We start from the raw sequence: 72089 nt of genomic DNA on the forward strand, positions 1-72089 counted from the left end.
AATGTAAATGACAGCAAGGCACTCGGCAGTAGCAGTCTCAATAAACCATCGCAGCCCAATTCTGTCATTTGTATTTGCTTGCATATCTGTACTCGCACAAATGACTGTTTTAACATTTTTCAATAGGGCTTTCCATTAACAAACAGTGGGCGTGCCCCAAGTTACACCGACTCGTGCATTTGTCGTTGATGCCGCGCATACCCCTTTGTCTGATGATGTTCATGTTTTCAGCTTTGTTTAAATATGTAAACTGAATTACAGAGTGTACCGAACCTGGGTATAGTTCAGGCTTCCACCAATCTGACCTTTTCTCGCCCACCCTCGCCTGAAATACACTAGAGGATTAAACCTGTTTAACTCTCTGATAATGCAGGTTGCACATTAAATGTTTTTCCTCCTTACTACGAGAAGGAATCACGCGGTTATACAATAGTTTACACGAGCCCAAAGTGCTATATTTCCTAAGGAATTTAAACAGGCACCAGCATGCTTTAGTCTTGAAAGACACAAAAACATACTAATTGTTCTGGATATAGTCATATCCATAGGATACCATCTACTGTAACGTTCAGAACTACACTTTTTCCTTTTTAATCACCCATTATTGCTATTCAAATCCGACACTGCATTTATAACCTCTAACCGTATATGTTCCAGTCACTGACGTGAAAATATTGACGCATAGGGCAAAATTGGTCGATTCATCTGGATAAGACACTCTTATTTTCTCACTGGGAATCAGTCCAGATAGTTGTAGGTGTAAAGATATGAACACCCATCAACCGTTGATAGATGGGTGAAGTTTCCCACTGTGAAACCACTACTGTGTGAATCAGTCAAGTTCTCCCAGAGAAAAAAAAACACTGCCTTCCAAGGTTTATGCATATTATGGTAGTCCATGTGCAATGAATTATGGGTCACATGTGCCCTGTGTAAGGACTGTTGGTGTAAATTAGACTTCCAGTGATAGGATCACTCATTTTGGATGTTTCTGAGACTTCGGAACGCATAATTTGATTTGTTTTAATGTTTAATCTTGCCCACAGGTATTTTTTACTTCCGCTGGGCTTTCTTGTCGGCTATAATCACTAGCAGCGGTGCTGTGCCCAGCATCTGGCCAGGCCTCTATGGTGGGAATGTTCACATAGCCGAGTTTATCGATGAGAACTTCCCATGACAGCGCCTCTGCCTGCAACATGTTTCAGCGTCTCCCACACTGCGCCCTGCCCCCCTCTCCCCCAGCACAGCGGGGGAATTACCCCCGCAGCGAAGGGGCTAAGCTATTAGCATTGTAAATGTTTAAAAACAAAAACATAAATAAAAGGCATTGCCATTTACAATGCCAATAGCTCTAACTTTAATAATGCGAGACCTATTGCATTGCAAATGCTTGTTTTGTTTTGCTGCTTTTAAGTACTCTCCAGGACCCATTTCAGGTTGTGTTGTCCCTTTACTAGCTAATGCATCACGGCCTCCATTTCTCTGTCTATTCAGAGAACTGAAATCCCACTTTGGTCACCACGCTGTAAATGTTCCGACTCCAAAAGTAGGAAAGACAAAGTTCCTGCTAAGTCTGTTTATTCATAGACATAGAACATCCAGGACAGGAAATACGAACACAAATATACATTATAAAATACACAGTCTTCTCGCTTCTCCGCTTGTTTCTTCTTTCTGTTTGTTTGGGTGTGAGGTGAAGAGACGAGTGTTAGGTTGTGACTTCCAGTTCTCTTTTCTTTCACGGGGTAGGCATTCGGATCGGATTCTTGGTATTGCCACCTCAGAGGAAATGAAAAATTGGTCAGGTGAGTGTTTTTCTCTGTCACTTTCTCTCCCTCTATTTTCTCTGTATAGTTCCCACTCTCTAAAGCTCCTATTTTTTTTCTCTGGATTCGAAGCTATCCTAAGTCTCTGCCTCGCCAAGGTCCCTCTCATTTTCACAGGGATGCAAGCAGGAACCAAACCAATAAGAAAATTAAATAGCCACCTGCTATTTAAAACAAAGTTACCACCCGATTTCCCAGTTTCAATCAGAAACTAAAAGGCTTTTTTAAAAAAAAAGATTTAAGCCTTGTTCCCTGTACCCTCCTCAGTCCGCCCTCTCCCCATCATTTCTGCCACTGCCCTTGGTTCTGCACAAGCCACCATTACTTTGTTGGACCCCTTGGGTTCAATAGTTGGGTTTAAGCACTGGGACAACCGGCTTACTTGTGCACCCACCTGGAAAAATCACGCTCCTGCTGGAATGTGGCGGGAGCCTGTCACCGGTCCTATCCTGCCCTGGGAGGCGTGATTAGGCTCCCGCAGGTCTCTCCTCCTTCCCAGTTGTTGTCCTCTCCGGTCGCTTATGGTTCTGTCACCTCTTCCAGGTAGTCATCCTTCGTCTTCCCACAGGAGTCAGAAACCACCAGGATATCGCAATTAGCACAAAAAAAAGCGAAGTCAGAACTTTAGTAAAATTCCCGCAATTTTTACAAAAGTGCCTATATAAATTGCCATTCTAAATAAATTAAGGTTCGCCCGCTTTCATTGGCTCTGCGCTGGTCATCATCCACAGATTGAACGGTGAAATCACTCAGAATCTTGAGGTTCTGGAATTCCATACAGGATTCTAGGAGTGTTTGCAGGTTCGAGGGGAAAGCATGTCTTGGACCAGGGAGGCGATGTACTAGAATCCCATTAAAGGTAGTTAGATTGACGAATTTAAAATTGAACACAATGGCTTCCCCTTCCGAAAGGGGGACCAGAGTAAATTTGGCTTTGGCTGATTTTCCACAAATGATAGCCAAACTACCCCCCATTTGCCTTCTCTGTGTAATCTGTAGTTGGAGAAGTCATCTGGAACTACAATGTTAATAGCTCTCAGGGTTCTGGGTGATTTCAACTTTCAATCTGTGGATGATGACCAGCGCAGAGCCAATGAAAGAAGACGAGCCTTAATTTATTTAGAATGGCAATATTTTTGGGCACTTTTGTACAAATTGCGGCTTGGTTCGGCCCAGCACAACCTGTATCCAGCGTGCTGCTTCCCAAACCAAAAATCGTGAGAAAATCTATTTGTATATATATATGTACATAGAGATAACTCTAACCACTAGTATATGTAGTAGACCCTTGTACTCACTACCATTCCTATGTGATTCTTAGAGTTTATCCATTTGTATCTCTTCCTTGAGTGACTTTACAACTTGTACATTTGCAATTTTCTCTGTTTGTATCTCTTCCTTGTGAGACTTGTATCGCTTTGTAAGACTTTGCAACTTGTACATTTGCAATTTTTTCTGTTTGTATCTTTTATGTAACTCATGTAATCCTAAGTCCTTATGTATCGCAACTGGGTCTTTTGTAAAGCGCTCTGACACCTTCGGGTAATGTTCGAGCTATATAAAATCACATTAAATAAAATAAATAAATAAATAAATCCGGATCGAATGTGTGATCAAACCATGTTTCGGTAAGGAACGACAGGTCGGGTTTCTGGTGATCTGTGAACTGAGCAAAGTCAAGGCTATGTTTTACTAAGGACCTGGTGTGAAGGGGCTAAAGATAGTAAGTCCTTTTTCGAATAGCAGAGGGGATTCCAACGAAACCACTAAACTTTGCAACTCCTTGCTCACTTGCCTGAAAAACAAACATAACCTACTCCAGTTCAGGAAGTGCTTAAAGGCAGGGTCTTTAAGGTGGTGTAACGCTTTGATAAATGGTCAAGAAAATCTACTAAGGCTAGCATTGCACAAGGACATTTTTGATAATTTATTGTGTAAAAGTGTAATTTTTAGAAACTATTTAAAAGCTTTAAGCATTTTTGGTTTAGACCTAGTATGGGCAGCAGTTTTAAACAAAATAGCATTAAAGCAATTAATTAAAAAACTATATATGTGATCTCACGAGAAAGAGATCTGAAAATATGCAGAGGAAATGGCAGACTGGACTGCATAGCGGAGAGCTCAATTATTAAAAACCCTCAGCTGTATGTTCTTTGGAACTTGAAACATGGTGTACGCAGAGTGATTCTACTCCTCAGAATGAATTTGTTGCCGTTGAGGATAGTAACAGGAGCTTGGGAGGGTATCCCCAAAAATGAAAGACTTTGTGATTTATGCAATGGTGGTATCCAAGATTTTAATCATGTTTTGATTGTGTGCCCAGCACTTAGTACAATACGACGCAAATTTCTAAGGCATGCTTTTCTACATTATAATATTTCAACAGCAGAAAAGGCACGCAACTTTCTTCTGCACCCCCCGTCAGAACAGATATGTTTTAAGATTTTCTGCTTTTTTAAAGAATTTTTAAATGTATATTAGAAGTCAATAAGGAGGGTGATCAGTGGATTATGTAGTACCTTGTATAACTTCCCTTGTTTTAGCACTCTTTGAGCACTTTAAGCATTTTTAATTCGCTGCAACATACGATAAGTATCAATTATTTATTAGTGTGTTTAACAATCTTGTTTGCTACTTAACTTTCTTGTGCATATTCCGAGTTATTTTGGTTATATTGATGCTAGATAATCATTCTGGGCTCTGTCCAGGATTAGGGCATCTATGCACTAGCACTTTATCTTAATATACTTGACCCTTCAGTAGCACTTTACAAAATCATCTGTTGTTAACACTGTTCTCTGTCCTCGACATAAGAAATGTTTTAATTGCTTTTGCTTTTGTTAACTGCTGCCTGTATATTGGTTAACAATTGTATAAATGTAGTTGAGTTTATTAATCTTGGGCAAAAGCCAAAAGGGTCGAATCAGGTATAAACCCTGGATAAAGATTATGGTTTCATTGCGTCAGCACAATGTAAGCCTGAGCATTTTTCTCCCTCCTGAGGCGAAAGCCGGGAGGTTCTTTGCACTATCCCTTACTCTGCTTCGTTTTAGCGTATTGATACTACCTTGTACCCTGCTTGACTGAAAAGGCAGTGTATTTTAACTAGCATTCTGGAGCACTTGTAATTTTATTTTGAAGCTTCTCCTACCTCCTCCGCTACTCGGGCCACTCTCAGCTGAGCATAGACGCTGAGAGATCGGTCCCGAGTAGTCAAAGGGAAACGCGGCGGCCATCTTGGGGGTGAGACGCGCTGTGACGCGCTCTAGTCTATTATAAAAAGGGACGTCCAATCTTCGCGTAGCGGACGCGATTTACGGACGCGCCGGACTCACGCCGGAGTCATGCCAGAGTCCTGCCCGTCTGCGCCCGTCAGTGCCAAGGAAGCGCCAAGGGCCACGGGGAATATACGACATAACACAGGTCCCGGTATGTCTAGATCGTTTCTTCTATCTCTGAACAATTCCTCTCCGCACTGCCATGAAACCCTCAAACCCGATACATGGTACGGCCCAATTCACTGCCAACACTGTAAGAAAACCTTCTGGCCAGAGTCAACATTCAAAAATAAATCACGATCCACCACTCTACGAGGGGGGCTTATCAACGCCAGATCTATGTGTAAAAATGCATAGCACATTTATGATTTGATTACAGAAAGAAATTTGGATTGGCTCTTCATAACTGAATCATGGTTAAAATCCTGGTGTAACCCAGACATAGTAGTAACCCTCCCACAAGGATTTCAAATCCTGCGTTTAGATAGACCAGAACAAAGGGGAGGGGGTCTGGCTATTATTCATCGTGACACCATAACCTGCACTACCTATGAACTATCTGATATAAAGGGAGCAGAGGCCATGGCCTTCTGTTTAAATATCCATGATTCCTTGTCATTTTCTGGAGCCCTGGTATATCGCCCTCCGGGGCAACCCCAAGAATTCCTAGAGAGCATAGGGGATGTACTGAGCAATTTGACGCTCAGAGCTGCCCATTTCACATTACTAGGGGATCTAAATTTCCATCTTGATTCCCCGAATGACCCAGGAGTAATGTGTATCACGGAAATAATTAATGTGCTTGGTCTTACCCTGTTGAACAATGAACCTACACATAGCGCGGGCCACATATTAGACTGTATTTGTTCAAATTTTAACCTGTTAACCTGTTCATCCCCAGTAGTCCAAACTTGGTCTGATCACAAACTTATTCCTTTTGAGGTGACCTTAAACTCACCCCATAATACCCACAGAGATACCAAAATAAGATCGACAGGAGGAAAGAAACCTGATTGGAAAAAAGTCCTCGCCCAACCAAATTTTCTAACAAATGTAACAGAGACTAAACCTATACTATCTGGCCACACCGCAATAGATAATCAATATTTTTGTGATTGGATTACTACTCTCAGTAACCAACCAGACCTGTTGAGGGAAAAAACTACAATAGGCAACAGAAATAAAAGAAGTGCCCCCTGGTTCTCCCCCACTTTGAAGAGTGAACTAGGCAAAGTGAGACCATTAGAGCGCAGATGGCGCAGAAAATATGCGGAAGAAGACCATAGGATCTATAAAGCAGCACGTAGGCAGTATCATGCTGCTATTAAACTAGCAAAAAAAGCTCACTTCTCAGAGGCCATTACCTCTTCGGGAAATGATCAAAAGGAAATATTCAAGATTGTAAATAGCTTTACTAATCCTAGGGCACTTGCCCAAGATATTCCGCCCTCGCTATCACTGTGCAATTCCATAGCAGATTACTTTGACAATAAAATTCAAGCCATCGTCAAGGAATTTCCACCTCCAACCTTAACTTCAATCCCTACAGGAAACACACTTATAGAAGCGAATGGAATGAACAATCTAAAAAAACCTCATCTCAATGTCTTTGCGCCCATTTCCCTGGAGGAATCACGTCAGGCCATTCTGTCCAGCAAGTCTGGATCACCATTCGATCCGTGTCCTCCCATGTTCTTAAGAGCCCTGGCCAATGAGGTAAATCCCATAGTTAATGGGATTATTAACTCATCTCTGGCAACGGCAGAGATTCCATCAGAATGGAAATTAGCCGCGGTTAAACCTCTCCAGAAGAAGCCTTTACCTGACCCTACTATTCTTTCCAACTTAAGGCCCATTTCACTGCTGCCGTTGCTATCCAAATTGACTGAGTCATTCGTTAATAGTCAACTTACTACATATCTAGAAGACAATAACATCCTGCATTCGAACCAGTCGGGTTTCAGGTCCAAACATTCGACCGAATCGGCACTCTTATTCTCTGCTGAATCCCTACGCTCCGCTATGGATCTAGGGAAGAAGGCCGTCTTGATATTACTCGATCTATCGGCGGCCTTCGATACGGTCTCCCACACCATCTTGATTGACCGTCTCCTGAGCGCAGGGATAGGTGGAATAGTGCTAGACTGGTTCAAAAACTTCTTGAGCCAAAGACGACAAATCACTGTGCTGGGCCATTTCAGATCTGAGGAAAAACCAATTAAAACAGGGGTACCACAGGGCTCTATTCTGAGCCCGATACTTTTCAATCTTTATATGGTACCTCTGATTGAGCTAATTTCTTCGTATCAGATCAGCACTATTTCCTACGCTGACGATACGCAGCTCATTCTGGTACTCGATAGGGAGTCACTACAAGCGGAAGATAACTTTAAAGCATTCCTAACAGCGACATTTGAATGGATGAAGACCAATCACTTGAAGTGCAATTCTGGAAAAACAGAAATACTTCCATTTGGCCCGCAAAACCTGTTTTCCCCCAAGCAGTGGTGGCCTGAGGGCGCTGAAGCTCCCCCAAACACCATCTCCTCTGCCCGCAACCTGGGTGTTAAGTTCGACAATGTGCTATCCTTCAAGCAACAAGCCATTGGGGTAGCAAGTACCTGTTTTCATATCATCAGAATGCTAAGGAAGTTTTTCGACCTCCTTCCTCTGTCCACGAGAAAGACGGTAGCGGTGGCACTTATTACATCAAGATTGGACTACTGCAACAGCCTGTATGCGGGAGCGAATAAGACCGTGCTACACAGGTTGCAGATGGTCCAGCATGCCGCCGCCCGCCTTGTCCTGGGCTGGCCCAGGAAATCATCGGCCTCGGCCGCACTCCGTGCCCTCCATTGGCTGCCTATCCATAAGCGTCTATTATTTAAAATCTTGATCATTACTTTTAGAGCTTATCACACACAAGGACCTAGATATCTCTCCAAAAACTTCAAACGGCATCTTCCAACTCGGAATCTGAGATCCTCCCACCTTAACTTGCTAGTTGTTCCAAAATTCAGACTAGCGACCAAAGGGGGAAAATCCATCGTAGTGTTAGGCTCCAGAGCCTGGAACAAACGTCCTCCCGCGCTTCGTCAGATTCCATCAGTAGCTCTTTTTAGGAAAGCCTTAAAGACCTGGGTTTTTACGCTTACTGGCACTGCCTGTAAGGCTTTGGTGTAAGGGTTATCTGCACAAGATTTGTTCCAGCTTACCCACCTTTTTCTATTCTGGGGTGGCTCACAGCGCCAAGATGCTCCTTGGAGTGACAGAATGCGCTATACAAAAGCCATTTTACTTACATTACATTACAATGTAGATTGCATGGGCACTTTACATGGCACTTTATAAAAACCGGTCGCTATTTTCATTTAAAATTCATCTCCCAAAAATAAGATTTTAAAAATAAGATTTTAATTATTATTTTAGATTAACGTTAACCGTACATTGGATGAACTATACGTAATTTCTTAACCATGCGCTGCCCAAATGTAATTGTAGATTAGATTAGATCGCTTTATTAAATTAGGGAGTCAGCCAATAGTGTTCCTTACTAGATAATGATTAGAAGATTTCAGTCCCCCGGAGTGACGTATTTAATGATTAACAGAGATTTGTCCCTTTAGGGAGGAGGTAACTCTAGGAAAATTGTTTATTACAGTATTCATTCGTAACTAAAGATAGGGGTTTAATGAAAACTTTATTATGTGTTGTGTGTAATGTAGGATAATTACAGGGTGTAACCTCTTGGGTTTTTAATACTGTTTTGTACGAATTAATGTTTTATTGTAATGTTATGTGGAATTCTTCGGAATTCCAAATCATAATAAAATTAATTGATTGATTGCTCAGAGACCTGGCTATACCAGTAACATCATTTTGAAAAAAACTGTCTTCCGGGGTTCTCAGCGCCTCGAAACATCCGGGTCATGTTGCGCTTTATAAATCCTTTCATTTAATTTCAACGACCTGGGTCATGGCGCTTGGTGCTGTCTGGCCACAGACGGGTGCAGACGGGCCTGCCTTTTGCGCAGCTTTGGCTTTCCAGCAGCACACCTGCTGCAAGCATCCACTGCGCGGACTTTCTGCACAATCCTATATATAGCCCGTCATCAGGGGCGTGGCCAACTATGAGGAAGAGCCTTGAGAGGCAGGTCCAACGAAGTCGGGGTAGCTGACAAACAATCTGAAATCCTTGAGGGAGGTAAATACATTGTTGATTTAATGGAGCGTACTCTCTTCTGTAGTGATAGTCCAAGACAAATGGATTCTTTTTTGTTGTCTCCTGATCTGACAGCAGAGCCCATGGCTCTTCCTTTAATTTCAGTAGAGTATGCAAATGCACAAGTTCACGTGCAAGCTTTGCCTATTTGGCTCCACCAATTCTACGTTAGTATGAAGCAGTGAGTTAAATTGCACCCATATAAACATGGGAAGTGTACACACTTGCAGTTTTATGGGTATCAGTCAGGTGAGTCTAACAGAGACCATGATAAGTTTCTGCCTTTCAGTTGAGCAATCAGCAATTGTAATCTCGGCATCCTAGTAGTGTCCCATGTTTATAATGGTGCATTTTAGCGCACGACTGACTATCAATCCTTGAATACCGATATTAGACTGCGGTGTGTTTCAAGATTACCTATAAAGTTTAGGACCATTGTTATAGACATTTGGTCCACAGCCTTTAATTGTGGCAGGACTACCATACTGCACCTGATAATTATAGAGGACATTCTACTCCCACAAATTTGGACCACAGAATATTTGTGGACCTCCAATTTCACCGAATTATGGATTTGCTGGATGATTTTTGTTTCTACTTCAAGAACACATCCATAGATGTTGGGTGGATGGGGGTAACAGCTTTTGTTACTTTTGTTTGGTTTGAATACCAGAATTTGGATCTTCGAAAACACATTTTTCTTGCTAAACCTCTTGCCAGGATACCCTTACTTACTTAAGAAGTTACTGAGTGATGAAACACGTTTCGGCTGTTTTGTGCTGCTTTCAACACGCATATCCAAGATTACAGTTGCCTGGCCTTTTGTCTTCAATAAACCACAGATTTGATATTTCTACAAGAATCCTTATTTTATGGACTAACTGTGCTTTGACTTCCATTGAGCACTTTGGTATCTTAATTAACTGTAGCATTACTTTAACTTTAGTTGTTTTCATTTTCATAAAGTGGTAATATGTAGGAAACAACAATAAAATAGACTACTTACCTATATCTAAGGCCCTAACCCAGAATGCAGCAAAAGCATGCCAAAAACTACATGGCTGCCTTTTACATTTTGTAAAGACAGCTATTAGCCAATCAGATACTGACTTCTCATTGACATGTACCACGGTATTCTACAAGGTTACCGTGGTATACCATGGCAAAAGATATAGCTACGTATTTTAACACACAACTTTTAAAACACTTGCACTACTCACACCTACTACCAAAAATTTACATTTTAACCTCGTAATATATATTCCTGCCATATTACATCTACGTCCATTCACCCACTTTCACTCTATGTAGGTTTTAAGTACCATGCTCCACTACACGCTATTACACTCTAAGCCAAACACACTACGTCACTCCACTATACAGGACTCTGCTCTATGCTAATCCACTCTACCCCACTCCACTCTATGCCACTCCACTGTACGCTATTACACTCTACACCTCTCCATTCTACAACACTCCAGTCTACGCCACTCTATTGTACTCCCCTCCACTCAATGCCACTCCACTCCATGCTATTCCACTGTACGGAACTCTATTGTACGACACTACACTTTACGCCATTCCACCACATGCCTTTTCAGTGTATGCCACTCCACTGTACATCACTCGATTATTTGTCACAACACTCCAGAGTACTTCATTACATTATACTCCACTCCACTCTATGTCACTCCACTCTACGCTAAAACACACTACGTTATTCCGATGTACGACACTCCATGCTATGTCGCTCCACTCTGCACTACGCCACTATATGGCCCTCCACTTTACTTCACTCTCCTGTACACCACTTCACTGAATGTTATTGCAATCAACACAAATCTACTGTATGCTACTCCAATGTATGTCACTCTGCTCTATGGCACTCCACTCTTTGCCACTCCACTGTACACCACCCCACTGTATGCTACACCAGTGTACGCTTATTCACTGTACGCCAGTACACTGTCCCTCACTCCACTCTGCACCACTCCAATGTACGCTATTCCACTCTACCCCTTTAAACTGTACACCACTCCAATATATACCACTTCATTATACGCTATTCCACTTCAAACCACTCCGCTCTACAGTAGTCCAATCTACACCACTCCACTATATGCTATTCAACCGTACACCACTCCTCTCTATGCCACTCTACTCTTCGCCACTCCAGGCTACATGTCTCCACCTTACAACACTCCGCTCTATGCCGCTTCATTCTATGCTTCTCTAGTCTACACAGCTCTACTGTACACCACTCTACTCTATGCAACTCTAGTTTACGCTATACCACTCTACCCGATTACACTCTATGCAACTCCACTCCATCCAATCCAGTCTATGCTATTCCACTCAACCCCGCTCCACTGTACGCCACTCTACTGTACAGTACTCCATTCTATGCTACTCTACTCTAAGCCTCTACACTGTACACTACTCCGCTCAACGCTATTCGTTTTAAGCTACTCCACTCTATGCCACTCCATTCTATGCTATTCCACTCAATGCCACTCCACTGTACACCACTCCACTTACTCTACTTCAATCTATGCCACTCCACAGTACAACATAGTACTCCAGTCTATTCCACTGCACAACATTTAAGTCCACTATATGCCACTCTACCACACTCTATGCAATTTCCTCTCCAACACTCCACTACAATTTACTCCACTCTATAACACACTGTTCCACTCTACCTCACTCAACGGCACTGTATGCTACTCGTCTCTACAACACTTTATGCAACTCCACTGTACCTCACTCCACTGTACTCTAACTCACCCCACTCTATGCCACTCCATTCTAAGAGAGTTTTCCATACGCTAACACATGGCATACCACTCCAATGTATGACACGCCACTTCATTCTGGCACTTTATTCGGCTGTATGCTACACCACTCAATTCTACTCGACTCCTTCACACTTTACTTTACAACACAGCACTTCACTCTGATACTTTACTGCACTTTACACTACGCTATGCAACTCCACTTGACTCCACTGTATGACATTTTACCCCACTCTATACCACTGTACTAGACTTCACTCTATGCTGCTCCACTCTGCAGCAAACTACTTTAAACAAGTCCACTCTACAACACTGTATGCCACTCTACAACACTGTACTCCACTCTATGCGGTACACTCCATGACTAACACTCTAGGAGACTTTACAACAGTCTACGACACAGTACTCAACTCTACTGTATGAGACGCCACTCCAATTTATGACACTTCAATCAACTCTACGCTACACCTCTCCACTCCACTTCACACCACTCTGTTCTACGACATGGGAATCTACTCTATTATACTTCACTACATTACACCACTCCAGTCTACTCCACTGCACAACACTTTACCTCACGCTGCACCGCTGTACTACAATCCACTCTACACTGCTCCACTGTACGACACCCTACGTCTACTCTGTGAAACTCCACTTCACAAAAAATCTACTACACTGTATGCAACTTCACTCTACCATGCACTGTGTTCTCACAATTCATATAATTTGAGCTGTCATAGGTGTTGTTATGAATGCTATATTTTCATATGGTATATGTGATGGAATATGCTAGGGTATAACTAGTGCACGGAGAAGGGGTGAATGATAGTTGATGTAGTGTGGTGAGTGAAGCGACAAAGCTATGTACGGAGGTGCACAACTTACAGTAATTTAAAGGTGGTGTGTAAATTCAAAATTTAAGTTAGAACTATAACTTTAGAATTTTTTAAGTTTGTATATTTTAAGTTGGGGTTGTATAGAGAGAATAAATACAATTTTCCAAACTATAACTTAGCTTTAACTTTTGTTTTTTTCATTGAATATTTATACGTAATTTATTGTTGAAAAATGAAAATATAATTTAAAAAATATATATTATAATAAAATATTTTCAAAATATGTTTATGTAAAAAATGTAGTTTTAATTTGTAAAAAATTATTATATTAAATGATATTATTTCTAAATAATTTTTTTTAATTTTTAATACATATTAAATAAATATAAACAACATACTTTAGGTTGGATTTTAAAAATAAAGCTTTAAAAAAATAATGTTACATTAATATATATAAATTAATTACATATTTAATACAATTAAGTTAATAGTGCTGTTGCATTTTTTAAAGTTTGTAGTACATTTAAAGTAAAAATATAAAATTAATTTACAATAACATTTAACATAAACATATTTTACTATACTACAGTCGCGGCCGGCATGACTCGCAGTTTGAAGTTGTGCGGGGGAGGGGGTCGCGCGAAGTGTGGGAGGGAGGTTTAATTAAGAAAAAAGTCAACTTACCTTCGCTGGCCCAGTCCAGTTCCGCGTCATCTCTGTATCTCTGCTCCTCACAGGAAGCAGGTAGCCTCCATCCCCTCCACAAAGCCAATTACAATGCTGCAATGGCAGCGTTGTGATTGGTTGGGATGCCGACCACACAGGCGTCTCTGTGGAGGTCATTTTCTCCATGTAGGCTGCATGCAGCCTACATGGAGAAATGATAGAGTGCGTATGACTGGTTTGCTCATCCCTAGGGCCGACCAAATAGTCAGCGCCCTCAGAGTGGGCAAACCACTCCTCCCCTGCCCTAGAGCAGGACCGCCCACCCACCTGCAACCAACCAAACCCTTCTGCTTTCAGGCAGTGCGAGAGGCAGAAACATAAAATGGTATTTATACCATGTTATGTTTCTGCTTCTCACACTGCCAGAAAGCAGTGGGGCGATGCTCCTACGTCCACATGGAGGAGCCCCCCCTGCTATATTATTTTTAAGTTTAATAAAAATTTTAAATGTTGACTATACATTTCCATAGGGGGATATCTGCACCAGTGGCAGAGAGTTCCCTATGGTAAAGTATATAGAAAAGTGAAAATGGTTATTAAACTTTGAAGTTAATACAAATATTTATCTAAATTAAAAGAATATTTTTAATAATGCTTTAATAATTATTAAACATGATGTACAAAATGTATTAAAAGTAATTTAATCATAACTTAATAAAAAAGTATAATGACATTGTATTGCTTTTTTAATTAAAAAAAGGTTATTAAAATATGCTAAAATAAAATAAAAATATTTTATTGTTATAAAAAATGTTTTTACATTTATTTATATTTTAAATAATTTAATTTTACATTATTTCCACTGGGGTTTTGCTTTAAGCCCTTTCCTCCATTATTTTCTATGGGCGGCTACTGCAGTACTAGTAGTTGGCCATGTGCAGTGCTGGATGTACTCCAGCTCTGAGCTGTAGTATATTTATGACTAATTGTTGTTCTTTTTGCTGGTAGTAAGTATAGAAGGGCAGTTTGCAAATATGAAGGTGCTTACTCTTGTCTGGATGGCTACATATCCCTCCCTAAGCCCCTCCTTACTCCTCCATTAACCCCTCTTTACGCCTTCCTTGACCCCTCCCCTTTGTTAGTAGTCTCCATTTTCCAGCCACTCCCCTCTGTGCCTCCTACATTTACTTCTAAAAGGTATACTTACGTATGCGGAAACCACCACACATAAAAAGATAGGCGAGGCAGTGGCATAGGCCTCCGCACGTAAGTTTGTGAAAAAGATTATGTAGTATGTTAGTAGTACTATTATAGTACTACTAAACATACCACAAAATGCTGTTTGTGAGTAGGGCCCTGCTAATGTGCTTGCTTAAAGTACTCCCATGCCCAGTGCTACCATTCAAACCATCCCTGGGGGACAACATTTCTGGTGCAAGGCATTTTCCTCAGGCAGACAGTGTTTTCATGAAACAGCACTATTAACATCAGATACTTCACCGCAGTGGGATGAGGTTCTGTGATTTTGCGTGCTTTTAAAGTGCACGACTTTCTTTTCTAAACATGGGTTTTTGCCATGCGTCGTGACTGCCATATGGTGTTGCCTTTTACGTAGGCCTCAGAAGTTAGTCTGCGAGCAAAGCAGTCTGACCTTTGGCGGGTCATGTGTACATTAACTAAGGTTTCCTTCGTGCGCTGGAGTTAATTCCAGAAGCTGGCCTTTCACCTGGAATTGACCCTGCCAAGCCAATTTCCCTGCAAGATCGTTATCCACTTTCCCAATCACCATTCAAGACATTTGTTAACTTTTAAGTTTCTTTACGTTTCTGTTATCTTGCACATTATCTGAAACTACTTTTCTTTACTGTTTCTTCATTTCATTGCATTACGCTTTCAATTAAGGGTTTGTCCGGGCCTTCCAGATTATTATTTAGATATGCCTAAATATTAACTTGTGGGTTGGGACACTGTAAAATGAGCTTTACTATATGATGCTGTGTGATGTCATGTATTTTCTATTGGTAGAATTTTGGTGCAGGGGCGTGCATTTTAAATGTACCTTTTTGTGTATAAATAGGGATGTCTCGCCTTAGTAAAATTGAGCAGTTTCTTGAGTTGTACACCGTGTTGTATTACTGGGATTTCTGCTACTAGCTGCAGCTAATAAATTTGATCTCTGACGCCACCTAGAAGTAATCCGTGTCTCTGTATACCAAGGCAAGGGAACCCAGAGGACTTTGGGCGTGTCCCTGGTGCCGCTGGGTACTTGAAATCCCAGTTCTTCAGTTGGCGCGGCCAACGTGGGGCGACTTCAGTGGTACCGGTCCAAGCCCGAAGATTGCGAGGAGCCACGTGAGGAAACTCTGGAGGAGGGCCCCCACTTCATCGACCCCTGCAAGTAGACGTGGACCGAAGGTCTTTTCTGCGAGGCTTCCCGCTTTCCAACGGCTACGAAGGACTGCTGCCCTGACTGTCGCCTTGTCTTGGACCCTCCAATTCATGTTTGTAAAGCTAGACGATAGACGGTTTTCTGGTGGCGTGACAGATATTTGGTTAAGTATAAGTGGGTCGCTCCCACAACTTTGTCTGGTTCCTTGGTTTTGATTTGGTTGCTGCAGTACCCAAAGCCGAAGGGCTTGTATATTTATGAGTGTATCATTTTTTGATTCCCTTTGAAGTTTGAAACCAGACTAGTGAGCAAGATGCCTGGTCTTGGTAAATTTGGTAATTAGTTTGTTTGTGGTAGTAACAGGGATTCCCGATTGGAGGATTCATGTCCGATACCTCCGGTTGGAACTCCGATTTATGAGCTCTATTCTAAACACGGAGTGGGCCCTATTACTTATAATGAAGTATGGGTCCACTACACTAAAAAGGATGGTGTTTTGCAATGGCCCCCACATGGTAGTTTTGAAACAGAGATTTTAGACAATCTAGAAGTTAAGCTATTTAAGAAGAAAGCCCGGCCGGCAATGTTTGACTCTTTCCGCCTTTGGCGTAAGGAAGCCAAACAGAGAGAAATTAAACAAGCAAAGAGAGATAGGAAAGATAAGAATATGTCAGTACTACAAGCTGCTAGACAGTTTAAGGAAGATGGAGAAGAGCGTGCGAGTGAAGTTTTAGATAGACAGCGTTGTATGGCCATAGATAAATGTTATCCGGCCTTGACGTCTTCTCCTCCAAAAGTGATTGAAGACCTCATAATAAATTTCTTTATTTAGATATATAAAACATATCTTTAAAAAATTCTTCCAGCACATTAACACAATTTTATAGATTAAAAGAAATTGAGAAAAAAGCAAATGTAAAAACAGAGTAAAATTTGGCCTTCTTATCAATGATTACTGCAGCGTATCAATTTAGAATTTAGCACTCCCGCACTATGCAGATGAGGTTAAAGCACAATTGTCCAGTTTTTCTAAGAGACTATACACTTGCTGAATGAATTTGGCCAATTTTATATTTAAAACAGTGTTCTCTAAGGCCAGAGCAGCAATAGTGGCATGTCTACAAGTCCGAACTCCCAGCCTGATCCATTCTGGCTTGAGAAGGCGTCTACGTTGGAGAATAAAAAAAGGGCATGTACAAAGCACGTGCAAAAAAGTTTCATTTGCTGACCTACACCCTCTGCACGTCTGATCATCCCTTTTTCGACGCCATACAGGAAGATTTTGAAGAAAGCGCCAGTCTCCCAGTCTTAGGGCGATCAGACATCGCTTTAAATGATAAGAAAAAGTAGTCGAAAGGTAGTTAGCCGGGGATAATCGTTTGTAGGAGTTGACTACTGCCCAAGCATGGCTACGTTTCGCAAGGAGAGCTTTGTCCGTAATCAGGGATTTAAGTCTTATAGCTTTTTTAATTGTGATTTTGAAAGCGGTCTGGCTTGGATTAAGGGCCCAAAGGTCTGCAGCAGACATTTGTTGGGTGTAGTCATTTAGGAGGCGGCCAAATGACCCCCCCGGATTGCTCACACTGATTTCGTTCCAAACCAAGAGTTCCAGGGTGCCATCTTCTGCCTGTCTTAGTTTGTGAATCAGGTTAAGATATGAGCCAGCATTAGAGAATTCGTAGTTAATTAAGCCCAACTCTAGTCTGACCTGAGCTGGTGAGGAGGAACTCGGCAGATGGAGCAGTTTCTTGTAGAGTTTGATTGTCAGTTTGTTTAAGGAATTGTTCATTTTACCCTTAAAGATCTCAATGCCATACGAAAGTGTGGGCCGACCTTTGCTCTAAGCACATCCAGTAAAGGCAAGAGCGTGGGGCCTGAGAGTCTCCTCGATAGCTTAGTCAGGGATACCCTTAGCGCAGTGGCCTTGGCTGCAATCACAGTGCTCTGCTTGGTGAAACTGCCCCTGGAGTCCAAATGGACCCCTAAGTACTTGTACGACTGGCCAATTGAGATACTTTCTTTGTTGATTGTCCATCCTCCACCGCTGTAACGTTTTTTGCCAAACGGAACAACCATCGTTTTTTTCATGTAAATTTCTAACTGGTTGTTGACCGTGTAATGCATTAGGGCATCAAGGAGTCTCTGAAGCCCCACTCTGGTGGGACTGAACAGTGCCAGGTCATCGGCATATAAGAGATTGCTTAATGCCGTGCCTCCTACTTTTGGTGAATGGCTGATTACTTTCTCCAACGTGCTTGATAGGTCAGCAATAAATAGATTGAAGAGGAGGGGGGCCAGCACGCATCCCTGTTTGACACCGCGATAGGTCCTGATTTTCCGGGAGAGATGTGCGCCAGACCCTAACTTCACTCGAACCCATGTGTTGGAGTACAGCATGATGATGGGATTCAGGATATTGTCTGGGATTCCCCACTCCCTCAGTTTTTGCCACAGAGCAGCCCTAGGCACCCTGTCGAATGCTGCTTTGAAGTCGACAAAGCAGCAGAAAATCAACTTTGAGTTTGTAAGGGCTTTGTCAATGATGGTAGAGATTGTGAATAAGTTTGTCATTGTTCCTGATTTGGCGGTGAACCCTGTCTGATTCAAGGGAATCAGATTTTTGTCCTTTGCCCATTTCCTGAGATCCTCCAAAATGAGGCCTGCAAAGTGCTTTGCCTCTATGTCCAGCAAGGCAATTAATCTGTAGTTGTTCGGGTTGCCTCGTGATCCAGCTTTATAGATGGGATGGATGATGGCACCTCTCCAGGAATCCGGAATGGTTTGATGGCGCAGGGTGTAATTAAAGAGATTCGATAGCACCTTGGACCAAAAGGGGACTTCGGACTTGAATAGCCTTTGCGGCAGGCCGTTCGGGCCTGGTGCTCCGTCTTGTCTCCCTTTCGTCAGTGTTTTGACAACTCTATCTTCAGACATTTCCTCGGATGAGGTAAGCCTCTGCGTATAATCGGGTGAGAGGTTCAATGTTTTACCCGCGCCAGTGTCAGAAGCCCATATTGGTCCAGGGCAGTCGTGGTAATCTTGTGCCTGGAAATGCTCTGTCAGATACGTGATCCAGTCTGCTTCCTGGATGTTCGCAGATCCAGATGATGTTGTGTTTCTGTCGATGTTGTTGACAAGAGACCAAAATATCTTGGAATTCTGTTGTTTGCTTTCCCATACCAGTTTGAGTTGGGTTTCCTGGGCCTTTTTCTCTTGGGTAACTGCCCTCCTGAATGCCTTTTGGGCATAACGGTATGTAACGAGGAAACTGCTGTTCTCTGGAAATTTTAAAAGCAGCCTCAGTGCGTTATTTCTTGTTCTTTTTAGTGTTTTTATCATAGGGAGGGCTGTTGCTCCTACTGGTGGTATCCGATTTGGGCCCTGCCTTGTTGCTGGATAAATTCTGATCAAATGTGCGCATAGCTGCGTCCATATTGCTGTTAGGGAAACCGTTTGGTCTAAGACACCCCTGATGAAATCCTTGCTTGTATTTAAGATGCACTGACAGTTAGACTCACTCCATTTCAGGCGTTTTAAGTTGTCGGAATGTATTCCTTTGTATGTAGATGGAGCCTTTTTGTGGAGGGCTAAATTTGTGGCAAAGGAAATGACCAGTGGCCTGTGGTCGCTTTGGGGCCTTGGCAGGACGGAGAAGTTAGCCAGATTGAACAGAAGTTCCGAGTTGCATATGGTGAAGTCCAGGTAGGATTTTGCTCTTCCGTTTGACCAGGTCCAGTTTGGAGGGGAGTCAGTTGCTGATCTTCCATTCACAACTAGGTACCCTGCGTTGTAAAGTCTTGTCACGGTGACCTCGCCTAATGTGTTGAAGGCTTGCACAGGGGGTTTAGATTGGGGGACCGCCTCAATGATGCTAGTCATGTTAGGTCCTTCTAGGTCTGCTGTGTTCCCCTGGAAAAGGTTGGTGTTAAAGTCCCCTGTGATAATGCAGTCCGAGTTGGGATATACTGTGGCTATATCTCCCATTATATCGCAGAATCTGGCCAGGTGGTCTTTCTTTGTGCGGGTGTTAGGATTAATGTACACGTTTATAAGTAAAATCGGTCGTTGTCTGCTCCGTAGATTAATTTTAACCCCCAGTAGCCAGTCTTCTTTCAAGTGAAGTTGACTGAATTCGCCTTTTAGGTTGTTGGATATGTATGTGGACAGCCCACCTTTAGGGTGGCCGAAGCGGGTGTCCCTCAGTGCCTGTTTCCGATATTCAATGAATCCTTCAATGTGGCGGTCCTCTAATTCCCAAGTTTCCTGGAGGGCAATTGCCACATGTTCCCCCAGGAAAGACATAGTGTCTTCGTTTGAGGTTTTTTGATGTAGGCTGCAGATATTCCATGAGCATAGTAAAAAGGGTGGCTCCCTCTTACTGCTGACCACACTGTGCTGTTGTGCCCCTGGCGGCGGGAGTGGTTTTAATAGATTGTGTGTTTTTGCTGGTGAACCTGGCACAGATGTTCAATTTCTGCTTTTTGTGGCCAATACTGCTGGCAGCCACCTCCAGGCATGGTCTGGTTCTTTGTTACTCACCGCTATTTCAGGGGATTTAGGTTCTATATCCGACCCTGAGGCATTTTTTAGAACAGAGAACGGCCTCCCATGCTCTTTGTTTTTGATGGAGGCCGGCTTGCTGGGTGTGGTTGCTCCGGATAGCAGCGTGATTGGATATCCTGGTGTTGAATAAGGGTACACTCTAATCCCCCAGTTCCGCAGTGTAGCCTTGTGTTCGAGGAAGGCTCCTACCCAGCCTGCCTGTGTGAAAGTTACAACGGTGACCTCAGAGGGTTGGTTTCCTCGTGGGGGAAGGAATTCAATGGTTTTGATGTTATTCGTGACCAGACCCTCTAGCCCCGGTATGCCTTCCGCTACTTTCAGCAGATTTGATCTGTTGAGAATATCGTGCCGCCCCTTAGATTTATACTCGGGGGCTAATAAAATCTGATGACACGATTGGTTGTCACTTCGCGGCTCTGGAGCAGTAGTGGGTTTGAGGATCGGTTTTTCGATTGTTACATCAGATCTATTTTTAAGTGGCTTTTGTGGTGCCCGTTTTGGTTGTGGGGTGTGACTGATCATGGCAGCTATGTCGTTGCAAATGGTTTTAGTGAAACTCAGTTTTGTTGTTAAGTTTTCATTCCCGAAAAGGGGGAGATCCATTAGAAGCCGGGTTTTTCCTGCCGCTGTCTCTTGCCCAGTGTAGCTTGACCTAGCTGGGCTCACCCTTGTGCTTGTTGCAGGATTGCTTCCCTCTGCTTTAGTTGCCGAGGCAATTGTTGATAATCTTAGACTCTGAGGGCTCCTCTCCAGTTCTTGAGTGTGCAAGTCCACAGTTGGACCGTTCAAGGTTATTGTTGGGTTTGTCTTTGGGTCCACTGTGCTAGGTTCTGTAGAGGATTTTTTGTTTTCGGCTCTCGAGAAGATCGGAAAGAGATTCTGGTGGGCCAAGTTGGAATTAGCCCTGAGTTTGTTTCTTGCTTTGCGTTGACGTTTACGTTCTCTTTTGGTGCAAGGAGGAATAGGCCCAAGAGAGGTTGAGGCTGATGGAGCGGGTGAAGAAGCAGAGCTGTTAGTTCGACCGTCCACAGATTTGGCATGCTGGTCTGTGGGCCCGGTTGAAGATGAAAGAGTGCAGTTTTCAACCGTCGGGGTCGGTTTTATAGGCGCACTGTGAGGGTGACCATTCATCGATTGAAGGGGGTTAAGTGATCCTGTAATTCCCGCTTCTTCTTCCTTTGTCGCTGTACTTTTGTTTCCACAGTCCTCCTGTGGTTTATCCTGTTCTTGGTGTTTGGTGGGTTGCAGTTTAACTGGCACGTGTCCCCCTCTCAGCTGCTTTACTTCCCTGATGACAGTGGAAAGGCAATCTGGTAGCAGGGAGAGGGAGTCAATGATTGGAGAGCAGCAACACGTTGGTTGAACAAAATTCGCAGATGCTTGTGCCCTTAGAATTAACGAGTTCAGTTGGTCTAATTTGCCGTCGATCCCTGATGTAAAGAGCGCCAGGGTGTTTAGTAAATCAACTTGCACCTCTAGTTTTACTGAATGGTAATTAAGTGCAGTCACGGTTTGTTGAAGGGTCTGCAATAGTTGAGGCCAAACACTGGTCTTAGTGTCCTCTTCTATGTTGAATTTGCCTTCCAGGGTGATACTCGGGCTTGGACTTGGGGATTCTGAGGAAATCTTAAGGAAAAGGGGCAAATCCGACATGGGCTGATCATTTGCTGCCGTCTGCACTGATTGACTTTGACATGCAGTCCTTGTGAGGCCAGAGGCCGGAAATAGCTTGAATGAAGGGCTTGAATCTGTTGGTGCTATTAATATTTTTGTTGTTGGCGAGGTAAGCGAGTTTAGAGATGAATAACTGCCATTGAATTGTGCTGGGCCAACTTGTCCGTGGATTTCCGCCGTCGTTGTTTGCTGTGGACGGCCCGTGAATGGCTTAAGTGGGGGGTGTAGGAGTTGTGGCAGCAAGGGGGAGGCCTCAATTGAACCCATAATGTCTTCCAGCTGCGATTGCGGTGGGGGGACAGCCTCATTGTCGTCTGCCAGAGGGGTGAGAGGCTTCTCTGGTTGTAGAGGAACGTTTTGGGAATTTTCCATGTTGTAGTTGGCACAGGTAGACCCAAAAGTGTAAACCCCTGGTGGCTCTTTTGTTGGGATTGTGTTGAATACCTAATTTTGCGGTGATGCTTTAAGGTCAAACCCTGAGTGGTCAGAGGCTGGAAAAGTTGTTGCTTCCGAGGTTTGCGGGTGTTGCTCTAATAGTTGTGTTAATTCTGTTAGTTCTGTAGTTTTTGATGGAGTCTTTCTAAAGTAGTCCCGTAAAGTTAGGCTCTTAGGTTTTTGGGGTTTTGATGTGTGCTTAACGAAGCCCTGAACCCCGGCTGCGTCTGGTTGCTTGGGCTTCCTTCGTTTAGGTGCAGTGTACTTTCTTTCTTTGCCAGATCTCATTGCTCCAATATGGACTTGGTGAGTGGAGATATGGGGCCCAGGTTTTCAGTTGTGCTTTGTGCTAAGTGCTTAGTGGCTCCTAACAGCAAGGGTCAGAAGACAACCGGCAGGTTCAGCAGTCAGGTGAAAGCTTGCCCTTTCCCTTTCCTTTCCTTGACGCTTTCCCTTGTCCGTGTCCGTATAGGGACACACTGTTGCACAATTCCTTTGTCCCTGACCCCCCCAGGTTCGGTGGTTGAATCTAATGGGGTCTGGCAGGGTCCAATTGAGACTGATGAGTCCGGCCGGGTGTGGTGAAACTGAGCAGGTAAGGCTGAGAGTGTGTGTGTATGATGAGTAAGGGAGCGTGTATATCTTGTACAAGAGGAAAGGCTAGCTGGGCAAACTGGGGGCTGGTTAAGAGTGTCTCGGGCTCCTCTGCCTGTTCTGGCACCTCCCCCGCCTCTGCCTCTACTGCCACGTCTCTTGGTGCTCCTGATTACTCCTGCCTGTTCCTGCCCTGCCCTGCTTATGCTCGACTTGGTGCTCAGGGCTCAGGGGTCAGAGCTCGGGATGCTGGAATTGAGGCCGGTGCTAAATGCTGGTGCTAGGTGCTAGATGCTGGAACGGGGATGAAGGGGGGGGGGCTGCATGCAGCGAGTTACTGCCCGTGGAACGCAGGGGTCCGCTGAAACTAATGCCGATATAACACAGTGCCTGAGTAGCTTTCGCTGCTCACCCCCGCTCACCATCTAATATATATAGCCATGTCTGAACTGGGGTGGCTGAGTGAACTAAAGAATGGTGATGGATTAAACCCAGATCAGTTGACTGGGGGTGAGTGTTTGATTTGTTCAAACGCTCCGTCCATCATCCCCTTTTGTATCGCTTTGTTCGCCCTAAGTGTGGCAGGGTATACTCAGACGTGAGTCCCTTGTTCACTTGGCCACTGGATTCAAGATAGCCTGGCTGATGAGGATTATGAATCCGAAACCGGTCCCAGGATGCTTGTTTCCGGTCCAGGGAAGACAAGGCTTGGCAGTTCGGGCTGGACTGTTCCCATAAGGCACAGGGTCAGACTGATTTGCATATAGCCATGTCTGAACTGGGGTGGCTGAGTGAACTAAAGAATGGTGATGGATTAAACCCAGATCAGTTGACTGGGGGTGAGTGTTTGATTTGTTCAAACGCTCCGTCCATCATCCCCTTTTGTATCGCTTTGTTCGCCCTAAGTGTGGCAGGGTATACTCAGACGTGAGTCCCTTGTTCACTTGGCCACTGGATTCAAGATAGCCTGGCTGATGAGGATTATGAATCCGAAACCGGTCCCAGGATGCTTGTTTCCGGTCCTGGGAAGACAAGGCTTGGCAGTTCGGGCTGGACTGTTCCCATAAGGCACAGGGTCAGACTGATTTGCATATAGCCATGTCTGAACTGGGGTGACTGAGTGAACTAAAGAATGGTGATGGATTAAACCCAGATCAGTTGACTGGGGGTGAGTGTTTGATTTGTTCAAACGCTCCGTCCATCATCCCCTTTTGTATCGCTTTGTTCGCCCTAAGTGTGGCAGGGTATACTCAGACGTGAGTCCCTTGTTCACTTGGCCACTGGATTCAAGATAGCCTGGCTGATGAGGATTATGAATCCGAAACCGGTCCCAGGATGCTTGTTTCCGGTCCAGGGAAGACAAGGCTTGGCAGTTCGGGCTGGACTGTTCCCATAAGGCACAGGGTCAGACTGATTTGCATATAGCCATGTCTGAACTGGGGTGGCTGAGTGAACTAAAGAATGGTGATGGATTAAACCCAGATCAGTTGACTGGGGGTGAGTGTTTGATTTGTTCAAATGCTCCGTCCATCATCCCCTTTTGTATCGCTTTGTTCGCCCTAAGTGTGGCAGGGTATACTCAGACGTGAGTCCCTTGTTAACTTGGCCACTGGATTCAAGATAGCCTGGCTGATGAGGATTATGAATCCGAAACCGGTCCCAGGATGCTTGTTTCCGGTCCAGGGAAGAAAAGGCTTGGCAGTTCGGGCTGGACTGTTCCCATAAGGCACAGGGTCAGACTGATTTGCATATAGCCATGTCTGAACTGGGGTGGCTGAGTGAACTAAAGAATGGTGATGGATTAAACCCAGATCAGTTGACTGGGGGTGAGTGTTTGATTTGTTCAAACGCTCCGTCCATCATCCCCTTTTGTATCGCTTTGTTCGCCCTAAGTGTGGCAGGGTATACTCAGACGTGAGTCCCTTGTTCACTTGGCCACTGGATTCAAGATAGCCTGGCTGATGAGGATTATGAATCCGAAACCGGTCCCAGGATGCTTGTTTCCGGTCCAGGGAAGACAAGGCTTGGCAGTTCGGGCTGGACTGTTCCCATAAGGCACAGGGTCAGACTGATTTGCATATAGCCATGTCTGAACTGGGGTGGCTGAGTGAATTAAAGAATGGTGATGGATTAAACCCAGATCAGTTGACTGGGGGTGAGTGTTTGATTTGTTCAAACGCTCCGTCCATCATCCCCTTTTGTATCGCTTTGTTTGCCCTAAGTGTGGCAGGGTATACTCAGACGTGAGTCCCTTGTTCACTTGGCCACTGGATTCAAGATAGCCTGGCTGATGAGGATTATGAATCCGAAACCGGTCCCAGGATGCTTGTTTCTGGTCCAGGGAAGACAAGGCTTGGCAGTTCGGGCTGGACTGTTCCCATAAGGCACAGGGTCAGACTGATTTGCATATAGCCATGTCTGAACTGGGGTGGCTGAGTGAACTAAAGAATGGTGATGGATTAAACCCAGATCAGTTGACTGGGGGTGAGTGTTTGATTTGTTCAAACGCTCCGTCCATCATCCCCTTTTGTATCGCTTTGTTCGCCCTAAGTGTGGCAGGGTATACTCAGACGTGAGTCCCTTGTTCACTTGGCCACTGGATTCAAGATAGCCTGGCTGATGAGGATTATGAATCCGAAACCGGTCCCAGGATGCTTGTTTCCGGTCCAGGGAAGACAAGGCTTGGCAGTTCGGGCTGGACTGTTCCCATAAGGCACAGGGTCAGACTGATTTGCATATAGCCATGTCTGAACTGGGGTGGCTGAGTGAACTAAAGAATGGTGATGGATTAAACCCAGATCAGTTGACTGGGGGTGAGTGTTTGATTTGTTCAAACGCTCCGTCCATCATCCCCTTTTGTATCGCTTTGTTCGCCCTAAGTGTGGCAGGGTATACTCAGACGTGAGTCCCTTGTTCACTTGGCCACTGGATTCAAGATAGCCTGGCTGATGAGGATTATGAATCCGAAACCGGTCCCAGGATGCTTGTTTCCGGTCCAGGGAAGACAAGGCTTGGCAGTTCGGGCTGGACTGTTCCCATAAGGCACAGGGTCAGACTGATTTGCATATAGCCATGTCTGAACTGGGGTGGCTGAGTGAACTAAAGAATGGTGATGGATTAAACCCAGATCAGTTGACTGGGGGTGAGTGTTTGATTTGTTCAAACGCTCCGTCCATCATCCCCTTTTGTATCGCTTTGTTCGCCCTAAGTGTGGCAGGGTATACTCAGACGTGAGTCCCTTGTTCACTTGGCCACTGGATTCAAGATAGCCTGGCTGATGAGGATTATGAATCCGAAACCGGTCCCAGGATGCTTGTTTCCGGTCCAGGGAAGACAAGGCTTGGCAGTTCGGGCTGGACTGTTCCCATAAGGCACAGGGTCAGACTGATTTGCATATAGCCATGTCTGAACTGGGGTGGCTGAGTGAACTAAAGAATGGTGATGGATTAAACCCAGATCAGTTGACTGGGGGTGAGTGTTTGATTTGTTCAAACGCTCCGTCCATCATCCCCTTTTGTATCGCTTTGTTCGCCCTAAGTGTGGCAGGGTATACTCAGACGTGAGTCCCTTGTTCACTTGGCCACTGGATTCAAGATAGCCTGGCTGATGAGGATTATGAATCCGAAACCGGTCCCAGGATTCTTGTTTCCGGTCCAGGGAAGACAAGGCTTGGCAGTTCGGGCTGGACTGTTCCCATAAGGCACAGGGTCAGACTGATTTGCATATAGCCATGTCTGAACTGGGGTGGCTGAGTGAACTAAAGAATGGTGATGGATTAAACCCAGATCAGTTGACTGGGGGTGATTGTTTGATTTGTTCAAACGCTCCGTCCATCATCCCCTTTTGTATCGCTTTGTTCGCCCTAAGTGTGGCAGGGTATACTCAGACGTGAGTCCCTTGTTCACTTGGCCACTGGATTCAAGATAGCCTGGCTGATGAGGATTATGAATCCGAAACCAGTCCCAGGATGCTTGTTTCCGGTCCAGGGAAGACAAGGCTTGGCAGTTCGGGCTGGACTGTTCCCATAAGGCACAGGGTCAGACTGATTTGCATATAGCCATGTCTGAACTGGGGTGGCTGAGTGAACTAAAGAATGGTGATGGATTAAACCCAGATCAGTTGACTGGGGGTGAGTGTTTGATTTGTTCAAACGCTCCGTCCATCATCCCCTTTTGTATCGCTTTGTTCGCCCTAAGTGTGGCAGGGTATACTCAGACGTGAGTCCCTTGTTCACTTGGCCACTGGATTCAAGATAGCCTGGCTGATGAGGATTATGAATCCGAAACCGGTCCCAGGATGCTTGTTTCCGGTCCAGGGAAGACAAGGCTTGGCAGTTCGGGCTGGACTGTTCCCATAAGGCACAGGGTCAGACTGATTTGCATATAGCCATGTCTGAACTGGGGTGGCTGAGTGAACTAAAGAATGGTGATGGATTAAACCCAGATCAGTTGACTGGGGGTGAGTGTTTGATTTGTTCAAACGCTCCGTCCATCATCCCCTTTTGTATCGCTTTGTTCGCCCTAAGTGTGGCAGGGTATACTCAGACGTGAGTCCCTTGTTCACTTGGCCACTGGATTCAAGATAGCCTGGCTGATGAGGATTATGAATCCGAAACCGGTCCCAGGATGCTTGTTTCCGGTCCAGGGAAGACAAGGCTTGGCAGTTCGGGCTGGACTGTTCCCATAAGGCACAGGGTCAGACTGATTTGCATATAGCCATGTCTGAACTGGGGTGGCTGAGTGAACTAAAGAATGGTGATGGATTAAACCCAGATCAGTTGACTGGGGGTGAGTGTTTGATTTGTTCAAACGCTCCGTCCATCATCCCCTTTTGTATCGCTTTGTTCGCCCTAAGTGTGGCAGGGTATACTCAGACGTGAGTCCCTTGTTCACTTGGCCACTGGATTCAAGATAGCGTGGCTGATGAGGATTATGAATCCGAAACCGGTCCCAGGATGCTTGTTTCCGGTCCAGGGAAGACAAGGCTTGGCAGTTCGGGCTGGACTGTTCCCATAAGGCACAGGGTCAGACTGATTTGCATATAGCCATGTCTGAACTGGGGTGGCTGAGTGAACTAAAGAATGGTGATGGATTAAACCCAGATCAGTTGACTGGGGGTGAGTGTTTGATTTGTTCAAACGCTCCGTCCATCATCCCCTTTTGTATCGCTTTGTTCACCCTAAGTGTGGCAGGGTATACTCAGACGTGAGTCCCTTGTTCACTTGGCCACTGGATTCAAGATAGCCTGGCTGATGAGGATTATGAATCCGAAACCGGTCCCAGGATGCTTGTTTCCGGTCCAGGGAAGACAAGGCTTGGCAGTTCGGGCTGGACTGTTCCCATAAGGCACAGGGTCAGACTGATTTGCATATAGCCATGTCTGAACTGGGGTGGCTGAGTGAACTAAAGAATGGTGATGGATTAAACCCAGATCAGTTGACTGGGGGTGAGTGTTTGATTTGTTCAAACGCTCCGTCCATCATCCCCTTTTGTATCGCTTTGTTCGCCCTAAGTGTGGCAGGGTATACTCAGACGTGAGTCCCTTGTTCACTTGGCCACTGGATTCAAGATAGCCTGGCTGATGAGGATTATGAATCCGAAACCGGTCCCAGGATGCTTGTTTCCGGTCCAGGGAAGACAAGGCTTGGCAGTTCGGGCTGGACTGTTCCCATAAGGCACAGGGTCAGACTGATTTGCATATAGCCATGTCTGAACTGGGGTGGCTGAGTGAACTAAAGAATGGTGATGGATTAAACCCAGATCAGTTGACTGGGGGTGAGTGTTTGATTTGTTCAAACGCTCCGTCCATCATCCCCTTTTGTATCGCTTTGTTCGCCCTAAGTGTGGCAGGGTATACTCAGACGTGAGTCCCTTGTTCACTTGGCCACTGGATTCAAGATAGCCTGGCTGATGAGGATTATGAATCCGAAACCGGTCCCAGGATGCTTGTTTCCGGTCCAGGGAAGACAAGGCTTGGCAGTTCGGGCTGGACTGTTCCCATAAGGCACAGGGTCAGACTGATTTGCATATAGCCATGTCTGAACTGGGGTGGCTGACTGAACTAAAGAATGGTGATGGATTAAACCCAGATCAGTTGACTGGGGGTGAGTGTTTGATTTGTTCAAACGCTCCGTCCATCATCCCCTTTTGTATCGCTTTGTTCGCCCTAAGTGTGGCAGGGTATACTCAGACGTGAGTCCCTTGTTCACTTGGCCTCTGGATTCAAGATAGCCTGGCTGATGAGGATTATGAATCCGAAACCGGTCCCAGGATGCTTGTTTCCGGTCCAGGGAAGACAAGGCTTGGCAGTTTGGGCTGGACTGTTCCCATAAGGCACAGGGTCAGACTGATTTGCATATAGCCATGTCTGAACTGGGGTGGCTGAGTGAACTAAAGAATGGTGATGGATTAAACCCAGATCAGTTGACTGGGGGTGAGTGTTTGATTTGTTCAAACGCTCCGTCCATCATCCCCTTTTGTATCGCACCATCTAATTCAGGCTGTGGTCCCTCGCGGCTCGGCTCTTCCTCACCTTCCCTCACTCGTGGGTGGGAAGCCGTATGCTGCTTGCCGATTGTCGTGGGTTGTGAGTCATGTGCAAGGAGGCTGCCTGGAAGCTGCCTGGAGGCTGTCTGCAAGGGGGGAGGATGTAGGAGGCGAGAGGCAGAACGTTTTCAGGGCACCAATTTAATACCAATACAGTGCGCTTCACAGCGCCTCACCTCTCCTCACTGCTCCTCTATTTGTCTCGCCTTGTCTCTCCGCTGCAGTCCCGACCGCAATCACGGCTCAGTCTACAGGGCTGCTCACAGTATCACGATGTTAGGACTCGCTGCAAGCTGCTGAGTTTGGCGATGGCGTTTTTCGGCGTTCTCGGCGTTTTCGACTGCTCGCCCGCCTGCTCGCTTGCTTGCCTCAGCTGAATCTGCTGTGATTACTCTCCACTCGTTGACAGCTCTCCTCCAAAAGTGATTGAAGACCTTGAAAAAGATCCTTTGATCTCTCATTTACTGAGATTGCCACCTCCATATGTGCAGGGTGCTACTGCGCCTCTATTACCCCCGGTTGTTCCACCCTTTGTTGTTCAAGCTCCTGCTGTTGTTCAGCCACCCGGTGCTCCACAGATGGTTTTGCCTCCTCCTGCGCAACCCATTCTAGGGTCGCCAGCCTTGCTACCAGCTTTGCCTCAAACTCCTTTGCCTTCTGCTTCTGCATCTTTGATTTCTACTGTTCTTGTCCCTACACCTTCTTTGCCTCAAAATACTTATTCTCCTGTTCTTATGTCTGCTTCTTCTCCTTCTGTTCGAAAACGAATGACAGAAACGGTTTCTAATTTGTTGTCACCATTGTTTGGGTCACTGAATATGACCCCTGTTTCGGAGCGTAAGCAGAGTCGTAGTCAGCTTCCTGGTTCTGAGGAACGGGCTGTGTTGGATTTGTTGGCTCGTAAATGGATTATAAATGCCTCAAGGTATAGTTTGCCAGCGGTTATGGATGTTTTCTTTCAGTGGGAGCCGCCTAAGCAAAGGTATGTTTTTAATGTGATGTGTATGTTTTTGCGTCAGGAATGGGAAGATAATGATTTGGGTTTGATCCCGCAGGAACTACTTGATGTTCAGTCGGATTTAGCTAAAGGGGTGATAGTAGAATCTGATATTACAGACGCCGTAGAGACGATACTGGCTTTTAGATCTAGCCTTCCGCCTCAGACATTGTACGAACCTGATTCTTCTGTTAGAAGAAAAGCGAGACAGTATCCAATGAGAGAAGTTCCCCCAATTTGGAAGGAAGGGGACCCAAACGCTAATCCAGTTATTCTGCCGCATTTTCAGCGAATATGGGTACATGTCCCTTGGAAGAGAGCAGAGGTCTTGGCTCTTAAGCAGACCTTACCTGACCCTCGTAAGAATCCTGCTGGTTATTACAAGGAGTTGTCCCAGACAGTTGAAGCGTGTATTATGAATTTAGCTGACATCGATATGTTGATGGGTAATGTAGTCCCCCAACCTTTGTGGGCGAAGATTCGTCATGAGAATCATGCTGCTAAATTAGGTGATACCTGGGCGAATATTGTTGCCGCAGATGGTAGACAGGAGGGAGGTGCTAAACCTGAACCTCTAGTTTCAGAATTACCAGGTAGAATTATTAATCTGATGAAAACGATGATGCCTGCTTTACGAGTAAATTGGGATAAGTTAGCAGCATGTAAGCAGAAGAAAGACGAGAGTGTATCTGATTTCTTCACTAGGTTTGAAGAGACGTTTATTGATCATAGTGGTCAGGATATGAGTACGGAGGGTGGTCAAAGGTTGTTTGTGGATAAATTTGTCTTTAATTTGCTTCCCGAACTTTTTAATAAGTTAAAGGACTCTGAGAGGTCATGGGCTGTCTCTTCGTCGGCCCAGATATTGGCTACTGCACAATATTACGAGAATAGGGATAAAGATGAGAAGGATAAAGTGGAAAAGAAAACTAAAGAGTTAAAGACGAAAGTTCTTTTGCAGCAAGCTTATCCGCCTCGTCAGAATCAGCCTCAGTTTCAGCAACCTCCACAATTTCAGAGATTGTTACAGAAGCCATTACAAGAATAGTTGCCCAGCTTTGTTACAGCGTGCGAATGGTGTATCTGGTCAGAGAGGTCGTGGTAGTTTTCAGCAAGCTCCTAGGGGTAGGGGACATGGTATGATCCCTCAGAATGAGCGTTACTCTTCCCTACAGAATTCTGCGAATTATTTTTACAGACAGAATGTTCCGAGTGGTCAGTCTGCCCAGTATTATGTTGAGGATTACTATGTCGAAGGTGAGAGTTCTGGTTATAATGATAACTAGGACAGCCAAGGACAAAGAGAGGGAGTAGTGTCAGTTCCAGTAGACCAGAGTGGACCTTATGTTGAAGTGATTACATCAGGTGTGGTAGAACCTTTTCTTTTGGATACTGGGGCGATGAAAAGTTCAATTATGCACTCTAAACTTCCTGGCGCACCTTTGTCTGGCTTGACCAATGTTTCAGTAGGATTTTCAGGCGCCCCAGTTCGTAATCCGGTTTCTAGTCCTTTGTCCCTTACCATTGGCCCTTGTGAATTGGAAGCTCCACTTATTTTAACGACTGGTTGTGGTGAGAATCTGTTGGGTTTCGACTTGCTGAAAAGATTGTATGCGACATTGCATTGTTCTCCTTCGGGAGTACAACTTACCCTTGGTAAGAAAGTGATTTCTCCAATGTATTTGTCTAAGGATTGTTTACCACTGGAATTGCGTTCTCTTCCTGGGCTACAGGTCCAAATGATGTTGGTCTTTTGCAGATTCCTCCTTATGTTGTCACCCTTAAGTCAACTGCTAGGCTACCTCGTATTCCCCAATACAAGATTTCGAGCGATGGTGAGAGAGCTCTTTTAGCGATTGTCTATGATCTGGTTGAGAAGGGTGTAGTTGAGGAAACGAGAGGTAATGTGTGTAACAGTCCTGTTTTGCCTGTTCTTAAACGTACTGATGCTTCTCAGCCACCTGTGTACAGGTTTGTGATCGACCTTCGAGAGGTCAATAAGATAGTAGTGCCACAGTTTCCTGTGGTACCTGATATCACTGCCTTGTTGACTTTGATTCCTACTTCGGCAGGTTGGTTTTCTGTCATCGATTTGAAGAATGCTTTCTTCAGTATTCCTACTGCTGAGGAGAGTAGGGATATTTTTGGCTTCTCATTAGGAGGCCGAAGCTTCCGGTTTAAGAGAGCTCCCCAAGGTTATTGTGAAAGTCCCTCCATCTATAGTCAAGCGTTGAAAACTCAGCTTGACGGTTTTGTGTTAACTGTTGGTGCTACTCTTATTCAGTACGTCGATGATTTGTTGGTTACTGCTGATGATGAAAAGATTTGTAAAGAGGCTACTCTTTCTTTGTTGCGGTATTTGTCTGACCTTCATCATAAAGTGTCACCTTCAAAGTTGCAATATTGTCGCCAAGAAGTGACCTACTTAGGTCATCTCTTATCGAAGGAGGGAAGGAGATTGACACCAGAACGAATTCAAGCGATTGCGCAAATGAATGTACCATCGACACAGAGAGAAGTGCGTGCTTTTTAGGTATTACATCATATTGTAGACAGTGGATCCCCAATTTTTCCTTGCTAGCGAAACCTCTGTTGGCATTGACTCTGAAAGATACTCCGCATCCTCTTCTTTGGTCTGACGAATGTCAGAAAAGTTTTTCTGAACTACGCTGTGCATTGTGTTCGGCTCCTGTGTTGGGTACTCCAGACTATAGTAAGCCTTTCACGTTGTACGTGCACGAGAGAGAAGGTTTTGCGCTGTCAGTGTTGACACAACCATTTGGGTACAAGCAGCGTCCATGCGCGTATTTTTCAGCAACGTTAGACCCAGTTGCTAAGGCGTTGCCGAGTTGTCTGAGAGCTACAGCTGCAGCGGCTGTTTCTATTCTACAGTCTGCAGGTTTGGTATTGGACAATACGTTGATTGTGATGGTCCCACATGCAGTGGATACCTTATTGAATAGGACTAAGACACAGCACCTTACTAGTGCACGTCTGTCAGGTTACGAGTTGACATTGTTGGCTAGTCATGTTCACATTAAACGATGTAATGTGCTGAATCCAGCTACGCTGTTACCGATCTCTACAGAGACGGATCCTCAGGAACAGCATGATTGTTTTCTTCGTACAGAGGAAGAAACGAAAGCTAGAGTCGATCTAAGGGATACTCCCCTTACGGATGTTGATGGTACCCTATGGGTAGATGGTTCGTGTTTTAAGCTTCCGAATGGTGAAACGACTGCAGCGTATGCTATTACAACTTTACATACAGTTGTTGAGACAGCACGCATACCACAGAATTCTGCCCAAGCAGCAGAGTTGATTGCACTGACTAGAGCGTGCGTGTTGTCAGAAGGAAAGCGAGTGAATGTTTACACCGATAGTCAGTATGCGTTTGGTGTTGCCCATAGTTTTGGGCGTTTGTGGAGAGAGCGTGGGTTCCTTACTTCGCATGGGACAAAAATACAGCATGGGCAGTTGGTGAATGAACTTTTGGAATCTCTCACTCTCCCAAAGCAGATTGCAATTGTGAAGTGTAGTACGCATAAGAAAGTTGTGGACGATGTTGGTCGAGGTAATGCGTTTGCAGATGAAGTTGCGAAGAAAACGGCGAAAGACATGATGAGCCGTATGTATGTTGCAGGCCCAGCTAATTGGGTTATGGCTGGTGGAATGTGTGAAGACACAATAGAAAGTGTGAAAACGATTTAGGCTGAAGCGACTGAAAAAGAAGTGAGTGTTTGGAGAGAAACTACGGGTATGTTGGATTCGACAGGTTGTTGGGTTGAGTTGTCAGAACACCAGCGATGGTTGTTGCCTGATGCGTATGTGCTCCCAGTGGTTACAATGGCTCATGGAATGGCTCACATAAGTTCGAAGGGAATATGCAAGTTGTTGGCTCCAGTTTGGCAGAATGCTGGAATTCTGAAATGTGCAGAGAACGTGGTGAAACATTGTATGATTTGTCTGAAGTATAATCCTGGTAAGGGAACTCCAACTCCAGCTGGTCATTTTGCTCCTCCAACGTATCCGTTTGAAGTGATACAGTTAGACTACATTCACATGGAGAGATGCAATAATTTGAAGTATCTCCTTGTGGTTGTTTGTGCCTTTTCCAGGTGGATAGAGGCCTACCCCCTAAAAGATAATACTGCCTTATCTACAGCCAAGGTTTTGCTGAGAGAGTACTTCCCTAGGTATGGTTTGCGGAGAATTGTATGGTCGGACAATGGGAGTGAATTTGTGGGTCAAATCATGAAGAAAGTGTGTGCTGGATTGGGAATAAATCAAAAGTTCCATGCAGCGAATCACCCCCAGTCTGCTGGACTTGTGGAATGTTACAATGGTACCTTGAAGCTGAAATTAGCTAAGGTACAAGCGAGCACTGGTCTTACATGGCCGGATGCCTTGCTGTTGGCTCTTTTGTCAATAAGGACGACTGTGCTTCTCGAGTGGGACTTAGTCCGTATGAAATTGTGTTTGGTCGTCCTGTGAATGTTTGGGGTGTGCCTCGTCCTAAAGAATACAGCAGTATTGAGTACCCTATGTTGGTGGATTACTTACATGACTTGACTGCTAAATTACGTGTTCTCCACCAACAGGTCTATGACAGTCTACTGACAGCAACTGCGGATCCAGGACACACAGTTCAACCCGGCGATTATATTCTCACGAAGAATTTTCAACGAACAAAAAATTTGGAGCCGAGGTGAACTGGACCGCATTTAGTTTTGTTAGTGACTCGAACTGCTGTTAGAGTAGCTGGCAAGAAGAACTGGGTGCATGCCACCCACTGTAAAAAAGTGCCATTGCCCTTACCATATGACAAGTGGGTGAGGGGAGGTATAGCCAATTCTGAACGTGAAAAAACTCTTACATTTGTTCCATTTAGTGAAGCTCATTTGACATGGACACGGTCAGAGCGCGAGGATGATGATGTTCTCCAAGCTGCTGTGCCTCCTCATCTAAAGATTGACACCACCAATCCGGAACTTTTATTTGAGGATCCAACTGTACCTAATAAAGAACGCTACGATCTAAGACCGCGAAATACTGTACATATGGACAAATAAAGTTGAAACTGGAATTTTTTATATAGTGAATTACACCTCGTCAGATCAAGAGACTTTTTTTTTTGCTTTTTCCTTTTTCGAGTCACCATCCGGACTCAGCTGTAATGTCGCGGTGTAAAGACTTGGGAGTGCAAGCCGAAGACACAAGGTCGAGGTTCTGGTTGGTCTCAGGGCGTTCCCTGGACTGACAGGCGCATTCCTTAGCACGGAACACCCAACCGCCGCGAACAGCACGGTTAGAGGATGGAGTCTTTTGGGTCTGAGAAAGGTGTTGAGAAAAGTGGTTTCAAAATGAAAATGTGTACATTGGTTCGTAGCAAATGTTTTTTAATAATGTGTTTCCTTATGCGTGTGAATATTACGTTAGCTTGTGTGGGTTGGATTTTCTATGTCACACAATTGCCGCTTACATCTACCTCCCAACCTACTTTTTCTTTTTCTACTGCATCTCCACATGAGTTTCATACGTTACCTGAACATGAACAGACACGAAGATCAGAATTTGTGAATAATTCGTTTATACAGATGTTGCATTAGCATCAGCTAGTCATAAATACCACGAATTGTTGGGTGTGTGGTCTTATGCCACATACTACAGACAAGGGAATGCCATATTTGGTTTTGCCTTTTTCACCTAATGGGTCAGTTTGGGCACTCCAATCGATGTTTATCTATGCGAACGAAGCCTCTCCAGTGTGTTCTGTTAACGATAACGTGAGCAAGAATGCTTTGATAAGGGGAATAGTCGATATGATTAGAGATATTGACGCGTATAACGCTATCCCTAAAGATGAGGTACGAGCATATGTCGGCTGGAATAAGACAACATATAGTGTTAGCTTGACGGAGAAAGAAAGGTCTCCTCCTATTTGGATTATACCCCACCGAGGTCATCTTTGTTTGCAAGGTAATGGTCAGAATCCGAGAGCTCAGCTTGGTAAGAGTGTGTGTGTTCACACATACGTTTATACGTCCCAGAAATCTCCTCCGTTTGTGCCAGCTAAAGGCACATGTTTTGTCTGTTATGATAGAGCATACACATGGTTGCAATCTGATTTTTCCGGCACAAGTTACATGGCATTTTTGCTTCCCCCTACATACACTGCTGTTTCCGATTACCATAAGACGAGATATGGTAGAGGTGTAATCGATGCGAAAGATACTGTCGCACAAGAAGCTGGAGACTTCTTTAAGGGTTTCCTACCCTTTTGGGGTCCTATGGCTAATAGTAGGAATATTCGTCAGCTTACGAAAGTGGTTGAGGCCACTATAAATGAGACTGCAGGTGCCCTTAGCAATATTACAGCTGAGCTTCAAGCGGATCGCCTTATGACATTACAGAACCGTTTTGCTTTAGATATTATACTTGCAGATAGAGGTGGGGTATGCAAATTGATTAGATCTAGTTGATGCGTGTTCATTCCAGATAATGCCCCGACAGTGTACCAAGCCATCTCTAGACTACATAAGATCTCTGAGTCTATTCATGTGGACGAAGGAGACTGGTCGTTGATGGGATGGTTATGGGAATTGTTGTCCAAATGGGGATGGAAGATTCTGATGTTCCTTGGTATGGCGTTAGCTATGCTTTTCTCGTGTTGTTTATGCATCCAGTGTGGTCCCGCCATTTGTAGTCTTTGTGCTACGATCTGTGTGAGAAGACCAGTCCCGAGAGAAGTGAAGGATAATAAGATGATGTTACAGCAACTCCTTGATGACCTGATGAGAATAGATATAGACCTAGATTCAGATTGACATGAGTTTAGGCTATTGCCTACGTAATGGCAAAAGGAGGGACTGAGGTTCTGTGATTTTGCGTGCTTTTAAAGTGCAAGACTTGGGGGCGTGGCCAAGATGGCGGAGTGAGCGGACGCTTCTCTCCGGAGCTCCTCCGATCCATCAGGGCCCAAGCCTGAATTCTAGCGTTCTCCCCCTGCCTTGACACGGTGGAGGCAGCGGGAGTGCACACGACAGCCCAGACGACCCCGCGGCACACCCGGACTCCGGCACAGCTGAGGTAGAGGGCGAGTACAGGCGACGAAGCGACCTGCCGCGGTAGCCGAAACCGGAGGTGGCAGGGGAGGCTCCGGCCCGGGGGTTGAAGGGATCAGGCCTAGCCGCAACCCATGCTGGGAAGCCGACTCGCGACAGAGGAGCACAGCCTGACCCTGCGGAGCAGCACGGCCCGGTGATTTTGCGGGCCCCGAGTCTTGGCGCCCGGTGGAGGCGGAGACGACCGTCCGGACAACTAATCGAGGCCGCGGCTGCGGCCTGCACAGGTGCAGCACTCCCCGATAGCCACCGGGGCACCCGGCGGGTCTACCGAGGCGGCCCCGAACACCCGGCCCGTCACACGGGCCCCGACCCGGATCTCCCGCGGAGGCGGTGACAGAGGGGACCCCGGTTCGCCTGGTGGGACCCGGGGGGGCAGCCTGCGCCGGGGCCCTCCGCCGCCATTTTGTCTCGGCGCACTCGGGCCTGGAAGAGATTGAGGCGCCGCGGCGGCCTTGCCAAGCCAACGTTCCACGAGGTCTGGAAGCCAAAGTCCTGATTGAACCTGGGGCACCCTGCGTGAGCCTCGCTGGGGTCCCGGTTGACGCGGAGGGGTCGGTGCCTTGATGGTGAGGTGGCCCGCCCCGCTGCGGGGGACGGACGAGATACGGGCAGACAAGCTTCAGCACGGCTGACACCCTCGGCCATAGAGCGACCTCCCCGACAGTGCGCCTACTTACGCGGCCCGCTGTCCGCTATTGCCGCCACGTGCGTGCTGCTGAGCACACGGCCGTTGCCGAGAGGCGCCGAACCACTGGGGGACGAACGGAGACCTGAGAGCAGGAGACCCGCGTGGCCCAACCGCAGCGCCCCGTGACAACCACACTCATTGAGCATCAGAACGGAGCAGGAGTGACCACCTTCGAAATGCCGCCCAGAGAGGAGGGAAGAAGGGCGAGCGGACGCTGCCTGAGATGCTGAATAAATCCCAAGCGAAGATGGACAGGGGGCACCTATCACCGGGCCAGTCAAAGGCCCAGCAGGACGCTGACATGAGCGAACCACCTATAACTCGCTCCTTTCTGGAATCCCTCTTCAATTCCCTTAGGGAGGACTTCCTCACCCTGAAGCAGGAGGTGGCGGAGAGAAGTGGACAGCCTCGGGGAGAGAGTGGCCGCCATGGAGGGTGCAGACACCGCCAGAGATGAGGAGATAGTGCAGCTGCAGCAGGAGGTGATCCGCCTGAAAGACCAGCAGCTGGACCTCCAGGCTCATGCCGAGGACCTTGAAAACAGGTCCCGCCGGAACAACATTCGAGTCCGAAGCGTTCCATCCAAAGAAGAAGGTACCGATGTGGCGGGTTACCTACAGGACTTGTTCCGCGACATCCTGGGTGAGTCGGCTGACTTCCACATTCAGATTGACAGGGCCCACCGTGTGGGACTAGCGAGACGGACCTCAGCCCCACCGCCGGACATTCTGGCCTTTCTTCCGGCCAAAAAGGCGCAACCAGCTGTGCATTTGGTTGGGGCGAGATGTCGCCCCATTTTTTTTAATCTTTCTTCCGGACTACCCACTCAAGGAACGTATCCTTGTCGAAGCCAGGAAGAAGCAGCCCCTACAGTTCCGAGGCCATCCAGTGGCCCTCTATCAAGACCTCTCCGCTATCACGCTCCAAAAGCGTAAGTCCTTTAAGATTGAGACAGACTTCCTAAGAGAACATGAAACGCCGTATGCCTGGGGTCACCCCTTCCGCATCATCTTCAGGTGGAATGGAACCCTACACCAACTCCGCTCCCTCCAGGACACTTGCGGGGTGCTGGGGATCACAGCGACCGAGGAGGACACGTCCACCCCGCGGCGGCAGCACCTCACGAGAGATGGCTGGCAGCGGGTTTCGAGCCGTCGATCATCGGGATCCAGTGCGCGCCCAGATCCACAGGCTATAAGGGCGGATATGGCCAACGCGGTGCGAGAGGTGGCCCGCGACACTGCACCGACTGCCTGAGGCTTTCTCAGGGGGAGAACACTTCAGCATTGATCGTTTAGCAGGTATTGGGCTCCGGGGAGGGGGAGCGAGGGAAAGGGGCCTGGTGGCTGGACGTCCACTCAGGTAACTTCCATTGACTTGTCCCCCAGTGGGGCCGGACTTGGACAATAATGTACTTGGGGGCTGACATGGGGATGTTCCTTCATGGTTTCTTGTTGGGGTTAGGGGGGGGATCCGGGTGGAGATGGGGGTGTTGATGAGGGGAGTTGAAGGGGGGAGAGGGATGGGGGAAGGGGAGGGAGGGAAGGGGGCAGGGGGGGTCCTCCTTGTCCACGGGCCCTACACAGGGCGGTTTCTCTTGGTTCGCCTCTGAGGCCTACGCGCGCAGCATAGCTACTCCACTTGTAGGTTTGCCGTGACTCGCCCACTGACTATCCTCACTCTCAATGTGAGAGGGCTCAACAACCCAATCAAACGCAGAGCGATCCTCTCACTCCTGGAGCGCTCCGCAGCAGACATCTGCCTCCTGCAGGAAACACACTTGCTCCCCAAAGACCACCATAGACTTAAATCACGCTCCTTTCCATGGCAATTCTTTTCCTCTGCGAATAAGAAAGCAGCTGGGGTAGCGATTCTAGTGGCCAAAACATTTGAGGGACGGGTCCTACATAAGGAAGCTGAAATCAAGGGCAGGTTGCTGGCACATCGCTTCTGCATCGCTGGGCAGACACTTCTCATAGGCTCCATCTATGCACCCAATGACGGTCAAGAGGCATTCTTACACAAGGCATTAGAGGCGGTCACAGCCAACACGCACACACACTTACTGCTGGGGGGGACCTCAACTTGGTGTTTCACAACACCGGAGATCGGTCCGGTCAACGCTCAGGTCAAGTGGGAGCGCTCTCGGAAATGGGCCAGACCCGCCTTGCAGATCTGGGCCTACTTGACTTGTGGCGACAGGTACACCCACGAACCACGGCATACACGTACTATTCGGCGGCCCACAAAACATATGCGCATCTTGTCTATCTCTTATGCTCCTCCCAGTTGGCGTCCTGCACCCGGGACGTTGAGATTCACCCGGCCTTCCTGTCAGACCATTCCCCAGAGGTGGCGTCCTTCATGATGCCGTCCACCCCGAGACCCCAGCGGCACTGGCGATTACGCGATAGCTTATTACACAGCCCGGCTGTGCTGGAACGCATCAAGACTGCCCTGGACCAATTCCTCTCTCACAACGCGAATGGCGACACCACCAAAGCCACCCAATGGGCAGCGCTCAAAGCGGTCCTGCGAGGCGAGTTCATCTCCCTAGCCGCGGTGAACAATAAGGAACGTGCACAGAAGAGGGCCGAGATCGCCCAATGCGTGGCGGAGTTGGAACAAATGCACCAGCGTACGGGGGCAGCCCGGGCTTGGCGCCAATTTTGCACGGAAAGGAAGATGCTTGCGGCCTTGGATCAAGATGTGGCGGAATATGCCGCTCTTCGGCTGCGCCATGCGTACTATACCAGAGGGGACCGATGTAGGAGACTCCTGGCAAGCAGGCTGAGGAAACAGCAGCAGCGGCGACTCATTCGAACCATCCAGGTTGGGGGTGGCGATCCAATAGTGGAAGATGGAGCGATTGCCGCTGCCTTTGGGAACTTCTATGCCGATCTCTATGAGGCAGACCACTTAGACCTGCAGTCCGGCCGGGATTATCTCCAGGGCGCAACCCTCCCTTCTTTAAATGAGGCACAAGTGGAGTTCCTCGATCGTCCCATAGGACTGGAGGAAGTGATTTCGGCAATATCCCGCCTGAAACCGGGTAAATCGCCAGGACCAGATGGCTACTCGGCGGCCTTTTACAAGACGTTTTGCCCCAAGGTGGCCCCTTTATTACGTGACCTATTTAACACCTTCGACCAGCCCGGTACCGTACCCCCGGATCTACTGGAGGCTGCGATATCGGTGATACCCAAGCCTGGCCGCGACCCCACCCGGTGTGGATCATACTGGCCAATATCCCTGTTGAATATAGATCTCAAATTATACACGGGGATCATAGCGAGCAGGCTCGCCCCTTATATGCAGCAACTAGTGGACCCCGACCAAGCAGGATTTATCCCGCAGCGGCAAACCAGCGATAACACCAGGCGAGTCCTCCACTTGATAGAGGCCGGGTCTCGAACGAGACCGGGCAGCATGCTCCTTACCATCGATGCCGAGAAGGCATTCGACCGAGTGCACTGGCCGTACCTAGACCTGGTACTCCAGAAGTTTGGAATGGGGGAGACTCTCCGCAACCGGATTTTTAATTGTTATCGTCGGCCGGCCGCGACGGTCAGAGTCAATGGCCACACATCTCCACGCTTTCCGATTGGCCGAGGGACCAGACAGGGCTGTCCACTGTCTCCCCTGCTGTTTGCTCTCTATATGGAGCCATTGGCACACCGTATACGACAAAACTGCCTCATTGAGGGTATCTCGTTCAGCGGGGACACGCATTAAGTCAGTCTGCATGCCGATGATATTTTGCTTTCCCTGATGTCGCCGATGCAGTCTCTTCGGGCACTCTTCGTGGAACTCCACACCTTCACCTTGGCCTCGGGCTTCAAGGTCAATGTGGAGAAATCAGAAGCCCTGAACATCTCGTTGCCACCTGACGTGTTGGCAGAGGTCAAGGCTGAGTATGACCTGCAATGGCCCGCCTCCCCTGTTTCCTATCTCGGGGTTCTGTTGGCACCGACGGTGAGAGCTACGGCTGAGGCCAACTACACGAGGCTCAGCGCGCGCCTTAACGGAGAGCTACGACGGTGGAAACACCTCACGCTTTCCTGGCTGGGTCGCATCGCGGCCATTAAAATGACTTTGCTGCCTCAGATTCTTTACGTTTTTCAAACTCTCCCCCTGCGCCCGCCAGCGGGGTGGCTCCACAAGACGCAATCTGACCTAGCGCGGTATATCTGGAATGGCCGGCGGCCGCGCTTCAAGCATTTGATTGCTACACTTCCCCCAGCTCATGGTGACGTGGGGATACCGGATCTTACCCTATACTTCCAGGCCGCCCAGCTGCGCACGCTGGTGGAATGGCATCAACTAGAATCCAGTAAACACTGGCTCTTCCAGGACCAGGCGGTGGCGGGCCGACCCTTGCAGGGAGTCCCATTTTTACCACGTCGCCATAGACCCCCTAATCTTTACGCGTCACAAATCACGAGCACGGTCCTGCGCACATGGCACACGGTGGCGGTACGGCGGGGTTTCACTCCATTCCCCTCCCCGATGACACCGATCTTTAGCAACCCGGACTTCTCTCCGGGCCTTGACCCACAGGCGTTTACGGTTTGGAGGACGACGCCCAGAGTCATATGTTTGACCTTAACGGTATTCTTCCCTTTCCGAAGGTGAAGGAGGATTACGGCATACCGGAATCTGACCGCCTGCCGTACCTACAGGTCTGTCACTGGGTTCTTCACCCGTCCATTCAGCCCGGTGCACAGCGACACCTCACGACATATGAAAAATGGCTGTTGACTCGTACCTCCGATAAGAAGCTGCTCTCAGACTTGTATCAACACTTGCTACTCACTAACATTCACTCCTACAATGCAGGGAGGGCCGGGTGGGGGAAGGACCTGGGGAGGACACTTACTCACAAGGAATGGGAAGGCATATATCACAGAGCCCGCCACTCAGCCTATCACATGGACCTTACTGAGACGCTGACCAAAGTGGCCACGTATTGGTATCACACACCAGAACGCCTACACCGCTGGGACTCCCGAGTCACTGATCGCTGCTGGAGGGGTTGCGGGGGGCTTGGCACCCTAGAACATCTGCTCTGGAGCTGCAAACGTCTGCAACCTTACTGGAACACAATCCTCGACTTAATAGATATGCACCTAGACACCCAGCTTCCCAGGTTCCCTGCCTATGTGCTGCTCGGCCTCCCTAATGCCTTGATGTACCCCCTGAAATCCGTGAGGGGGAGACTCATAGCGATCGCACTGGGAGCTGCGATGCAGAACATTGTGGCACATTGGAGGGATGTTCAGCCTCCTCAGCAACTTGGGTGGTTGCATAGGCTCTGGACGATCCTGGGGATGGAGAAGCTGTCGCTGGCGAAGGCTGGGAGGGGGGATGACTTTGCAGAACTTTGGTGACCGTTCCTGACCCTGCTCACCGGGGAGTTCAGGGAGCTGAGCTGCCCCCGATACCTGCGACTGCTACGTTTGGCAGATACCCCGCTCACAGACCCTACCACACAGTCTCGTAGACCGAGAGCTCGAAGGAGCGCACCTTCCCGGGAAACGCTTTAAAATGGCATCACTCTCCTGTAGCTTTATCCTTTGGACAAGGAGGGGGGTGGGGGGGTGGGGTTTGGGGTGGGGGGGTGGGGTTTGGGGTGGGACTAGTTGGGATTGTTACTGCTCTACTTCACAGCATACTACATTCAACGGCGGCTCCCGATCCCTAAATACGCGGCTGGCCCAGTTGGGTTGTAGGCGACTTGCTGTGTATTACACCAAATGAACTGGGCGCATCGTGGGCCTTTTCACTTGGTTGTATTATCATGGGTGATCCGTGTCACTTCCAGCATGAGCCATTGTTCTTGTTGTGATATTTTCTTGCAATAAAAAGATTTAATACTAAAGTGCACGACTTTCTTTTCTAAACATGGGTTTTTGCCATGCGTCGTGACTGCCATCTGGTGTTGCCTTTTACGTAGGCCTCAGAAGTTAGTCTGCGAGCAAAGCAGTCTGACCTTTTGTGGGTCATGTGTACATTAACTAAGGTTTCCTTCGTGCGCTGGAGTTAATTCCAGAAGCTGGCCTTTGTGGTTCTGAAGATTCTGGATTCATGTAATCGTTCTGGACTTCGTCGAAACATGACGAATTCAGCATCAAAAGACGGAGAATGACGAGCACACCATGTACATATATTTTCAGCATATTCGAGCGACGATTTCACCTCGAAATCGTCGTTTGCGTTCTGAACCCTTGGCCTCCATTGATGTGTTGCCCTTTACATAGGCCTTAATCCAGCTGAATTCAATTCCACAAGGACACGTACTCCTTAATCAACTTTCCTATGACCTGTACAAGTTGGAACCATTGCCCCAGGCCGAACTCGTTAGGTCAGTTCCCCTCCCAGTGGCCGAACAAGATAGCATCAAGGCTCAACAAGCCATAAAACCATTTCAGCGCGCACACCTGCCGTATCTTGCTCCCATCTATCTCTACTCTTTTTGCTTCACTTACTTTATGGTGGGGAGGTGCCTGTTTTATTGGGGGTCCACCGATATCTGATGAAATGTTGGGCCTTGCCGGGTGATTTGTTGTGGGCAGCACGACGTGAAATATGTACATGTCATCATGACTCTGCTTTTCCTTTGTAACCAAAACCTGTAAATGATATATTGCAAATTCGAAGAATGTTTGCCTAAAGCCGAATATTCTGTATAAAGAGAGAAGCCTGACTTTGTAAATTCGAGCAGTCTCCTGAGAATATACTTCCCCGTGTGTTGTACTTCTAGGACACTTGTTACCTTGGTTGCAGCCAATAAATCGATCTTTGACTTCACCTAGAAGACTCTGAGTTTCTGTGGTCTGGATCAGGAAGAACCCGAGGTCTCTGGGTGTACCCTGACACCTCTGGGTTACCGGTTCTGTGCCGGTTCTTAAAAACCCAGTACCTCAGCTGGCGCCCAACGTTTGGGGCGATTCCAGTGGTACCAGTCAGCCAGAGGATCGTGAGGAGCTTCGTGTGGAAATTCCGGAGGACGGCCAACCACCTCATCGACCCCTGCATGTCGACGTGGTCCGAAGGTCTTTGCTGCGAGGTTCCCCGCTTCCCGACGGCTACAAGGACTGCTGCCCTGGCTATCGCCCTGATTTGGACCCTTTAAGTTTGGTAGAGCGAAACACTAAGACGAGTCTTCTGGTGACGTCATCGATATCTCAGTTAAGTATAAGTGGAGCGTCTCCCAGTCCTTAGTTGGTCTTAGTCTTGGGTATCCTTTGGGATAATTGTTGGTACTTGCAAGCACCAAAACCGAAGGACTCGTGTATTCACGAGAAAAATCGTAATCGATAATCCTTTGAAGTTTGGAACTAGACTAGAGAGCAAAGATGCCTAGTCTTAGACTTGGAAATTTGTTTTGTCTCGGTTGTAATAATAGGGACTCCCGATTGGAGGACTCATGTCCGGTATCTCCGGTTGGAACTCCAACTTACGAGTTATATGTGAAACATGGGGTAGGCCCCATCACATACAATGAAGTGTGGATCAAATACACAAGAAAAGATGGTGTTTTAAAATGGCCCCAATATGGTAGCTTTGATACCGAAATCTTAGATAACCTTGAAGTCAAACTTTTCAAAAAGAAAGCCCGGCCGACGATGTTTGATTCTTTTCGCCTATGGCGTAAGGAGGCCAAACAAAAAGAAATCAAATTAGCTAAGAAAAATAAGAGAGAAGGGGGAATTTCAGTAATGCAAGCTGCTATGCAGTTTAAAGACCATGAAGAAGAGCAGATGAGTGAGCAGTTGCACAGGCAACATAAAATGGCAATAGACAAATGTTATCCAGTTTTGCCGTCTCTTCAGCAAGAGGCAGCAAAAGAGCGTGAAAAAGATCCATTGATGTCACATTTGTTAAGTTCGCCACCCCCCTATGCGCAAAATGCCACGGCACCCCCGCAACCTTTAGTTGTGCAACCTGTGCCTCCTATTCCTCCGCAGCACTCACCAGCTGTTCTCCAGCTGGCTCCTGTCCCTATGGTGCAGCCTCCTCAAGGCCCACCGATCACACCTGTTTCACCTGTGCTTTCCACAATGTTGCCTACTGTACTTTCTACTTCTCCTAATGCTCCCTCTACTAGTTTGCCTAGTGCTCCTTCTATGTCTCCTGATGCCTCCTCTGCTATGGTCTCTGGCCCTGCCTTATCTCACCCCGTTTTTCCACCCGTTCTTCCCTCTGTTTCACCTTCCATTCGGCAGAAAATGGCCAGCACTGTCACTAACCTTTTCTCACCTCTTTTCGGGTCGCCTACTACAACCCCTAAAATGGAACGAAGACAGTTGCGAAGTCGACTGCCTGACTATCAAGAGAGAGACTCACTGAATCGTTTGGCACGGAAATGGGTGATGGACACTGTGAAGTATGATATAGAGTCTGTCATGGAAGTCTTCCATCAATGGGAAGCACCGACGCAGAGATATGTTTTTGAACAGATGTGTGTTTTCCTTTGCGAGGATTTGGAAGACAATGATCTAGAATGTAACCCGCAAGAATTGTGTCGTGTACGGTTTAAGTTTGGAGAGGGCATGATTGTAGGTCCCAATGTAGAGCAAGCGGTTGAAATATTGTTATGATATCGGAGTAAGGGGAGCAGTTCTGGATCACAATTTGAACCTAGTGCGTCTAGTAGGAAAAAGGCGCGACAATACCCCATGAGAGAATTCCCCCCACAATGGAGAGAGGGCGACACAACTGTTAACCCACCTATTCTGCCACACTTTCAGCGTGTATGGGTACATGTCCCATGGAAGCGAGCTGAAGTTTTAGCACTTAAACAGACATTACCTGATCCACGTAAAAATCCTGCAGGATATTACAAGGAGTTGTCACAGACTGCTGGATCCTGTATAATGAATTTAGCTGATATCGATATGTTATTTGGGAATGTTGTTCCACAGCCTTTATGGGGTAAAATTCGTCATACAGATCATGATCAGGAATTAGGTGACTCATGGGCTAATATTGCCGCTGCAGATGCCCGACAAGTTGGTGGTGCTAAGCCTGAGCCTTTGTTAGCAGAACTCCCTGGTAGAATAGTTGATTACATGAAAACGATAATGCCTGCAATACGTGTAAATTGGGATAAGTTGTCTGCATGCAAGCAAAAGAAAGAAGAAACTGTCTCCGATTTCTTCACCAGGTTTGAAGAAACATTTGTCGACCACAGCGGTCAAGATATGACCACAGAAGGTGGTCAGAGATTGTTCGTCGATAAATTCGTGCACAATCTGCTTCCAGAATTGTGTAAAAAGTTAAAGGATTCGGAAAGTTCTTGGGCTGTGTCATCTTCAGCCCAGATATTGGCTAGTGCACAATATTACGAAAATAGAGACAAGGACGAGAAAGATAGAGTAGAAAAGAAAACTAAAGAGCTGAAAACGAAGGTTTTGCTACAGCAAGCATATCCGCCACGTGGTGGTGGTAATCAAAATAATAATGGTCAGAATAACGATCAGAATAATTTTCAGCAGCCTCAACAGTATCAGAGGAACTCGCAAAGAGTCGAGTACACTCAGCCACGTGTCCCTGTAGGCCCCAACCAGTGTTCGTATTTCAAGGAAGAAGGTCATTTCAAGTATAGTTGTCCTATTTTATTACAACGTGCAAATGATGTTTCTGGTGTAAGAGGTCGTGGTGTTCAGCAAGCGCCTAGAGGTAGAGGACGTGGAAACGTCCCCCAGAACGCACGTCCCCTTCCACCACAAAATTCTATGAATAGGTTCGATCAGCAGAACAACGCCTCTGACAGGACAGCTCAATACTACGTTGATGATTACTATACAGAAAATGAGTATTTGGATGGTAATGATTGCTAGGACAGCCAAAGACAAAGAGAGGGAGTTGTTTCAGTTCCAGTAGATCAGAGTGGACCTTACGTTGATGTGATTACATCAGGTGTGTCAGAGCCTTTTCTGTTGGATACTGGTGCTACAAAGAGTTCTATTATGCACTCCAAACTCCCTGGCGCACCTTTGTCTGGCGAAATGAACGTTTCTGTAGGTTTTTCTGGCGCCCCAGTTAGGAATCCGATTTCTGACCCTTTGTCTCTTTCTGTTGGTCCTTGCGAATTCGAAGCACCCCTCATTCTGACAACAGGTTGTGGTGAAAACTTGCTAGGATTGGATTTGTTAAAAAGATTGTATGCAACTTTGTACTGTTCTCCTTCAGGAGTGCAACTTACTTTAGGTAAGAAAGTGGTTTCTCCCATGTATTTGTCGAGGGACAAACTTCCAGCAGAATTGTCGCTTCTTCCAGATATTCTTTGGGCCGCTGGTCCTAATGATGTAGGCCTTTTAGAAATTCCACCATATGTTGTAACATTGAAAGCCAATGTTAAAATGCCACGAATTCCCCAATACAAAATCTCGAGTGAAGGTGAAAAAGCTTTGCTAGCGATCGTTTACGAATTGATTGAAAAGGATGTGATTGAAGAAACACGAGGCAACGTTTGCAATAGTCCTGTTCTGCCTGTTTTAAAACGAACTGACCCTTCTCAGCCACCTGTGTACAGATTCGTGATTGATCTTAGAGAGGTGAATAAAATAGTTGTGCCACAATTCCCAGTTGTCCCCGACATTACCACATTATTGACTATGATTCCAGCATCTGCCTCTTAGTTTTCGGTGATTGACCTGAAGAATGCCTTCTTCAGCATCCCGATTGCTGAGGAAAGCAGGGATATTTTTTCCTTCAGTTTAGGAGGTCGCAGCTTCCGCTTTAAACGCGCTCCTCAGGGCTACTGTGAAAGTCCATCAATATACAGTCAAGCTCTAAAAACACAGCTTGATACAATTGTTTTACCTGAAGGTGCTACTCTTGTACAGTATGTGGATGATTTGCTCATTGCTGCAGACACTGAGGAAATTTGTAAAAAGGCCACGCTGTCATTATTGCGTCATCTGTGTGATCTTCATCACAAGGTGTCACTTTCCAAACTGCAGTATTGCCGACAAGAAGTGACCTACTTAGGTCACCTCTTATCAAAGGAGGGAAGGAAACTGACCCCAGAAAGAATTCAGGCAATAGCAAAATTGAATGTGCCAAGAACACAGAGAGAAGTGTGTGCTTTCTTGGGCATTACATCGTACTGTAGACAATGGATTCCAAAGTTTTCGTTATTAGCCAAACCCTTGGTGGCATTAACGTGCAAAAACACACCCAATCCCATTCCTTGGTCTGAAGAGTGTCAGAAAAGTTTTCTCGAATTACGCACAGCATTGTGTTCGGCTCCTGTGTTAGGTACCCCCGATTACAGTAAGCCTTTCACATTATATGTCCACGAGAAAGAGGGCTGTGCATTGTCTGTGTTGACTCAGTTGTTTGGAGGTAGGAAGCGTCCATGTGCCTATTTTTCGTCGACTTTGGATCTGGTAGCTAAAGCATTGCCAAGTTGTTTACGAGCCACTCTAGCAGCAGCTGTTTCTATTCGACAGTCTGCTGGTCTAGTAATGAATAATACACTAGTCGTGATGGTCCCACATGCAGTAGACACGTTGTTAAATAGAACCAAGACACAGCACTTAACTAGTGCTCGACTCTCCAGTTACGAATTGACATTACTAGCGAGTCATGTGCACATAAAAAGGTGCAGTACCTTAAACCTAGCTACGTTGTTGCCAATTGCAGAGGAATCAGATGTTTCAGAACAGCACGATTGTTTTCTCAGAACAGAGGAAGAGACGAAAGGGAGAGTAGATCTATCCGATACTCCTCTTGCTGAATGTGATGGTACATTATGGGTGGATGGTTCATGCTTCAAGCTCCCGAGTGGTGACACGACTGCAGCATATGCTGTCACGACTTTGCATACAGTTGTTGAAGCTGCACGTGTCCCACATAATTCGGCTCAAGCAGCAGAATTAATTGCACTCACGAGAGCATGTGTATTGTCCAAAGGAATGAAAATGACTATCTACACTGATAGTCAGTATGCATTTGGAGTGGCTCACAGTTTTGGACGATTGTGGAAAGAACGTGGGTTCCTGACTTCGCATGGAGCTAAGATTCAGCATGGTCAGTTGGTGAATGAGCTTCTTGAATCACTGACCTTGCCCCTGCAAATGGCGATTGTGAAATGTAGTGCTCACAAGAAGGTGACTGATGATGTTGGTCGTGGAAATGCATTTGCTGATGAGATCGCGAAAGAAACGGCAAAGAATGTAATGAGCCGAATGTATGTTGCAGGCCCTGCAAGATGGACTGGTGATGTTGGAATGTGTGAAGACACAATAGAGAGTGTGAAGTCCATTCAAGCTGAGGCCACAGAGAAAGAATTGAGCACGTGGAGAGAAAGTACGGGTAGAATGGATGCAAATGGTTGTTGGATTGAATTATCAGAGCATCAGAGATGGTTGTTACCCGATGCATATGTGCTTGCAGTGGTTATGATGGCTCATGGAATGGCTCATATCAGCGTGAAAGGGATTTGCGAGTTGTTGGCCCCAGTATGGAAGAATTCAGGGATTCCCAAATGTGCAGAGAATGTTGTCAAGAATTGCATGGTATGTTTGAAACACAATCCTGGTAGGGGAACCCCAACTCCAGCTGGTCATTTTGCACCTCCTACGTACCCGTTCGAGGTTTTGCAGCTAGATTTCATTCACATGGAGAGGTGCAACAATTTAAAATACGTACTCGTTGTTGTTTGTGCCTTCTCAAGATGGGTAGAAGCCTATCCCCTAAAAGACAATACTGCCTTGTCCACAGCAAAAGCCCTTGTGAAAGAGTACTTCCCCAGGTTTGGAATGCCTAGAATGGTCTGGTCTGATAATGGAAGTGAATTTGTGGGTCGTGTGATGAAGAGAGTGTGTGAAGGGCTAGGTATCCGGCAGAAGTTCCACGCTGCAAATCACCCCCAATCAGCTGGATTAGTAGAATGTTACAATGGCACTTTAAAACTTAAACTGGCCAAAATCCAAGCGAGCACAGGTCTTAAATGGCCCGACGCTCTACCCTTAGCACTCCTGTCCACTAGAATGACTGTGCATTTACGAGTGAAACTTAGTCCATATGAGATAGTTTTTGGCCGGCCAGCCAACATATGGGGAGTGCCTAGACCCACTAAGTTCAGCGAGCTTGAACACCCTATTTTGCTTAATTATCTGTATGAATTGACGGCTAAATTGCGTGTTTTGCATCAACAGGTCCACAACACCCTGCCTCCGGTCTCTGAGACTCCGGGTCACGCCATTGACCCCGGTTCCTGGATTCTTGTCAGGAACTTCCAAAGAACGAAGAACGACCAGCCCAGGTGGACCAGGCCTCATCTCGTCCTTCTTTCTACAAGATCAGCCGTTCGGGTGGAGGGGAAGGCCAACTGGGTCCACTGGATCCATTGTAAGAAAATCCCTTTCCCTCTGCCCTATGACCAGTGGGTCCAGAAGGGTGTCGCTGACCCAGAACCTGATACCGTGTCACATGCCGTCCCTTTTAATGACTTGCATGTAAAAAGAACTGACTCTGAACGAGAAAATGAAAACATTTTGCACAAGGCTGTGCCGCCATCCAATCGGTTGAACACTACAGAGCCTGACCTCTTGCTCCAGGATCAGACAATACCTGGAAAACAACGATATAATTTGAGACCGAGGAAAACGAACTAATAAAACACTTTCTTTTTGCAATTTGAGGCCAAGATCCATGGACTAATAAATAGATATTTTTTTTTCCTTCCAAGTACTATTTTTGAAAGTGCAGCTCTCCCATCTAAGGAACTTGCTTATTTTTGTTTTTCGAACCGCCATCTGAGTTCCGCTGCTAGGGCCGCGGTTGATTAAAGTCTTTGGGGTGCAGCTGACGACGTTAGGTCGGTAGTTCTGGTTGGTCCAAGGGAGTTGCCCTAGACTGACAGAAGCATCCCTTAGCAGAGGCAACCTCCCACCACGGGCAGCACTTTAGAGAGGATGGAGTTTCCCGATGTGGAGAGACCTGCCAAACGAACGAATTTTAGGCACAAATTGTGCAACGTGATGACAAGGAAAAGTTTTATAATAGTGTGTATTTCTATGCTATTCAGTATGATGATATTTTTGATAAGTTATGTTTTATTTTATTTTCGTGTAACATTTGCACCCACTGCATCACCCATACCTCCTCCCACTGTTTCCTCTCATTCTTTCCACCCTCTGCCTGACCACGAATCAAATAGGAGATTGGAGTTCATTAATAACTCCTTTGTTCAGTTGTTACACCAACACCAACTTGTAATAAACACAACTAACTGTTGGGTGTGCGGTCTTATGCCTCACACCACGGATAAAGGTATCCCTTATCTGGTCCTGCCATTCAGTCACAATGGTTCTGTATGGGCATATAGGACAATGTTCATATATGCACACGAAATCTACCCCCTACGTTCTGTAACAGACAATCCTAGAAAAAGTGCTCTAGTCAAGGGTATAGTAGACATGATTAAGGAAGGTATTTCTTATGAGACTATCCCGAGAGATGAGACACTAGTCTACATAGGATGGAACATGACTGGATATGGAGCTATTCTGAGTGAGAAACAGCAAGCTAAGAGTCCGTCCCCGATTTGGATTGTACCCCATCAGGGTCATCTGTGTCTGCAAGGTAATGGCACAAATCCCAGGGCTCAGTTAGGGAAGAGTGTCTGTACTGAAACGTATGTTTTGGGATCTCAGACTTCCCCTGCATTTTTAGCAGCTAAGGGTACCTATTTCATCTGCCACGTTAGAGCCTATACATGGTTGCCCCCTGACTTTTCGGGCTCATGTTTTGTTTCATTTCTGTCGCCTCCCACCTACACAGCAGCGGCAGACTACCACAGGACAAGGATAGTTAGAGGTGTTTTGAGTGAAGAAGACACTGCAGGTCAATAATTTGGGGACTTTGCAAAGGGTTTTCTGCCGTTCTGGGGATCCATGGCTAACAGCAGGAACATTAGGCAATTGACAAGGGTAGTTGAGTCCACCGTGATTGAAACTGCTGGTGCCCTTAGTAACTTGACTGCTGAGCTCCAGTCGGATCGACTTATGACCCTTCAGAACAGGGTCGCTTTAGATGTCATACTTGCAGACCGAGGTGGGGTATGCAGATTGATCCAATCTAGTTGCTGTATCTTCATCCCTGATAACGCTCCAACAATGTACCAGGCCATCTCCAAACTACATAAGATTTCCTAATCTATTCATGTGGATAAAGGAGATTGGTCATTAATGGGATGGTTCTGGGAACTGATATCTGCCTGGGGATGGAAAATTCTAATGGTCATTGGGATGGTCTTAGCCATTCTTTTCCTGTTCTGTCTATGCATACTGTGTGCTCCTGCAATATGTGGCCTTTGCGTCACATCATGTGTAAGGAAGCCTGTATCAAGAGATGAACTGAGTACTAGAATGATGTTACAGCAACATCTCAATGACTTTAGGAATATAGATCTGGACTCAGATTAACATGAGGATAGATTAATTGCCTATGTAAGGGCAAAAGGAGGGTTTGTGGTTCTGAAGATTCTGGATTCATGTAATCGTTCTGGACTCGAGAATTAAAACTTCGTCGAAACATGACGAATTCAGCATCAAAAGACCGAGAATGACGAGCACACCATGTACATATATTTTCAGCATATTCGAGCGACGATTTCCCCTCGAAATCGTCGTTTGCGTTCTGAACCCTTGGCCTCCATTTATGTGTTGCCCTTTACATAGGCCTTAATCCAGCTGAATTCAATTCCACAAGGACACGTACTCCTTAATCGATTTTCCTATGACCTGTACAAGTTGGAACCATTGCCCCAGGCCGAACTCGTTAGGTCAGTTCCCCTCCCAGTGGCCGAACAAGATAGCATCAAGGCTCAACAAGCCATAAAACCATTTCAGCGCGCACACCTGCCCTATCTTGCTCCCATCTATCTCTACTCTTTTTGCTTCACTTACTTTATGGTGGGGAGGTGCCTGTTTTATTGGGGGTCCACCGATATCTGATGAAATGTTGGGCCTTGCCGGGTGATTTGTTGTGGGCAGCACGACGTGAAATATGTACATGTCATCATGACTCTGCTTTTCCTTTGTAACCAAAACCTGTAAATGATATATTGCAAATTCGAAGAATGTTTGCCTAAAGCCGAATATTCTGTATAAAGAGAGAAGCCTGACTTTGTAAATTCGAGCAGTCTCCTGAGAATATACTTCCCCGTGTGTTGTACTTCTAGGACACTTGTTACCTTGGTTGCAGCCAATAAATCGATCTTTGACTTCACCTAGAAGACTCTGAGTTTCTGTGGTCTGGATCAGGAAGAACCCGAGGTCTCTGGGTGTACCCTGACACTGCTGGGTTACCGGTTCTGTGCCGGTTCTTAAAAACCCAGTACCTCAGCTTTCACCTGGAATTGACCCTGCCAAGCCAATTTCCCTGCAAGATCGTTATCCACTTTCCCAATCACCATTCAAGACATTTGTTAACTTTTAAGTTTCTTTACGTTTCTGTTATCTTGCACATTATCTGAAACTACTTTTCTTTACTGTTTCTTCATTTCATGGGTTACGCTTTCAATTAAGGGTTTGTCCGGGCCTTCCAGATTATTATTTAGATATGCCTAAATATTAACTTGTGGGTTCGGACACTGTAAAATGAGCTTTACTATATGATGCTGCGTGATGTCATGTATTTTCTATTGGTTGAATTTTGGTACAGGGGCTTGCATTTTAAATGTACCTTTTTGTGTATAAATAGTCGCCTTAGTAAAATTGAGCAGTTTCTTGAGTTGTACACCGTGTTGTATTACTGGGATTTCTGCTACTAGCTGCAGCTAATAAATTTGATCTCTGACGCCACCTCGAAGTATTCCGTGTCTCTGTATACCAAGGCTGGGGAACCCAGAGGACTTTGGGCGTGTCCCTGGCGCTGCTGGGTACTTGAAATCCCAGTTCTTCAGGGATATCCTTTCAAAATTGTCAAGGAACTATCAATGTTCAGCTGGCAGTTTTCTGCCACGGGCACAGCCACGGATCCTTCTGTCCTGCAGTGTCTGCTGTGCCTGCCCCTGTTACTGACCCATGATGGTGGCTTGTTGGAGTACCACACCCTTTCTTTTCTTCTCCACTGTTAAACTTCTGCTGTAGAAAGAGCACCTAATAGAAGTCATTTTTTATTTTGTATATCTTTATTGCATTTTTAAAAACAGAGCACAACAAGGAGTAGCACCCAGATTCATGAAGGTGCCATTCTGCGAATAGCAATTTTCGAGAAATAGCGAATCGCAATTTGAAATTCGCAGAATGGCATTCATGTAGAAATGCGATTGAAAAAAGCAAATTGCAATCGGCCGCAATTGCCGATTGCGATTTTGCCACAATCGCTTAAATTTCGCAGAATCTGCATTTTTCCATGTAGAAATTGCGATCTCGCAATTAGCGAAATCGCATTTTGCGATCTCGCTAACTGCGAGATCGCAAAAACGGGAAGTCGCATTTCGAGCCCATTGATGACATCACAACCAGGAAGTAGGCTTTTCTCACCCACAAACAGAACACAGAGCCAGAGAGTGGAAGCAGCATTCTGAGGAGCTCCAAACCTTTGACTGTGCAGCACCCCAGCAGGACACAAATCCTCAACATGTCCCAGGATGCAGCAGGGAGCAGTGGGCAGGAGAACTCAAGTTCTCAGAACTAGAACTCGAGTATTTGATTGAGGGGGTCACCAAGGACCATGCATGCCTCTTCGGCAAAGACTCCCGGAGGGTGCCAGAGGCAGACAAGCGCCGGATCTGGCAGCGCATCCGCCCTAAAGTAAATTCGGTCGGGGGGACCCAGCGGTCAATTGATGACCTCAAAAAGCGCTGGTACGACCTGAGAGGTCGTTCAAAGGAGCGTATTGCCGTGAGGCTTGGGGAGCGACTGGCCACCGGTGGAGGGGAACCTATAGCCACACCAAACACTCCATTGGAGGACCTCATAGAGGACACCATCGCACCAGAAGCCTGCGTGGTCGTGATCCAGCTGGATTCGTCCCGACCCAGCCAACAATCAGAAGGTAAGTGCCATGCGACTGCGACCCTGTCCCCCAACAATGCCCATGACTCCTGAGCTAGCAACATGACATCCCCAACAAAGCAGGCCATGCACACCTGAAATGCCCCATTGCATTGTGGTAGTTGTAGTGAAATCATATATCCCCAGTTAGCTCAACACAGCCAGCCCTGTCAAATCAAAGTAATTCCAAAAGCCAGTCAGGGTAAGCAAGCCTGCATGCATGTATGAACATCGCATGTGCAAGATACATAACATTAATCATGCACCCTTTTACATTACAGGTGCTGTTGAGCAACCCAGCACAGAAAGCGAGGCCCTGCACATCGCGGAGACCCAGGAGGACACTGAGGGTGAGGGCCAGTCCAACCAACGACCCGGTCCATCACAGCCACCTGCAATGCTTCCACCACCACCACCCCGTGTGGACAGGGCCACCCCTGCAGCCACAGGTGTCCAGCCAACACCCCAACAGACACCCACAGCAGTGGTACAGGCCCCACCACCAGCGCCCAGGAGGCAGACGAGGCGCACAGCTGGAGTAAGAACACACTCCAGCGCACTGAGGCACCAGCAGCGTCAGGCCTCAACAGGCACAGGCAGGGCACTCCTACTTCCTGATCCTGGCATGGCCATTGAATGCCCAGGCGCGTCACCTGGCAGCAATACACACACAGCTGCAGGCGACTGGCCAAAATATCGCCCAGATGACCGCTGCTGTCAGAGAGAGCAGGGGAACAAAGGAAAGGCTTGGGTCCTGTCACTGACTGGCCTGGACCACTGCAACGAAATTAACAGAAACAAATGGCCAGAAAGGTTCGATTACTCGTACTACCCCCCCTAGTCAGTAAATTACTAGGTTGGACAACAATTTGAATAAATTGATTTTTGTATTATGAAAAACTGTTTTCAAAGAAATTCATCATATGTCATCAAAAGAACACATTCATTGACAATTACATACATTGAAAATAATACACAAATATGAAAAAACATATACAACCAATTACTGTGCAAAATCGCAAAAGACAACTCTGCAATGCCTCAAATTACTTGATTGTGAGGCACCAGTCCTTTATATATACATAGAGACAAGTGGACATTCAATTTATTGTAACAGCCTTCTTGTCTAAACCAGCCTGAGATTTATAGTTTTTTGCAAGGGGGTCTAATTCAGGGGGAAAGAGCAGGATGAATTATGCAGTTGTGCAGTTGTAGTACATTCTTTTGCCCCTGATTGGCCCCTTCTTTTATTCTATCTCAGGCGGAAAGTCAACGCGTTTCGAACCCTTTGTTATTAGCGGGTTCTCCTAAGGACACGGACTGGGGGTCGCTGTCACTGTAAACAATAATAATAAACAGTGGTATCAGTGTGAGTGAACCTGTCTAGGTTCTTCACTTGTGCTCAGACTTCTCTAACCCTAACCGGATTTTACCTTTTGTAGACTTCTCAGGCCACAAAGGTCAAAAGATGTCATCGGAACGCCCAATTGTGTTCTGTAAGTGAACAAAAATCAAAGACCCGCTGTAATTTCACTTGGATGGACTGTGTTTTACATTAATGCGTGCCGCTATGTGAATTGGCGTACCTTATTGTGTTGGAGCGTGGGGAGGGGATGCCGAATTCTGTTCAGCCCTAGATGTGGCTTTACTTGAATCTTATTCGCTGGTAATCTGATCGTCCTGTAAAAGAACTAACGTGTTTGTAAATCACCTGCTGTATTGATGTGCACGGACTTTCAAAGGCAGGTGGAAAACTTCCTACCTTGTCGGAGATTCCAAGCGCCGGGGCTGCTGTTTACGGGAGCCGCATGGCGAGAATCCTCACTGCAACAGAATCAAATATGATGCCGTTTAGGTGGGGGCTAGTCCTTGGAAATTACGGGAAGTGGCTGATTGCAAACGGGCATGGAACTTACTTTAAAAAGCTGCTGTTAGCTCCTTAGTGCCGGCATCCATCTCCTTGCACCAGGCGTGACGCGTGGTTACGTCGGAAACGTGTGAGCTCATATTTAAAGTGGCGGCAGTCACTACAAGAATACGTGGCGTTCAAATGGAATTCTGGGGTTTGAAGTTCAAGTAATTTTGCAAAGAGCGGTCAAACTGTGAGAGACAACGGGCAGCTGAATGATACAGAATCTCCCTGGCAGAGAATGAGAGTTTAGAGGTTACTGAGTTCATTTAGGTCATTTAAACCTGTCATTGCTGTATCAAATTTAAGAATTAGATAGGCTTCTTTTTGTGAGAGACGTGAATCTGGATCGCCTCCCGCTCCTGCTGGGCTCCTTATAACTGATAGAATTGTCCAGTTTAGATCGTCAGCAGAGTGATTTTTTTGCAGGTAGTGGGATACCAATGGTGCAGTCAGGACTTTCTTGTTTATTCTGGATCGGTGCTGGATGATGCGTTGTCGCACCTCCTGTGTGGTTTTGCCGATATAGACTTTTTTGCATGGACACACAATCGCGTAGACTACGTATTTTGTTTTACAATTGGTGAACTCGTCATGACGCCAATACTTTTTGCCATCGGTAAACAGTGTGCCCTCCATCGTTGTGCTGCACACAGAGCAGGTACCACATTTGTGGTGTCCTTTTACCGGACTTAGATTGAACAATGTGCTTTGTGTGTCTTTTTTTATTGCGGGGCGTGTTGATGTAATCTGCTGTCCGACGCTACGGTTCTTTTTTAGTGCAAACAGCGGTCACCCGATGTTGGGGATGACTTCCTCCACTGGATGCCAACTGTTCCGAATGATTTTTTGCACTGGATGCGTGTGAGGTCTAAAGGTAGATACGCACACCATGCGTTGAGTGGGTGTTTTTTCTTTCTTGGGTGTTTTTGGTAGCCCAGCGGGACATGACCCGCCGCCGCCACCACCAACTACTGGCCCGCCTGTCTGCCTATACCAGGTCGAACCACGTTGTTGGTAATGCAACGTCTCAGCTGGCATGCTGGTCACTTGCCATGCAGGTCCAGATGGTACAGTGTTGCCAGGATGTGGCCAGGTCACTAGATCTGCTAACAGCAGCAGTGCTCGGCAGCCAGCCCACTGCCCATGGAGAACCAGGGGGGCCTGACGATGTGAGCGAGGTAGCGTCGACAAACAGCAGCGCATCCTTGCCGCCTGTGCCTGTACGTCGCCGCAGCAGCAGGCCGACAGCATCAACTCGGGCCGACACCGTCCCTCAGGACCCAGAGAGACGACTTGGTGCGTCTCGTCGCAACCGACAGTGAGAACTTGGACACTCTCGGGGAGGCCATGCTGGACACCCCCGCAAGCCCTCTACCCCTGCATGGGGAGGTATGAAGAAATACTCTCTTCATGTGACACCAAAGTAACAAAAGGCCAATTTATTGTGCATTAACAATAAAGATTTATGGTCTGACTTGAATCAAACTCATGTCATTATTACATTTGTCATGCATGAGTGCAGTGTTTTGTGAGGGGAATGGGTGCACTAGAAACAGTTAATAGTGATGTGGTTGCGGCGCCTGTGTCCTTCAGCAGGATTTTCTCCGCGTGCATGACGCACATGTGGAGGTGGGCGGTTGTCCCCTTCTGACTCACTGCCAGATATCTCCACTGGTATCCTGCGCTTGGTAGCAATGTTGTGGAGTATTGCACACACGGCCACGATGCGGCAGCAGACCTCAGGTGTGTATTTGATGGCCCCACTAGTCTTGTGCAGTATGCGGAAACGGCTCTTCAATAGGCCAAATGTCCTCTCAATGCAATTTCTTGTGCGTATGTGTGCAGCATTGTAACGCCTTTGCTGTGGTGTGGCAGGGTTGAGGTATGGGGTGAGGAGGTACTCACGTAGACCGTAGGCGATGTCACCTGAAGGTAAGACGCACAGGGTGAGTGCCTGTTCTGCGCAGATACATGATCACAGTGTACTATTTGGGGGCATGTGTACTTACCTAGTAGGTGTCCTTCGCCAAAGTCTCCCCTGGCCAGTCGTGTGTGCATGCCGCTGTGCCGGAAGATGAAGGAGTCATGTGTGCTCCCCGGATATTGTGCCACTATGTCCGTGATGATAGTCTTGGCGTTGCACACCATCTGGATATTAAGGGAGTGGTAGGACTTGCGGTTGCAGTACATGTATTCCGTTTGTGCTGGTGGGCAGATGTGGTTGTGGATACAGTCAATGCATCCAATTACATGTGGGAATTGTGCAATCTTGTAGAATTTCAGCTTGGTGTCATTCAAGTCCTGTTGGGTGGTGGGGAATGAGATGTAGTGGTGTAGCCGGGTCAGCATTGCATCCAGGAAACTCCTTAGGCAGCGGGACATGGTGGGCTGGGATATCCCCCCTGCAACAGCGACTATCCCCTGGAAGCTTCCGGAGGCCAGTAGGTGCAGGCTGCACAATACCTGCACATGGGTGGGCACGGCATTGGTCCTCCTTGTTGGGTGCTGCATCAGGGGGTCTAGGTCCCGTATCAGCTTGATGATCATTGCCCCATTCAGGCGGTACTTAGAGTAAATTTGCTCATCAGTTTGGCCCAGAAGGGTGATCCGCTGGCGGAATATTCGCTCCTGGATCCTGCGTCTGTTCTGTGCTGCTCGCTGTAGCCTTCGCCGCCTGACCACCATGTAGAGTCCTGGCATTGTGAGAGTCGTCATGCTCCAGCTGCGTCCCCTTAAGTGTGTTTTGTCAGAGCTGCACCTGTTGGTAGTTTGGTAAAGTTTTTATTTTTTACCTTAATGCTTACCACCTGGTTTGGCTTCTCCTTAAATTGCGCCTCGCAAATTGCGATTTTTGGGATTTTCACTTTTTGCGATTTTTCTTGAATAGCGATAGCGATTATTTTGCGAAATCGCAAATTGTTTAGCAGAATCCATGGTATCTCGCATATTCCGATTCGCTAATGGGCTTCTTCCAGGATTCTGCAAATTTATTTGCGAACTCGCATTTTTTCTTTAGCGAATTCGCAATTATAGAGTTTTCACTATCAAGAATTCCTTTTCTTCAAATTGCGCTCGCAATTGCGAATTCGCAGCCATTGCGAGTGCAATTTGGCTTCATGAATCTATCTGTAAATCAATTAAACGTATCTTCCCAGAATCCCACCCCCTCACTAGTTCACTCACCCTAGTCCTGTACATGTTGATTACTGACAGTAAAATTCGATTTACACCTTTAAAATTCTTTGCTACCATGGCAAAGAGAGAGTTTGTGAAAATTATGCAGTTACTACCTAGTGGCAGGTCAATACACATACCCATAGACTTTAACCCCTAAATTTTGGTGAATATATGTGAGATTTAATAGGCATTAAATGGATTTTTTTCTCTACATCCCAATGGATGACCTTGACATTCCTATCTTTAATTAAGACCTTACACTGAGGAAGGCCATCATCATATGATTTTTACCTGTTACAAATTGTGCAAAGATTCCTGGTTTTACTTCGACGATACAGTATTTTTCCTACACGTACCAGGATGCATAAAATCGTGCCAATTCAAACATTACACAGTGCTATTCACACCATGGGGCCTATTCAGTAAAGTAGTACTACAGTAGTACTATACACATACTTCAAAATGCTATTCAATACCTGTCTGCTGAGACTTCTGTCTCGTCTCTTGTCTTTCCTGTGCTGAGATATCCACAAATATTGGAGGAGCAAGGAGAAGTGGCTGGAAAATGAGGAATTCGTTCTAATAAATAGAAGGGTTTTTAGGGAAATGTAAGGAAGGCTTTAGGGAGGGACATACTAATACAAAAACACACACCCAAAAAACAATAAGCAAAACACACTACTAAAGTTACTAAACACAGAAAGGTGACCAAATTGGTTCGGCTTTACTCCAGCCCTGCCTTGGAGTAAGTAAAGCACCACGAATGGCCACTCACAGGTATTGCAACACACTCCCATATTAAACAATGTGCGCACAAAATAACAATAGGGGGGAAAAACAAGTGTTTGTTGAGGAAACTTAAATTTAGGCACGCTAAAGCCACGCTTTTATACTTACAAATGGCCCCAGACTCATTGACCCTCCTCTCCATTACGAGCTTTTTAAGATTAGTATTTAAACTCAGAGGCACTAGAGAATTGGCCGGAGTGAGTGGGGTTTAGTTGAGGGACAAATCAACTGATATGAACTGAAATGAACGGCGAATCACATTTTTAAAAATTTAGGATTATTGTCCTCTGAAGCATGATTAAATAATATATGTATTTTTAGTATTTTAAATCTCTATTTTTATGTTGTACTTTTATGGTGTTTGTACAATACCGAATAAAGTGATTTTGATGATGATGATGAAGTGTTTTTTTACATTTGACAAAGCTTTCTTTAATTTTCCAATTTTTAGAATAAAAAAAAAAAGTTTAATAACAAGGTTTTCCAACACTTGCAACACACCTGGTAATGCAGGGGGGTTGATGATTGTGATCTTCATTACACAGTAAAAACACACACATTATCCCAACTAATCACATACAGGCTGGCTGCACAACAAATGAACTCGCACACCAAACAACTTTTTGGGATATCAGCATGTCAGTTGAATGTCTTGTTTCTTTGCCTCTAATTAAGAGGTCCCATTATGAGAGGGTTTACAGAGAAATAACCATCATCTTTGGCATGTCCAGGGAAGTATTACTTGCCAGATATCGATTCTCACTTGAAGTGATCCTTGACATGGTAACAGACCAGGAGCAAGATGTTGGATTCACTTGTAGCCTGCTCGCATGCTAGCCTTCCCTTGTTAAAATACTGGCTGCACTGCATTTCATGGCCCCTGGATACTTGCCAGAGGGCCAGTTCTGACAACATCAGCATCTCATATACATTTTAATCTAGATGGTTACATCAGGCACCTAGATGCATCAAGAGGAAAACACAAGTTGATCGCCATGTTGTAGTCACTGGAGCAGCGCTTAATTTGAGCCGGCACTTAATCATCAACACCAGGGATTTTCATGACCACGAGTTTGGGATCCATTAATTTATAGTCGGCACGGGGAGATGAAATGATTTGCCCGTAATCACAGGATGTTGAGCACACGCCGAGACTCGAACCGGGTTCTCCAGCTCTGAAGTCAGCAGCTCTGGCCATTATGCCAAATCCTCACTCAACTTCCATGGTTAGTAGTTTGTTCTGTTTTAGGCGGCGCTAACAGGAGAAGTGGGCTATTGCAAGCTACCTCCTGACGAGAGCCACGGCACTTATTGTTTTACAAATTAAGCACTGCCCTGGAGGAAAGGCCAAGGGGGGCAAATGAACACTATGCCTTTGCCCTCTTACCCCATATCTAGGGTGCCACTTATTGCACTTATGTGGAGCTTCAGAAACATTGCCACATAGCACACATTTTCCTCAAATGACACCTCTGGCACTCCATTAACGTGCACGCTGTCTGCAATGCCAAGGGTTGTTTCACTGATATGCATGCTGCTTTACCTAGAAGCACACACAACAGCTAAACCTTCTGTCAGCTTTTGTGTGCTGGTTGGTTTCTGAGGTTTTCAGTTACCTGTGGCGCATATGTAAGTAATAACATTTCACATCAGGGCTCTATGTGCATCTGGGTGATGGCAGCGCAAATATACACACATATTACTCACTTCTGCTAAATAAATGCAGATTACTTTTACAGCCACTGCATATATGTATACATGATGCAGCACATTTACATTAGTAGCACTTTAGAAAAACACAGGTGTTTGTTGCAGACGATGCCAGGTATGCTCACCCTCCACATTTCCTCACAACTTCAGACATCTAACCACACTTCCTCAACAGGTACAGTAGGGCACATACACAAGGCATCACTAAATGGACTTCTAGTATCCTTAAAACGAGATTCAAACGCCTTGACTGTTCAAGGGGTGCTTGTGATCTTCCCAGAGGTTGCGTGCAAGATAATAGCAGCCTGTTGCATGTTGCACAATATCGCCCATTCAACTGGGCTCTTTTGAGCAAGAAAGAATCAGTAAGAGTAACCTTTATATATCTAAATAAGAGCCAGCATACCAAGTCCCAGCACTATGGGTGTGGCAGACAGATTTCCAACTTGTAGCGGAACCCTGTTGAGTGCTTATCTGATGCAAATTAAGAGACATAGACTGAGCTATGTAGTACATATAGAAGATGAGGAGGGTTGCAATATATATGTGACATGGGTTGTTGAGTAACATTCTTGGAAGTCAATTTGTCACTGTGATACACATGTGTTTATTACAGAAAGGAAAATAATTTAACTGAGTGAGACCTCCATAAAGGCAAGATGCAAAAGTTGAGAGGTATGTGTTTAACTCAGTTAGATGTATTCCGCCACACACTGATTAAAGGACTCCACCACATCGGCATCCAAGGGGATGCGCTCAGATGGATCACCTCCTCCCTCACCAGAAGAACCCAAAGGATCCACCTCCCACTTTTCACCTCTGAACCCAATGAGATCACCTGCGGTGTCCCACAGGGCGCATCCCTCAGCATAATTTCCTATACAGACATTACCCAACTCATCCTCTCACTCACCAACGACCGTAGTACATATAGATGAAGAGGGTTGCAATATATATGTGCCATGGGTTGTTGAGTAACATTCTTGGAAGTCAGTTTGTGACAGTGACACATTGTGATACACGTGTTTATTACAGAAAGGAAAATAATTTAAACTGAGTGAGACCTCCATAAAGGCAAGATGCACAAAGTTGAAAGGTATGTGTTTAACTCAGTTAGATGTATGTCTTTGAGACCGTATTCCACCACACACTGATTGAAAGACTCCACCACATCGCCATCCAAGGGGATGCACTCAAATGGATCACCTTCTCCCTTACCAGAAGAATCCAGGGGATTCACCTCCCACTTTTCACCTCTGAACCTAAGGAGATCACCTGCGGTGTCCCCCAGGGCTCATCCCTTAGCCCCAAGCTCTTCAATGCATATATGACTCAACATAATTTCCTATGCAGACATTACCCAACTCATCCTCTCACTCACCGACGACCCCCTCAGCAGCAGAACCAACTTCCACAGATACATGACAAACATCGCCAACTGGATGAAAAACAACTGCCTGCAGCTGAACCCAAACAAGACAGAAGTATTGATCTTTCCCAACAGCAGCAACACATGGAATGACTCCTGGTGGCCATCAAACCTTGGACCCACACCCACTCCCTCCAACCACGCCAGAAACTCAGAACCATCATGGACAACAAGCTCACCATGAAATCATAGATCAATGCCATCTCTTCTGCCTGCTTCTTCACTCTGCACATGCTATGTAAGATATTTAATTGGCTACCCCTACACACGAAATGCACTGTGACACAAGCCCTCATCACTAGCTGACTGTACTACGACAATGCCCTCTATGTAGAAATCACTGCAGACCTTCTACAGAGACTTCAGACCATACAGAACGCCGCTGCCAGGTTTATCCTCAGCCTTCCCCGATGAACCCACATCACACCCCACATCAGGAAACTCCACTCTCTCCCAGTACAGAAGAGATGCCAATTCAAGCTGCTGAACCATGCACACAAAAGCTCTACACAACCAAGGACCCACCTACATTAACTACCGCCTGAACTTCCACTAACCATGGGGAACACAACGCTCCCTTTCACTTACCCAAATTCCCGCATCTACCGAATCAAAAGTGCAGGACGCTCCTTCATCCACATTGCAGCAAAGACCTGGAACAGCCTTCCCATGCACCTCCGGACCATCACCTTACTTCTGAAATTCTGAATGGCCCTTAAGACCTGGATGTTCGAATAAGCCTCCAGGGCCTGCAAGCACCTGGATACCTTTATAATTTCCTGATTAATTGATTAATAGGCAAATGAGGTTAATAGATGTTCTTGCAAATGTATTCTGATGGGTGCTTGGTCATATGGAACTTTTGTCCTGAGGAGACCCACTTTAATTAGTCTGTGTGTCAAAATGTGGGGAACATTTAGAATAATTTTGTTTTCTGGATCAGTATTTATGTTGGACTGATAAGTTTAAATAATGGATCCCCACACTTTACACATGTTTTATATTTTAACAGCTGCAGTACTGCACTTATGAGCACTGCGCCATCAGCACTGTATTACCTACTGGCGGTCGCCAGTAGGTATATATAGTTAGGATTTTTTCTCTATGGGATTTTTGAAAATTCTATGTCTAATAACTTTGGCGTTTGTGGACGGAATTGGCTGAAATTTTCAGGAAAATGGCACATTTTGTTTCTGAGCAGCCCCTGAAAATTTTGGGGGGGTTCGTCAAGGGGGGGCCGAGAAAAAAGGGGGGTCCCAAAACGCGTTTTTCCCATGTTAATTTCCATAGGGCGGTTGTCCTCACTTTTAGCCCGAACGGCTGAATGGATTTGCACGAAACTTGGCAAAATTGTAGGGACTGGTAGCCCGATGTGCCTTTTGTAGGTCTCAATATATGTGCTCCAGTGGATTTTGAGAAATTAACGTTTAAAAAAAGATATATATCTGTAACAGCGGACCGGGCAGCGCTCCAGTACGCGTACTTTTCGCGCAACGGAGCTTTGTGATGCGAAGCTGATTGGTTCTCCGGCGTCTGTAAACATTCCAAACAGTCTGTAGCGGCCGCCATCTTGTCTCTCGGTAGGATCGAGAGACAAGAGGAGGCCAAAGCGAAGGGGCAAATGATCATAAGGGGGCATAGTAGATTGTCGCTGACCCCCTAGGTTTGATGTGGAGGTTTTAAAAGGGCCCCGCGGGGCAAAAAAATATAAAATAATAATAATCGAACGGCTGAATGGATTTGCACGAAACTTGGCAAAATTGTAGGGACTGGTAGCCCGATGTGCCTTTGCTAGGTCTCAATATATGTGCTCCAGTGGATTTTGAGAAATTAACGTTCAAAAAAAGATATATATCTGTAACAGCGCTCCGCTTCGCGTACTTTTCGCGTTACGGAGGTTTGCGACGCTGATTGGTTCTTCGGCGTCTGTAAACATTCCAAACAGTCCGTAGCGGCCGCCATCTTGTCTCTCGGTAGGATTGAGAGACAAGAGGAGGCCAAAGCGAAGGGGCAAATGACCATAAGGGGGCATAGTAGATCGTCCCTGACCCCCTAGGTTTGATGTGGAGGCTTTGAAAGGGTCTCGCAGGGCAAAAAAAAAATATACCGTTTTTTTAGTTTTTTTGCGTGGAGTGCGCCCGGTTCGCGAACCGGGAAGCGTTCTGGGGAGCGTACTTTCTTGAAAATTAGTGAAAAAAGTTAGAGTAAAATAATAATTGTGAGTGATCAGATGTAGGGTAGCTCTGAGAAGAGCTTTTGGGTTTATGGTACATTTAGGTACTTATAAGTAGGTACCAATGCACAGTCTTAAATTCAAAATGAAAACTCTGTTGCCCTCATCTGAGAAGTGAACTCCATCTCCTCTGTAGATATCTTGCATGTAGTAACGCAAGTTATTGTTGTACAGGGAGCCCATTCCATGGTCTCTCATATAAGCTGAAACAGATTTGTTTACATGCTTCCTCGATTTCTCAATTTGTGGACAAAATTGGTTCGACCACCTCCATTTCTGTCTTTGGCATATATTTGAATATACCAAGGCAGTCTGAGGAAAAAGTGCCATCAATTGCTCAAAGGTGTCCTTTAAAAGCATTTCCAGACCTACCCCAGTCAAAGTGCCCAAATCATTACCTCCACAGTGCACAATTAACAGGTCAGGTTTTGGCAAATGCATAAAGGTTTTCACCAATGGTATCAATTGGTGACATTTTAATCCTCTGTGGCCAAACCACTTAATTTCCACATCTTGTAAATTGAGGTTAGGTAAATTCCTGTTTTCAGCGTACCTTTGAGCCCAATAGATATAACTATGTCCAACAATCCAGACAGAAAACATGGCGAGAGAAGGTTCTCCTGCAGTCAGATGAAGTGTGGCAATGAAATGGCAGTTGAAAAAATGAGAGTGTAAAATGAAAAAAACTGAGGAGTTTCTGTGTTAATGAAGCAGTAAGAGTGATTGGTGGATTTTGATTGCTGAAAACAGAAAGTTAGTGTGCATGGATGAGTTCGTTGAAAGATGTATTTTGAGTGGCAAAGAAAAAATCATTAAATGAAAGAATGCTCTGGATATGCAGGTGCACTGAGAGTTCAGAGTTCAATTGCAACATTGTTGTGTGAACTTGCAAACACCAGAGGTCTTGCAAGAGGTGGTTGCTATGCAGAAAAGGCATGAAATGGCAGAGGGGGGAAGGGTTTTCATTTGAAAAAAAGTGAGGGAAGAGTTTTGATTGGGTGACATGAGAGATATGTGTGAGGAATTACAGCATTTCTGTGCTTTTGATAGCTGCAGACTCTGGAGTGCATACCTTTTGCTCTGCTGAAGACAAATTGGTGTGTTTCTGAGACTGTTTTGAAACTCAAAGTATTTGCTAAGGTGAGAAAAGATTTCTTTAATTTAGATAGAAAATAGTGTGCTTTAAGGAGAAAATTATGAAGAAAGTTGTGTTTTTCAAATGTTGCTTTGTCTCAAGTGTTTTACAAATAGATTTTGTTTCTTTGAGAAATTGTAATTGGAGAAAATGTGAAGTATTAGTACTGACAGGGCTTTTATGTGCATAGGAGCTGTGGAGTGTTTTCAAATTATGACTTGTAAATCGTTTTTGAGAAAAAGCAATGGTTTTAATATTGATGAGAAGGACATAATGGTGTCTGCTTCTTTATAAGGTAATTGAGAGTCTCTGATGTTATTTTTCCCATTTCAATGTAAGAAGTTTGTCTGTGGAGCAAATTGCTTGTAAATATGCTCCCACCTGTGCATGGCAAATTTAGATTTTGAATGTTTGCGTTACATAGGCATGTTAAAGGTGACTGAAACATGCTGCAAAGGCAATCAAAAAACGCTTTTATGTGTCTTAAGGACATTTTAAGTCATTTCCCCATGTGCAGTGTTTTCAAATTATGAGTTGAAAATCGTTTTTGAGGTAAAGGAATGTTTTCAAAATTTATGTGCGCCATATGCCCCCAAATTTCTTTTTCAGGGGTGCAGCAGGGTGTTCTTGAGACACCCCTGCACCCTCGGAAAAATTCGTAATTTGCGATGATGTAATTGCTAATCGCAAATTGCACCTTCATTCCTATGGGCCTCCTGCTGCATGGAAATGAATGGGTAATTTGTAATTAGCAAATAGGTCATCGCAAACTAGGAATGGTAAAGAATCGCTATTTATTCCTTAAAGTTCGCTATTTAGGAAATGCAAAAAACTTTGATGATACATATGGCGGTTCATTTCTAACAAGATAAGAAGCATAGGGATAGATTTATGATGACTGGCGCATCACCAGGGATGTGTTAGTCATTCTGTGACGCTGTTCCGTCACCTATGGTGTGCTGCATTTACAATGCGGCGCATCATGGGGCAAAAACAGCACAGATGCGTGACGTATCTGTGCCGTAAAGGTGGCGCATTGCTGGAGTTGTATCGCAAGTGTGATGAAGCTCCAGCAAGGCTCAGGGGTGTCCCTGTCGCAGGGTTTCTGTTCTCAGACAGAACTGTGGACAGAGGATTGGAACCTCGGCGAATTAGGGTGTCCCAAAACTCACCTTAGTAATCAAAACCCCTTAGCAAGCTAGGTACAGTGTCACATTGGATATAACAAACTCTCAATGTTTAGACAATCCAGAATATGAACTTATAGTACCTCAGGATACGTGGAACTCATGAACAGTCGGTCGTTATATATTTCTTAGAAACCAGAACATGGAGTTAAGAAGAACACATGTGTATTTGAAATGTTTATTTACTAATGCCGTCTTCTCAGGCGTAGTATCTTAGATAATACAAGTACACATATTATCAGTAGCAAAATTACCAGCATAGTTAGTAGTACATAAAAAGCGAATGGTGACAGTATGTTAACATGCTGTAAATGAATAAGAGTTAGCAACACTTATAAGCAGCCGCGGGCCGTGGAGGGAGTTACGGTGGGGCAGGGAGGCGGGGAGGGGGAGGGGCAGGGTGGAGAGGGCTCCACCCTGCCCCTCCCCCTCCCCGCCTCCCTGCCCCACCGTAACTCCCTCCACGGCCCGCGGCTGCTTATATCTCACCCTCCCTAATACACATAATATATTATTTGCTAAGAAGGTCTCTTTGTGTTGGTTTAGGGCGTGCCGATACTTTAGTGTCTTAGATTTGAAGGAATCACATCAGCATACACCAGCTCTCTCTTCATGTGAACCGCATCAAGTGTTGTGTATGTGTGTTCGGCAAAGCAATATAAAACCCGCCTCATGCCCAGAATTGGCAGAAGCTGCACTTATGTTATGAGTATGAAGTCGTGGAGATCAGACCTCATAACAATTCTGTATCGTGTTGTTCTTGAAACTTCAGCACTCGCTGTACAGATATAGTTTAACAAGTAAAGCAGATAGTAGAGCAATAACATATTATTGTCATGTAAATCACGATGAACTATTAGGTTGAAAGCTAAAGCAACAACTAAGTGTCGTGTGCAGAAGTTGCAAAAAAGGAAAAAATGGCGTTTAAACCGGTAATGAGTCCATGCTAACTTAACACGGTGTAAAGATATCCAGGACCTAGATGACACCTCCCCATGATCCGGAAACGAACTGAATAAGATAATAGAAGTGCCATCTCATGAGAGCAGATTGCAAGTTTATATGTGGACGGTCCGCAAGGTAAAACATTAAAAACTAGGAAAATTTAATGCTAAAGAAAAATAAAACAGCCAAGTACTTTATCGAGTCTTAAGCCAATAGGCAAGCTAAATAATAAAAACTTGACAAATAAGTCAATGAATTGTCAATGAAATGCTAGTACTCAGCATATCAAACATGAAAAAGGTCTATGACATAACTGTGTATGCAAAATAAGCTGCAACAGCCTCCAATAGGAAGTCACCGTCTTCATCCGAAAAGAGTTCAGCCATCCAATTTAAAAGCGGAAAAGAACATACGTGCTCTCCCAGCACCGGATCCTCTATCAACATCAGAGGACAGCTCGTGGGTTTTCAAGAAAGCTCTGTTCCAAGAAAGACTGTGTTGCCGCCAGTAAATTCCAGGGACCAATTAGTCCATGCATCAATGCCACAGCCATAATCCTTTCGCCAGGACAAACCAACTCGTGAGTAATGATAGGAGTCATCAGCTGATTAAAGTCGACGTCAGGAGAAACCGGTCTGCAGAGACACAAATCAATGGCCCAATGGAAATCACAGGTCAGGCAGTGAAATACAGGCTGGACACAGGTGAAGTAGGAGAATCGAAAAGATAATCCATATGCCGTGCTTAATATCGCCAACGGCATTGCGCCATAATATTCTAGCATGCGATTGCGGAACAGTGTCAGCAGCTGCAGGGCGGGAGCTTGCACAGGAGGGACATACATATTTAAAAATGTAAAAAAGCACAAGAGCGTCCGCTGGTAATGCAAGTAAAAATGGGAATCCACGAAGCAGAGT

This window comes from Lissotriton helveticus, chromosome 9 (genome assembly GCF_964261635.1).
Source record: "Lissotriton helveticus chromosome 9, aLisHel1.1, whole genome shotgun sequence".
NCBI classification, from domain to species: Eukaryota; Metazoa; Chordata; class Amphibia; order Caudata; family Salamandridae; genus Lissotriton; species Lissotriton helveticus.